This window comes from Lathyrus oleraceus, chromosome 4 (assembly GCF_024323335.1).
Source record: "Lathyrus oleraceus cultivar Zhongwan6 chromosome 4, CAAS_Psat_ZW6_1.0, whole genome shotgun sequence".
Lineage (NCBI taxonomy): Eukaryota > Viridiplantae > Streptophyta > Magnoliopsida > Fabales > Fabaceae > Lathyrus > Lathyrus oleraceus.
Window position 1 is genome coordinate 154,470,454 of NC_066582.1, and position 72,089 is coordinate 154,542,542.

At 38.0% G+C, this 72,089-nt stretch overlaps 2 protein-coding genes and 1 long non-coding RNA gene across 4 annotated transcripts; 2 read left to right on the forward strand and 1 right to left on the reverse strand.

Moving 5' to 3' along the window:
* Positions 1-1,477: 1,477 nt before the first annotated feature.
* On the forward strand, positions 1,478-4,698 carry LOC127074265 (probable serine/threonine-protein kinase PBL19). The gene is made up of 4 exons (XM_051015571.1): positions 1,478-2,131; positions 2,881-3,141; positions 3,395-3,517; positions 4,051-4,698. The coding sequence occupies exons 1-4, from the start codon at positions 1,808-1,810 to the stop codon at positions 4,471-4,473; spliced, it is 1,131 nt and encodes a 376-aa protein (XP_050871528.1). The 5' UTR covers positions 1,478-1,807; the 3' UTR covers positions 4,474-4,698.
* Positions 4,699-14,696: 9,998 nt separating this feature from the next.
* Positions 14,697-16,176, forward strand: LOC127074268 (uncharacterized). 2 transcript variants are annotated; one of them, XR_007785960.1, is made up of 3 exons: positions 14,744-14,947; positions 15,038-15,741; positions 15,844-16,176. It is a non-coding gene; the product is annotated as an uncharacterized LOC127074268 (long non-coding RNA). The 2 variants fall into 2 exon arrangements; XR_007785959.1 differs by lacking the exon at positions 15,844-16,176 and having other exon boundaries at positions 14,697-14,947; positions 15,038-15,818.
* Positions 16,177-16,306: 130 nt separating this feature from the next.
* LOC127074266 (beta-amylase 3, chloroplastic) lies at positions 16,307-18,685 on the reverse strand. The gene is made up of 4 exons (XM_051015572.1): positions 18,042-18,685; positions 17,733-17,943; positions 17,482-17,592; positions 16,307-17,395 (listed from the first exon to the last, which is right to left on the reverse strand). The coding sequence occupies exons 1-4, from the start codon at positions 18,560-18,562 to the stop codon at positions 16,601-16,603; spliced, it is 1,638 nt and encodes a 545-aa protein (XP_050871529.1). The 5' UTR covers positions 18,563-18,685; the 3' UTR covers positions 16,307-16,600.
* Positions 18,686-72,089: the final 53,404 nt, after the last annotated feature.

Genomic DNA, 72,089 nt, shown 5'->3' on the forward strand with positions numbered 1-72,089 from the left:
TTCTTAAAAACGAGAAAAATTCAACAACACTAATTCACCCCCCCCCCCCCCCCCTCTTAGACTGCATCCTGTAGTTACAATTGCGCCTGATACCTAGAATATATAAAGACAAACCTAGAAAGACGTATCACGAAAAGGAAGATATCAAGAGTCATGAATTTACTAACCCAAAATATCCCTGACTTGTGTGGGAATTTTCACACGATAGATCAATAGGGGCCGATAACATTAAAAGTCATGCAACCCACCAAGGCCGAAGAAGGCAATTTGCATAGAGTGGGAAGGATCCACAAAGACAATACCGTGTATATTAAGGATAACTTGACCCATGTCTACAAACCATTGTTAAAAAATTTTAAAAGACAAACTCCGACTTGATCTCATCAAACCATGTTTGAGGGGTTATTGTTTTGACCTAGACACAAGGTACAAAAACAATCATGGTCCAACCTAAACATGAAATCCCTTCTAAAGGCTAAGACTTTCTATAGATCACGATCCATCCAATCAAAAGTAACAAGGATTTTGATGATCGAATAATGTAATGCTAGAACGCTGAAGTTAGGTCGATGCGACACTTTTCAAATATGGATCCAAAGAAGGTTCCAAGACATCAGAAGCAAGCATGAATATATCATACCAAAATACCTTATCAAGGAAAATGATTGAAGAAGGACGGTCATATCACATAACGAATAATATTCTAACAATTGTTTCCTTTTGAACATATATTTTATACAAAATGTTCTATCTCGTAAAAACTCTAGGACCTTACTATAAAAAGAGAAGCAAAACATCAAATTAATATACCCTTCATTATCGACAATCATTGACTTTAACGTCAGAATGTTTGCATGTATCGCCCCCTCAACACTAGACCAAACTTGAAATACATAAAAAAAAAAAAAAAACATCCTACCTGTCATATACATGAAGAACTTCAATTTACATAAGATCACTAATTAAAAATACATATTTTAAAGATGTCTACTATCACTTAAAATTAAAATAACTTTGAAATAAAAATACTACTTTTATAAAATAAATGAGTTTAATAATAAACAAAAATACATATTTTTACCGTGATAAAAAAAATAAAAATTAAGTGAGATCAATTTTCTAGATTTCACATAAAGCGCAAGTCAAATTTACTAAATTGATATTATTTATAACCTACCTCTATTAAATATTTTTGAATTAAATAAAGGATATAGTGGACATAATAGTATTAAATTAGTAATAAAAAAAAAAGTTACTCTTGTTTATAATAATTCAAATTTGATTAGAGATAGTATTCTATTGTTAATATGAAGAATTTAACTATAGTGTTGTTCTCCAAACCACTTTATCACTTTGTCAATGACACATTTTGACTTCAAGTTTAGTACTACTCTTTATTGGGACATATCTAGTGAAAATTATTATTTTTTAATCTGAAAATACATTTCTAAAAAAAATTAACTTAGTGGGTGGCATCCAGCTCTGCTTGAATTCAATCTATCCATTTTAATTTTCCTTTAATTATGTTTTATTACCGAACACTATAGCCTAATTATGGGACCGTATGTCTCCAAATCTCACGTACGAACAACAATTTCTATGTCCTAACTCAAAGGTTTGAAAGGTCTTTATTCTTCTCCTTCCTTCTTTCTCTTCTTCTTCTTCACTTACGTTACGTCCTCAACGCGTTCTCATACTCCTGTCTCTATCTCTTTATCTTCCTCAACTACTTCTTTCTTTTCCCATTCACCGTTTCCCAATTTTCTTTCTCTTTCTCTTTTCCACCTTTTTCATTGATGATCACAAAATGAAGTGTTTCTTCTTCAAAGAGAAATCCAAATCCGCTCCTGAACTGCAAAACCAAACCAAAAAGAAGACGAACCGCGCAACAAACTCTACCGGCTCTGTGTCTTCGTCAAAGAGTGTGAAGGATTTGTACAAAGAGAAAGAACATAGTTTTAGAGTTTTCACTCTTCAAGAACTTAGAGAAGCCACCAATGGTTTTAACAGGATGCAGAAAATTGGTGAAGGGGGTTTTGGAAGTGTTTATAAAGGATCGATTTTGCCTCCAAATCGACAAGGTGATCCAATTCAAGTTGCCATCAAAAGGCTTAACACGCGTGGATTTCAGGTATTTCTCTTCTCTTTTTGCTCATGTAGTTGTTTTTATCATACTTGATTTTCTAACTGTTTGTTCTTCAATCCTTTTGCTCTCAGACCTTTGATTGAAAGGGCTATTATTGAAAAATTTGGACCCTTGTGAAGAAGTTGATAATACTGTTTTCATGTGCTATGGTTTATTTGATTTGTCGTGGCTAATAATTTTAAGTGTTTTATTATATATTCCATTATTGTTGTCATCTTGTGATGGAAATTTTGACCCTTTTGAAATGGACAAGTTATTTGCTGTGCAGCTATGTTATGTGATTGTACTGTCCTTAGTTTTTTAATCTTCATGTTGATGCTGGTTGAACATTTCTAAATTGAGAACTGAAATATAACCTTAAGAAACTTCAATGTGATAGTTTATCAATGCTTACTTAGTTCTGCTTAATATATAAGCAGAAAGATTTTGAATAACGGCCGCGGTCGTGTAAAGGCTTTCGCGATTTCGTTATATACTGGCGTTGCGATACTGATCGTGATCGTCACGTGTGAATTAACCACAATTTGTTATTTATCGTAAAAACAGTGAATAACGGTATTGACACCTTCTGATATGGTTTTTGCGGTAGTGGACCGTTTTTTAAAACCTTTTAGCGTATTGCTTGATTTGGCATTGTTATTACTTCTTTGCCAGCTGAACTACTATCCAAATAATTATACTGAACTTTATTGATATACCTGCATTCTTACTGTTGTTTTGTTTTCTTGTAAAAGGGTCATAAAGAATGGCTTGCAGAAGTTCAATTTCTCAGCATTGTTAATCACCCAAATTTGGTTAAGCTTTTGGGATATTGCTCTGTAGATGGCGAAAGAGGAATCCAACGGCTGTTGGTGTACGAGTACATGCCAAACCGGAGTTTGGAAAACCACCTTTTCAGTAAAACCTTACCGGTTCTTCCATGGAAAACTAGATTAGAGATTATGCTTGGTGCTGCTCAAGGATTGGCTTATCTACATGAAGGATTGGAGATACAGGTAACTCAAAGAGATTGAATTTGTTTCCATGACATTTTCCTTAACAACATTCACGTGTTTCTTGTCATTGTCTCTCTTAGTTGGACGGCTTTTCATAACAACGCGGATTTTAAAAATTTATTGTCACAAATGTTACTTGAATATGCAAAGTTTTTTGTGTTTATAATCCAAATGATTGCGACGGTTCTGATTGCAAATTGTGTAAACGAGTAACTACTTTGGTTGATAATCTTTTTATTTTTATGCTTTCAAGGTGATCTACCGAGATTTCAAATCTTCGAACGTTCTATTGGACGAGGATTTTGACCCGAAGCTCTCAGATTTTGGTCTTGCAAGGGAAGGGCCACAAGGGGATCAAACTCATGTATCTACTGCGGTAGGTTTATATATGTTGGACATGTTTTCATCATATGCTAAACTTTTAACACACATCACCCTCATATTCAAAAGTGCTTAAATTGTAGGAACTTATATTATGCACCATTCCCCAAAATGTTAGTTCATGATTTATTATGGCCAATTTGAATAGACTTATTTGAGCTTATGTACTGGCATACTTCTGACTGTTTGGGAGGACTTAGAGAAACGATTTATGACATATTCGAAAGTTATTTTTATATAAGTTTTTCAGGATAGTTTATGAAAAAAATTTATATGATAACAATTTGACCTTATTTTATCTTTTGTTATAAAAATAACTTATACATAAGTACTTATACAGTATAAACTTATGCTATAAACACTTAATCAATCAAGTTGTTTATTCAAACATACCTTAACCATTTGACTAGTCCCTTGAGCCATGACTTAAGCAACCTTGCTTTGATTTCCGTTCATCTAAAGACAACAAAATCTAATATTTATAACGAGTTTACAAATGAATCGAACCACATATTCTTTTGTTAACAGGTAGTCGGGACTCAAGGATATGCTGCGCCCGAGTATATCGAAACAGGTCATCTCAAAGTCCAGAGCGACATGTGGAGTTTCGGAGTCGTACTCTACGAGATCCTCACGGGAAGAAGATCATTGGAAAGGAACCGTCCGACAGCTGAACAAAAGCTATTAGATTGGGTAAAACAATATCCTGCAGACAGTAACAGATTCAACATGATAATGGACCCGCGTCTTAGGAACCAATATCCGAATGCCGCAGCGCGTAAAATAGCGAAGTTGGCCGATAGTTGCTTGAAGAAGAATCCAGAAGACAGACCTTCCATGAGTCAGATAGTGGAAGGGTTAAAACAAGCATTGCAATATTCAGAAATGTCAAATGCTCCTCATGATAATGGTGAGTCTTCTCGGTCAAAATTGGTTCGAAAAGGTCAATAGAACTTCATATTTTTTAATTTTTTTTAGGACCAGAGAACTTGTCAGTTAAATATGAGTTGAATTGGAAGCATTCTGGTCAATCTTGGAAGTGAGGGTGATTTTACTTTTATTCGGTTTGAGCTTTCTTGTATGTTTGGCCTAGCTCAACAAAATTATGCTGTTATTTATACTTTGTCAACCAGTGACTATTAATTTTTTGAAGTAGAGCTTAATTTTAAATTTAAAGTGAAAGAATTCTTAATGAGACTTATTATTATGGTATTAACTCATTAAAGAAAAAGTCTAAATTGTGAGATGATTTTGAAGAATATTGTTTGCCATACTAGTACTTAACAATTATATGATAAAAAAATCTGAGGCGTAACCAATGACGTCAAGTTTAAGAGGCATGGAGTACTTACCAATTTTGACTAGAATGGTTAAAATATAAGATTATCTATATGGTTGTTGTAGAAAATTGAAATGAAGTGGTAAATGCCAAATAATAATTTCGTGTTGAAACATTGAACTTTTTCAATTCGGCAAATCTAGAATAACTATGGTGATGCATGGTGCAAACGTCATCTAGAATTTAAGGTTAATAATGTAAATATAACGGCATGCATTATTATTTGGTCACGGATGAGAAACATTGATTGAACTAGTAGCTGGCAGGTGGCATTTGGCACTTCAAACATAGATTCTCCCGACTAATCAAATAATATACACTAATTTCACGTCAATTTTTTATTTTATTTTATTTTATTTTAAAATAAATTAAATTTTCAAAACAATTTGCATTATTCAATTTAAACTAATGCATATCAAAGAATTTACCTCCTTGAATTTATATTAGTCATTAGAAATTTGATTGATCGAGTGTCTTTAATAATTTACGATAAGAATAAACTATTTTACTAGTCATTAAATCACAACGTACAAAAATATTATTTTATTAGAGTATTTTCACATTAAATGTGTGAATGCTCCTTCTATTTGGGATCATAATCATCTTATCCTCGTGGCTTTATTGTTCATGTTGGACTACCTTGTTATTCGTTAACTTTAGCTAAACGCGTGGATCCTAATAAATGAGAAAAACTTTACTCGACCTTGTTCACTGTAATTTCATTTCCATAACCCTACTTTGTTTGGGAAACATTTGGCTAACCCCAAAATTGCTTGTTTGTCGATTTTGGCTAACTTTTAATTATTGTTAGATGTAAACAAATTCCTTATGTGTTGTATTGTCGAATAATAGTTAACCTCTATAATGATGTAGCACATGCATGCCTCATAGTGCTTGAATAGTGTCACCTTTGAGAATCCTCTTTTATTGATATAATTTTAATTGACCCCAAGAAGAAGGGTACATGATTGTGCGATACAAACTTACTGCCTCAACATTGGGTGAGAGCCCAAAGAAGGGCTCGAAGTAGCAAAAACAAGGGCTGCCTCGAGGAAGCCTAAAGAAGGGATACTTCAAGGACAACCAAATAAGGGTTCCAGGTATCCCAAAGAAGGATTTCCTCGAGGTCGCGCAAAGAAGGTCTCAATGTATCCCAAAGAAAGGTTACCTCGAGGTCGCGCAAAGAAGAGCTCGAGGTAGCCCAAAGAAAGGCTACCTCAAGGCCCCCTAATGAAGGGCTTGATGCAGCTCAAAGAAGGGCTAACTCGAGGTAGCCCGAAGAAGGGCTACCTCGAAGTTGCCCAAAGAAGGGATAACTCGAGGTAGCCCGAAAAAGGCTACCTCGAGGTTGCCCAAGGGAGGGCTCGAAGTAGCCCAAAGAAGGGATAAGTCGCCTTGTTGGGCTTTGGCTAAAATACCCAATCCAATCAACGTTTACCTCTAAATTCAGTGGGAAAACACGTGTCAGACGCACTAGTCCAAAAAGACAGTCAAAGTGAGGTGGAAAAATCGTCCTCCCTATTAGTGGTGAGGGAACCACTTCTCAATGAGCGAATTAATGGGAAAAGTATAGGAAATGCACTTGACTTATCCTGTCCAATACTCAAAAGATCTATAAATACCACAACCTTAGAACTAAGAGGGGGGGGGGTCCAATTCTCTCACAATAACACATATATAGAGCTTTTCACCACTATTTATGAGAAAGCCCTACATATATTGAATTTTACCCAAAATACACCAGTATACAAAGCTTCTTTACACTTTGCACGAGATAGCTCTAACAATATAACAATCACAAAGACCTCTAACAATACTTATGTTAGTGTAAGCCCTAGAGGCCAATACTTTTGGTACTTGTATTGAATTATTTATTAATAATAAAATGCTTTTTTTCTTTATTATGTTTGTTTAATGAAGTCCCTAAAATAGTTAGTCCGTTTAATGTATCAAGTGTGACTTAATCATGAGATCCCATTAAACATAAGGACAATATTCTTAAAGTATTCGTAGTCGAGCTTTGTTGTGAAGTGGGATAACATTAAAGCATTAAGACTATTATGTATATAGACTGATGATCACATGTCATGGATTATGGATAAGGAGTTATCAAGTCTTAAACATAAGTATGAATATTAGGAGTAATATTTATACTAGATTGACCCGCTATGAGAATATTATATAGAATGTTATGCAAAGTGTCATAAGTTATTCTCATGGTGATAGTCGTGTATACCACCCTTCGACCTGAAACCACTATGGACCCTAGATGTAGAGTCAAGTGATTTATTGCTAATCAAACATTGTCCGTAACTGGATGACCATAAAGACAGTTGATGGGTACTCCACGAAGCATGCTAAGGGACATGAGTGACCTAGATGGGATTTGCCCATCCTGCATAACAGGATAAATGTCTAAGGGCCTAATATTGAACTGGACAAGGATGACACGGTCTATGCCTTGTGTTCAATATAGACATAAGGGCAAAAGGGTAATTGTACACACAAGTATTATCACAAAAAAGGGATTTGTCAGATCACATGACATTTTCATACCTTGGGTAGCAGTGATGTGTTGCTAAATACCGCTCATTATTTATTATGTTAAATACATGATTTAATATAATTGCCAATGTTGCGAAAACCTACAAGGTCACACACAAAAGGACGGATTGATGAGAGATAGAGTAAATAAGGAACACCGTAAGGTAGGGTGCACTTAAGTGAATTGTGGAACATCGTAAGGTACAGTGAACTTAAGTAATATACGAAATATGGTAAGGTACCATACGCTTAAGTGATTTTTTTGGTATACCATAAGATATGAGCCACATACACTTAAGTGGGTTTTTTAGCTTGCAACTCACACAAGTGGTTCTATAAATAGAACCCTTGTGCAGAAGCATTTCATTAGATGAAATTTTATTTCTCTCTCTCTCTCTCACTCACTCAAAGCCTTCATTCGTAGCAGCTAGCATTGAGCCTGAAGGAATCCGTTCATGTGGATTGAGTAGAGGTATTGTCACCATTCAACATTTGTGATCACTCCTTAGATCTGCATCAAAGGTTTCAATTGCCACAAGAGGCAACCATTTCTATCACTGATCATGCCCATTCGTAAGGATCACTAAAGGAGAATTTTTTTAATTTCCGCTTCGTTTTGGATCGCCATTCTCCTTCAACTTAACCACAAAGGGTTGTCACATATTGTACTTTTAGAAAGTATAATTGGCTCTCACTATATGGTTCGATAAAAATGACTCGAGCCTCAAGTTCAATCCAATGGAAGTTACCATTTATGGCGGCGTTATGGTAGGTGGAAACCATGGCAATAAAAGATGGCAGTGGAAACCGTGTGAAAGATATAAGTACAAGCACATTATTTGATATTTTATAAATCTCTATTATGTTTTAATTTTATTTATTTTTAATAGAAGAACCTAATAATATTAGTACACAAAGTATAAACCAACACACAAAGCCGTGCTCTGAGTTTGCAAACCTATGGCGACACTTGTTTCAGAGTGATAAGGTTTGTCGTAACAAAAAAGGGTTTGAGGAAGCCCAAATGAGGGCTTGAGGTAGCCCAAATAAGGGCTTTAAGTATCCCAAAGAAGGGCTCGAGGTAGCCCAAAGAAGGGCGAGACCTATTTTATTTCACTTATATAACTGTCTAATTTAGTTCTTCAATCGAAATTGTGAAAAGAAAATAAAGATAATGAAGGTTCCTAAAGAAACAAGAGGGTGTTACTTCTACAATCCTTCTGAGGGCAAAATGTTTGTTGCTCGAACTGGAGTTTTCCTAAAAACAGATTTTATTTCCAAAGGAATCAGTGGGAGGAAAGTAGAGCCTAAATAAATTCAAGAATCATAAAGCATTGATACACCTATAGAGGAATTAGAGCAGGAAACACAAGTAGTTGTGGAAGAGTAACCTGCTCAAGTAAAACAAGACCAACGTAGGTCAAGCAGGATACGTCACCTACCTGAGAGATATGGATATCTCATAATTGATCAAGGTGATGTATTACTCATGGATCAAGATGAGCCCGTGACCTACCAAGAGGCCATAACTGGTCCTGAGTCAAAGAAGTGGCTAGAAACTATGAAAATTTGAAATGGATTCCATGTACACAAACCAGGTTTGGACCTTGGTAGAGCCTCATGTAGAAGTTAACCCTATAGGATGCAAGTGGGTCTTTAAAAAGAAGACTGACATGGATGGTAAGGTACATACCTATAAGGTAAGACTGGTTGCAAAATGATATAAACAAATTCATGGGGGTTGACTATGATGAAACCTTTTCACTAGTTGCAATGCTTAAATTTGTTCGAATTTTACTTGCTATCGCTGCATGTCATGATTATGAAATATGGCAGATGGATGTCAAAAATGCTTTCCTTAATGGGAATCTTCTTGAGGATGTGTACATGATACAACCTGAAGGATTTGACATACCAGAAGAAGCCTAAAATATATGCAAGTTATAGAGATCAATCTATGGATTGAAGCAAGCTTCTAGAAGCTGGAATCTTCGTTTTGATGAAACAGTAAAATAATATGGATTCGTCAAGAATGAAGATGAGTCTTATGTCTACAATAAGGTTAGTTGGAGCATGATCGTCTTCTTGGTATTATATGTAGATGACATATTACTCATTGGAAACGATGTCCCTACCCTGCAACAAGTAAAGACTTGGTTGAGGAAATTCTTTTTTATGAAAGACCTAGGTGAAGAAACCTATATATTAGGAATCAGGATTTATAGATATAGATCATAAAAACTGCTTAGCCTAAGTCAGAGTACATAGGCAAAGTGCCGAGACGCTTTAATATGCATGATTCCAAGAAAGGATTCATACCTATACAACATAGCCTGTGTCTATAAAAAACACAATCCCCTTCAACTAAGGAAGAAAGGGATCACATTAATAAGATTCCATATGCATCTACAATAGGACCTATCATGTATGCCATGTTATGTACTCGACCATATGTCTCATATGCTTTAAGTGCAACGAGCAGGTACCAATCTGATCCCAGTGATGCTCATTGGGTAGTTATCAAGAATATCCTTAAGTATTTGAGAATGAATAATGACTCATTCTTGATATATGGAGGTTAGGAAGAGCTTGCGGTAATTGGATACACCGATGCTAGCTTACAAACAGATAAGGATGACTTTAGATCACAATCTGGTTATGTGTTCTACTTAAATGGTGGCGCTGTGAGCTGGAAAAGTTCAAAGCAAGATACAATTGTTGATTCTACAACCTAGGTCGAGTATATTGTTGCCTCAAGTGCAGCAAAGGAAGTTGTTTGGATCAAAAAGTTCATTAGTGAACTTAGCATAGTTCATAGCATTGTGGATCCCATTGATCTCTATTGTGATAACAATGGTTCTATCGCACAAGCTAAGAAGCCTAGATCTCACCAATGATCCAAGCACATACTTAGGCGTTATCACCTCATTCGAGAGATAATAGATAGAGGAGATGTGAAAATATGCAGAGTACCTACACTTGACAATATTGCTGACCCGCTGACAAAGCCTCTTGCGCAGCAAAAACATGATTGCCATACTAGATCTATGGGTATTAAGGGTATGCCTGATTAGCTCTGGTGTTAGTGGGAGATTGTTGGTGTAAGCCCTAGAGGCCAATACTTTTGGTACTTGTATCAAATTATTTATTAATAATAAAAGGTTTTTTCTTTATTATGTTTGTTTAATAAAGTCCTTAGAATAACTAGTCTGTTTAATGTATAAAGTGTGACTTAATCATAAAATCCCATTAAACATAAGGACACTATTCTTAAAGTATACGTAGTCGAGATTTGTTGTGAAGTGGGATAACATTAAAGCATTAATACTATTATGTATATAGACATATGATGAGAGACATAGTAAATAAGGAACATCGTAAGATACAATGCATTAAGTGAATTGTAGAACATCGTAAGGTACAATGCACTTAAGTAGAATACGATATGTGGTAAGGTACCACACATTTAAATGATTTTTGGTATACCATAAGATATGGGCCACATACACTTAAATGAGATTTTTAGCTTGCAACCCACATAAGTGGTTCTATAAATAGAACCCCTGTGCAAAACCATTTCACTTGATGAAATTTCGTTTCTCTCTCTCTCTCTCTCTCTCTCTCACTCAAAACCTTCATTCATAGCAGCTAGCACTGAGACTGAAGGAATCTGTTAGTGTGGACTGAGTAGAGGCGTTGTCACCATTCAACGCTCGTGATCACTCCTTAGATCTGCATCAAAGGTTTCAGTCGCCACAAGAGGTAACAATTTATATCATTGATCATGCCCATTCATAAGGATCATTAAAGGATTTTTTTTTTAATCTCCGTTGCGTCTTAGATCACAATTTTCCTTCATATAGGTGATAGAAATGTTGCACTTCCACTAGAAGATATTGTGGATCTATGTGCTTGTAGGTTTTGTTAAGGTGATCTAAGGTGGTGAAGTTTATGAATCGCGAAGTTGCAAGTCAACTGAGTAACTATTTAATTTTTAAGATGACAACACATAATTTCAAATGATATCAAGTGAAGTCCTTATTTGTTGAAGATAGATCAAGTGGTTGAAGATGCTCAAGATGTTTGATTAAGTTATCCTTTTGAATCAAGCTATCATCTTGAAGATGTTCTTGAAGTTCAAGACATCTCTTTAAAGTTAACACTCTCGTCAAACGACAGTCAAGTGAAGACTTACGTTTCAAGCTTCACTGGTGGATTACTCACTCAAATCTTAAATGATGGTAATAAAAATGAAGATATCTCAAGCCTTATTAAGAAGATTAAAAGCTCATGTATGATGCTAAACTCAAAATAATGATGCTAATACTTAAAGCTTCAGAGTTATGAAAGAGAGGAAGTCGGAAAGCTCACAGGGTTATGTTCGTCTGAGTGATCAACGTCTTGTTAGACATTGAAACAAATTACTTTCCAAAATATTCATTATGCTTTGCTTCAGCCTGCCATCTGCATATTTCTATTAAACTCTGATCTTATGTAAGAAGTTTTTTTTGAAAGTGGTTTAACGAGATTGATCTATTCTACCCCCCTTCTAGACTACTCTATCTCCATATTCTCCCACAATAACCTTGACCTCCTAGAGTTGATCCCTCTGTTGTTCCAACGTTGTTGATTGTCTATTGACTTCTATCAACAGATCTATTAGTAAGGTGTTAGTTTCAGTGTTCTCCATCAATGTTATTGGAATATTTATTTGGAGTTCAACATCCTCTTGTTATGGAGACAGAGCGGAGATGCTGATATTATTTATGTGACTAATAAGGAGATTCCCCAAGGGGTGTTTAAGTTCGTTGTTCGATGGTCAAACATGGGTGACCTTGATCCCCAGTTTCTAGGTTGCCTCCTGTACCATAGTACCTTCAGTGTCTCAGTAAGAACGACATATACAATGTACCTCTAAAGAGAGTCCTCCAGAAAGACTCGTTTATCTATACACGCTCATAGAAGATCCATGATGCGACAACATGTAGGAAACACATATATGACATGATTTACCCTGACTTGCTCCTTCTCCAGTATCTCCTAATGAGCTAGACTAGGTGGATCTCTTGGAACATCTGGTGTCATATAAAGATGTGACGGTCTGAAATACCACTAGACGTAGTCGTATGCACAACTCCAGTCGCTAAGAGCTAAGGTACTTTGTGCATCATCTAACACTAGATGATTAAGGTAATCATCATACATGGCATCTGTAACTCTGTAGACCATAGTCAGGGGAACATATTTGGAGGGGTCTCTTGGAACAAATTACATATACCCGAACTGGCGCATGAGGTGCTCAGGCAGATGTAGATACATCAGATGTGACTCGCAAGCTAACCATCCAGAATAGAAGGCTATGTCATCCAAGGGACACGTTTGACGGTGATCATGGTACAGTTGGAAGTGAATATCATCTGCTACTATACGGTCAAGATACACTCTAAATTGCCCGATCATCTGATTCCCTCTAATTGGGACAAATGCATAAGCACAAGGCATATCCTCAATGTAGGTATCAACATATGGCCTGTCAGATATGTGTGAAAAGTGCTGAAGGATCCATGTCTGAAAAATGGTACATATGAATAATTTGTAATGACGTATGATAAATGTTATGAAAATGGTACATAAATAGTAAATGGTGCAATATATTACTGTCAACAACATGCATGTAGCTGTCATTTGTTTGGTCTACCACATACAACCTTCAACTAATTTAGAGTACAAGTAGACCAAACAAGCGCCCTCCAGTTGTACTCATGAATCTGCTCAAAGCCAATTAAGTATCTGAGGTAAACCACATCCACATAATATGCATTTTTGTCCATAAATATGGATGTGCCAACCATGTACGACAAGTATGCACAACGCATATGCTTTATGCTGCAAAACCTGCTCATCATCACCATCGATCTGCTCTGTCGCTATCAACTTCTATGCATACAACCTCTCCAAAAATCCACACCTAGCATGATACCCTGAGTGTCTTCTATCTCCTTTAAGGCATCCCCTGAACCAACTCCCATATATGTCACAATCATCCAGTGCCTCATCTCTAATAATCCTGCCGTGGTCTAATAGTCTTCCATTGATCGGAAGATGCACTAGGCACGAGACTTCTTTAGTGTGATGAACATATCACCATGTGAAAGATGAACAAACGATATCTCAGAGTTCCATCTCTCAACTAATGCTGACAATATACCATGGTTAATAGTAGAAGAACCAATTGTGCATATGTATTGTAACCTAGATAGTCATTTCACATCGTGAAACCACCGCTCCTGCTCTTGAGGCTGATGCAACCTCATAATCTTTTGACCATGATTGGTGCATTTTAAAGAATCACGTTCCTACAAAAAACTAAATCATCGTTCGAAACTTCAAATATTATAACAAATGTGTTTCAAAGAATGAATACAATTGAGTTTTACCTCTTTATCCCACACATGTTAGCAACATGGTCCAGATATAGAGGCAACAATGATAAGTCATACAAGACTCCTCCAAACCCTTCAAGAACGAAATCAACCCGGGGTGTCTTAATTTGGACTGATGTGGTTTCTGGGGTATCAAGAGGCACTGCCTCCTCTAGGAAGACAAATCGGAGATGCATGAACCCAAGAAGTTGATGTCTCAACATCAAACGAACTAGAACCGATCGGTCGTTGCAAAAGTCAAACTCTTTTTCTACGAACTGATGCATGCTGCAACACTTTGTCGAGCCTCAATCTTTCTTGATTATAAGTCATGATGCCTATAATTAAACCATACAAGAATTACAAATTAGTAAAAATTCATTCTAGATGAAACAGAATGAAAATCAAGGAAAACAATGCAGACATACCAAATACAAAAATGCATTTCTAAATTTCTGGAAAATCAAATTCGAAACGAATATGGAAGTGTATTTTTGTATTAACCGTCAATCAGAATGGACAAAAATGGGATAAATGCATGAAAATCCAACATTTTAAAAACGTATTGATCATCTAAACTACCTATGAAACACATTTCTCAATTAAATAACATATATAATCTACCTATTACACAACCTATCAAATACATTGCTCAATTTTTACAAATATTTAAAGAATTGATTTGTTTGATTGATTGGACGTATAGAGTAGAAATTTAAAAATGAGTTGAAAAAGTTTGAGAAAATAAAAAAGAAATAAAGAAAGAGAATAATCTGACACATATTTTGATTAAGAATATGTCTGGATGTATATTTCTACCGAATACACTAATTTATATTTTCATATTAACTTTTGATATAAAATAAAATCCGACTCAATAATAAATAAATTGTGTAATAATTTTGAATTCTCAAAATGAGAACTCATATCCGTAAACTCATATCCGTAAATAAGTTGGGCCTATCAATGTTGAAAGTCCAACATTAAGTCATCGGTATTGGATGAGACGGAGAACATCGATAGAACCGCAAATTCTTCCGTAATAAGAGTGAATGGAGAAGAGGATCACCCTCGTTCAAACCGTTGCCACCGCCGGCGTTTTCTCTGCCATTTCCTTCTGGTAACTACTTCTAACTCCCCTTTCTTCAAATCTCAGTTCGTAGAATTTGCGACAAACCTAATCTGAATTGAATCGTGATTCTGCTTTTAGGTATGGATTCATGTTTGGCAGAGAATCCTCTCGCAAAGAACTCTCTCACCTAATCGAAGATCTCCGTCGTGGTAATCCAACTCCTCCTCCCCATCCTTGAAGCTCTTTGATCAATGAAGTGATTGCACCGTCCAGAGTAGCTTCACTCACCATGTCGCTTCTTGTATTGGTTTCAATTTTGTTAAAAATAATTTCGCTTATCTAGTTCAGTAACGTGTTCAAATTTCCTAGTGTACTTTTTCCCTAACAATTTTGTAAGTAATGTTGATTTTTTGTTATTAACCACTCTTGAAAGCAAAATTAAACGGTGTTGCATGTTCTTATGACTGGGAATCGCTTAGTAGCTGTGTTTTCTTGGAGAGTATTTCAAAATAAGATACCATCCGAAGTTAATTGGGGGAAGTGATGTGTTTTTCAACATGAGCCGATTTAATGTGTCTTTGGATTGGGTGGGTGTATTCACTGCATTTCATAATAAGGGATTGGGAATTTTTACTCAATTCTCAGGTCAACTAGGTTGAGGAAGAAAGTTGATAGACAAAGCAAAGGTGGTTTGGTTTGCATCGACACAAAGGTTGTGGAAGGTGAGAAGGGATTACTTTTTTAAAGTAAAAATGTTAGCTGCTGAGTTGGTGATCAGGGATAGAGGGTGTTCAAGTTCTTTCATGGAAATGACTTAGGAGAAAATGGAAGGGATTTAAATTGTAATGAGTTAATTAATATGTATACTTTGTTTTGGCTTTCTGTTGTGTTTAATGAAGTTTTTGTGCTTAATTGGCCATTTTTGTTGTGACCATTTATATCAGGCCGAGTTGCAGATGTTTTGGAGGGTGCTAAGGATATTTTTTAATTACTTATGGTTGTTAAGGCTATAAAACTAATGGGAATAGTGTTCCTGTCATCACTATATGAAATGAGGTGGAACAAAAATTTGGTGTTATGAAAAATGTTGTGGCAGAGTGGCAGAGTCATTGGAAGTTTATCATGGGTGATTTATCTTGTGTGACATCTATTGTAAATTCTTTATGAATATGTAGAGTTATAATATCAGGTTCAAGAATTGGTACCAGTAGGTGTGATGGTTTCTATGTATTATATTCTTATGGTTCAAATGACAAATTAACTGATTCTTCTGCTTAGACCTTCCTCATGGCATGCTGTTTTGAAAAGAAAAAAAAAAGACAAAACAAAGGGACACAATTTTCTTATCGCATTTTGTTTATCTTAGACAAAAGAAGAATGTTCAAATAAAATGAAGATGCCACTCTCTGAACAATTTGACATGTGTTTCTTTAAACCGATCTTACAGAGTGAGGGAAACATCACATTGCAGATAAAGTTTTTCTCCTTAATAAATAGAGTTATATATGCACCATGAAATAAAATAATATCTTCATGATCTTAGGTTTTGGCATGGCCTAGTCCACTGTTCTATGTATACAAATCATAACTATCTCATTGTCCCTCTTTTTCTATATTGTCTTCCTTTTTCGTATAAAAAACATCTTATGATGGTTCTGAACATACACCAAGACGCCTGAACATACATGCTAATACATGTGTTCACACAACAACAGCCTCAGCCTCTTGTTTGTGCTCTTTAGTTTTCTTGATGTGCCCAACATAAATATCACTTCCGCGTGAATCGGAATCTGGAAGTCTCTGTCTCCTACCGCCTTCCGACATGTTTCTTACAAAATCTACTAGGTGCCGCCAGTTATCACCTTCAAACAACTTTTTACTCATTCTCAAGTATGTAAATGCAGCCAATCCGCTGCCGGAGTCGGACATACTTGTCGACAAAACTTGAGCGTATCCACCTGCATCATATCTCTCTAATGCATTTTCCCCTGCAAGTTCTATTCTAGCCTTTCTTGCCGCCGTCTTTACTTGGTGAACTAACCCTTCTGGTGAGCAGTTAGCATGATCAGGCTGTTCCCTGTCTTTCATTTCCATGCAGGTGAAATTGAGGACAACATCATGGTTTGCAAACATTTTCGCAATCGGAAGATATCCATCGTTATGCCGCGTATTATAGTATCCAGCAGTTAGTTCAGCTGCGTGCGACCTTGATCTGTAATGCCAATGGATCCCAGCTATTTTCCCAGATAGTTTCACACCAGAAGTTTGGAATATTTCTTTGGCTGATACAAGGATGTTCTCGCCGTGTTCCAACAGTTTACCGGAGTACCATCCCAGAAAGAACTGTCCATATTCAGAGTTCCATGTTCCATCTTTTCTGAAAAAACCAGTATCCTCAGGAAACTGTTTGTACTGTCCGGAGTCATGGGGACCGCCTTTTCCCCATTCTTTCTTTCCGATAGCCTCGGCTACTGCTGCCAAGGATGCTTTCATATACTGCATAACAAACAAGCCATTTTAGCCAAAGCATATTTTGAAAATCTGAGTAATTGTTACTAAATTAATGGATTTGTTTTTCATACCTTGTCATAACATTGGAATTCTCCAATTCCAGGAAACTTCCAAGTTCCATTGCTTTCTGGATATGATGGATATCTCAGCTCCCCACATGGACCCATCCCTACTTGTATTTCCTGCAAAGTTATAGGTCTTGTGATATCAGTTTCATATCTCATGCTAATCATGCTAAGTTTTATTAAAGTTCAATGGTATATGTACCCTATATAAGTGTCTATATTGACTAATTTGCAGTTCTAGTTGACGTGTAACATACCGAGATGACACTGCCTAAGTAATCGCCGAATCTGTCACGAAAGCTCCTCATGTAGTCGGCATAAACTTGGAGGGGAGTTCTTCCTCTTAGTACAGGCACTGAATCACAGCCCAATGATATATACTCGGGATTTCTCCTCCCGGATCGGTCCGTGTAAACTATATCAGGGTTCTTGCTGATCTCTTCCATCACCCATGGAGGTAAAGGAACACTGAAAAATTGCAACAAAAAAGAAAATTATTAGTAATGACACTGAATCACAAATCTTTCACAAGTAACATAAAACAATCAATCACTGTGATCTCATACCTGCAGGAATCTCCAACATTTCCTCCACACTGATGAAAAGACATAACAACCTGAATCTTCAAACCATGCATTTGCACCATTTGCACAAGCTCAGCATAAGCTTCCCAGTTATACTTCAAAGGTCCATCTTTTTCAACCAAACCCCACCAAACATCCACCATAACCCCTTCGACTCCAGCACTCTTCAAAGCCATCAAACTAGCATTCATTGCTCTTGGTTTGTTCAAGTTTCCTCCCATTGTTACCGTGTCAAGTGGAAGCATCACAAACACCGGCACTCTCTTTGAATCATCATGGTTACTATGAACAATTGATGGAGCATGCACCTTCTCATATTTCTCATTTATGTTTACTTCCGATTTGAAGGTGTGTGCTACTTGCAATGAACTCTTGGCTTTAAGATCAAAAGATGGTTTAATTTTAGCAAAGGTGAGTGTTGCAGAGACATCCTCGTATGATTTAAGGAATCTGGTTTCTTTCTGAATGATGAAAGAAATTGAAGAACGAAGTGTTAAAGTCATTGTTTTTGAAAATGGATAAAGGATATGTTGGAAAAGGTGAAATGGTGTGTGTTTATTTATAAGAAATGAAACTGAGATTCGGGATTGAAAAGTAGAAAAAGTGCAAGAAATTTGAAGGGACAACACTGGTGGGCTCTGATTGAAACGTAGAAAAAGTGCAAGAAATCAAAACTAGTCTGTTGTGTGTGACTCTTGCTTACGTGTTTCCACCTATTACATTCTTATCTTTGGGAAGGCGTGTGTGGCTTCAAGTTTTTCACCGTACACAAGATTATTGAATTACGGATGAACTAATGAAAAAAAAATATAAATTACATATATTGATTATTCAAAACGATGACCTATGATTTCCTTATTTTCTTTCGATAAAGTTTAACTCAATAAATCTAGGAAACACATCATCCATCCTAAGAAATTTTCAAGATTTAAATATAATACGATTTTATCTTATTTAATATATTTCGATGTGTTAGACTATATATAAAGAAAAATGTGTCAGTAAATTTTTTAACTGATTCATAAGAGGAGAGATCGACAATTAGATTAACTATTCTGATGTAGGGGTGAGTAGGAGGAAAATATGAATGTGTAGACGGTTGGAAATTATAAACAACAATTGCCATGAGTATGTTCCAATATGATAAAGTTGGGTTTTTGAGTTAATGACAATAAATGCATTGCAAATAGTCTCACTTAGAAAGTGAAGCTAACATTAAAAGCATTTATAAGGACATTGAAACATTAAACTCACCAAAGGAGGCAAAGAGGATAAGGCGCCACATGGACATATGTGGTGGTCCTAAGCATTATGCCACATGTCACATCCAAACAACCCCTCGCTGGTGTAGCCACCGGCGACACCGGCTCCGGCTCTGGGACCGGGTCTGAGGGCGTGGGCGTAGAGGCGCTAGTGGCGGTTTGTAGGCGGCACTTAAGCACTTACTCAAAAATCCGCACATCCTCTTAAACATTCCAGACACACTTCCTTGCATTCAAGTTCTTCACCTGTCTTGTGCAGACTCGATCAAAAGGCTGAATTATCCTGGGTATTCTTGCTTTCCGACTCTAAGACATCAAAGAGAGTGCTTGAAATACTTTTAAGGAAAGTGACTTTGTTCACGATTCAATCTGAATCCATTTAATCTTCTCGAAATTTCTAACAGTCTTAAAAGTATTTACACAATGGCTTCCGACGCGGAACCAACTACACCAAATGGCAAGACAACTACACCAGGTGGCAAGACAAGATGACATTTCTACTGACTGCCCTGAAGGTTCATTATGTATTAGATCCTGACTTAACACCAATTCCTGAACCATCAGAAAATGACTTTGAAGAACTCAAGAAGGAACGCAAGAAACGTAAGGAGGATGAACTGCTATGTCGTGGACATATTCTGAATACACTGTCTGATCGTCTTTACGACCTCTATACGGATAATCCGTTTGCAGGAGAAATCTGGAAAGCACTTGAATTCAAGTTCAAGGCCGAAGAGGAAGGTACAAAGAAGTTTTTAATTTCTAAATATTTTGATTTTAAATTTATAGACTACAAGCCCATTCTTCCCAAAGTGCATGAGTTGCAAGTCCTCGTGAATAAAATAAAAGCGGTGAAAATATACATCCCTGAGACCTTTCAAGTCAGTGCAATCATTGCAAAACTGTCACCTTCGTGGAAAGGCTACAGAAAGAAATTGTTGCACAATTCTGAGGACTTCTCTTTGGAGAAAATCCAGAAACATCTTCGAATCGATGAGGAATCGAAGAAGAGGGAGAAATCAGAATCTACGGGTCTTTCTAAAGCCAATGTCGTGACCACCAAAGGAAAGAAGAAACATGACGGCGTAAAGAGTCATCTTAGACCAAAAAAGGAACATAACAAGTTCAAGAATTCTGGCGGTCATAAGGTTCCGAAAAGCGGATGTTTTGTTTGTGGAAAACCTGGACACTATGCTAGAGATTGCAGGCACAACAAGTCAAAAAATGAGATCAATGTAGTACATGCAAATGATGACATAAGTGCTACAGTGAGCGAAATTATGGTAATCAAAGGTAAAGTTCAAGGTTGGTGGCATGATACATGCGCTACGGTGCATGTCTCATATGACAAGGCTGCTTTCATAACCTATTCAAAGACAAATGATGGACAAGATGTGCAGATGGGAAATGAAGTACGTTCTAAAGTTGTTGGAACCGAATCGGTCGAACTCAACTTCACTTCAGGAAAGAAAGCCACTCTCGTCAATGTACTTCATGTCCCTAACATGAATAGGAATCTTGTTAGTGGGGATTTATTGGGAAAACCGGGCATTAAATTTGTTTATAAATCGGGCAAACTTATTTTGACCTACAATGGTGTCTTTGTTGGAAAAGGATATTCCGCTGAGGGAATGATCAAACTATGTACTACCGACAATATTATTAATGAAATTTCTACTTCCGCTTACATGCTTGAATCTATTTCAATATGGCATACTAGACTAGCACATTCCGACATTAGTTCTATAAAGAGACTAATTAAATATGGATTGATTTCATATAATATAAATGATTTCAAAAAATGTGAATTATGTGTCAAATCAAAGATGATTAAGAAACCTTTCAAAAGTGTTGAAAGGAATACAAATCTACTTGATCTTGGACACTCAGATTTGTGAGAATTTAATGGCATGCTAACCCGTGGGGGAAATAGATATTTTATTACATTCATCGACGATTCTTCTAGATACACACATGTATATCTCTTAAAGCATAAAGATGATGCTTTTAATGCCTTTAAGATTTATAAAGCAGAAGTAGAAAATTAATTAAGTAGAAGTATCAAAGTCCTTAGGAGTGATAGGGACGGTGAATACTTTTCTACTGAATTTGATGCATTTTGTGAAGAACATGACATAATACATGAATGTTCGGCACCTCGTACACCACAACAAAATGGCATGGCCGAAAGAAAGAATCGAACATATCAAGAGATGATGAATGCCATGTTGATGCATTCTGAACTACCCCTCAATTTATGGGGTGAGGCCTTATTATCCGCTTGCCATATAATCAATAGAATTCCCTTAAAGAAAACCAATATTTCTCCATATGAGGCATGAAAAGTAAGAGCACAAAATATCGGTTACTTTAAAGTGTGAGGGTGTGTGGCTTACTATAAAAACATGTATCCTAAAAGAACCAAGTTGGGTCCTCGAGGGATAAGATATGCTTTTGTAGGATATGCAAAAAATAGTAAAGCATATAGACTCTTAAATCTAGAGACTAATGTAATTATAGAATCCCAGGATGTAGAATTCTTTGAAAATCTTATCACCAAGGATAAAGAATCAGAGTCGGCTGCAACTAAAGAATCTTGTGGAAAAAATTCATCTCAGATTGTATAGTTCATCAGATGGATGTTAAAACAACATTCCTAAATGGAGATCTTGATGAAGAAATCTACATGGAACAACCAGAAGGCTACGTGCTTCATGGAAATGAACTAAAGGTGTGCAAGCTTGTCAAATCCTTATATGGCTTAAAACAAGCACCAAAACAATGGCATCAAAAATTTGATTCTGTGATACGTTCAAATGGATTTATTCATAATTCTTGTGACAAGTGTTTATACATAAAAGTGTGCAAAACCAATGTGATATTTCTTTGCCTCTATGTTGATGACATGCTAATAATTAGCAACAATTTAAATGGAATTCTAGAGACAAAGAGGTTTCTAACTTCCACTTTCAAAATGAAAGATCTTGGACTTGTTGACACAATTAAAGGGATCAAAGTTAAGCGAAATAGTGGGGGTTATGAACTTAGTCAAACACACTATATTGAGAAAATGCTTGATAAGTCCAAACACCTAAATTTAAGGAAGTAACCACTCCATTTGATCATGTCGTCAAACTTCAAAAGAACAATGGAAGAGCAGTAGTTCAATTGGAATATGCAAGTGCAATAGGGTGTCTTATGTACTTAATGCAATGTATCAGGCCCGATATATTATTTGCAGTTAGTAAAATGAGTAGATTTACTAGTAATCCAAGTAATGAACACTGGAAGGCAATCATGAGGATTTTTGGCTATCTACTGAAAACCAAAAACCTTGACCTTCATTATGGTAGGTTCCCTGCCATACTAGAAGGATATACTGATTCGAGTTAGATATCTAACGTTGGAGATCATAAATCTACAACTGGATGGATATTTACACTAGCTGGAGGAGCAATTTCTTGGAAGAGCAAGAAACAAACATGTGTTACTCTTTCGACCATGGAATCAGAGTTTGTGGCTCTCGCTTCCGTTGGTCAAGAAGCAGAATGGTTGAGGGATCTTCTGTTGGAAGTTCCATTGGCTAAAGACAATGTTTCAAAGGTGATGATACACTGCGATAGCCAAGCCACTTTAGCAAGAGCATTCAACGACGTGTACAATAGAAAGTCTAGGCACATATGACTTAGACATTCGTTTGTGAGGAAAATGATTAAGGATGGAATCATTTCACTCACCTATATATGAACAAGCTATAATTTGTCTGATCCATTTACTAAGCTACTGACCAGAGACTTAGTAAAAACAACCTCGAGAGGCATGGGATTGAAACTGCTTGAATAAGAGTTCCAATGACGGCGACAACCCAATCTTATGTTAATAGAGAATTAACTTCAAGATTCAATGGGTAACAACAAGTCGTTGATTTGGATGCAAGTCAGGCATTGGGAAATAATGTTGACTATTTTAAATAGAGGGTTAAGGTTTTCAAAACCTCTTAATGAACTCCATAATCGAGGAAAAGTATCTCATGGAAAAGGATACAATATGAACTTCACCTATGTGAATTTTGAGATGTGTCGTCTCAAAGTGAGAGTTGGAGTTTCTCTCATGAAAAATTCATGAAAAAGGATAGCATATGGCAATAAATAAGTGCTAAGCGAGATATGTAGAGGAAGAACCTTTAAAGAGTGTGTGTAAGGTAACACCGGTCTAATCATATGGGTTAATGGTTTAAAAGCATTGCTACCTAATATTCCGATTAAACTTTGTGTTATCCTCACTAAGGTTAAGTTTTAAATCGAAAGATACCTGACTGTATTAACACTCTTTATATCTCATTTTCTAGAATTAGTTTTGTCAGTATTAGAACAAGTGGGAGATTGTTGGAATTTATAAACAACAATTACCATGAGTATGTTCCAATATGACAAAATTGAGCTTTTGAGTTAATGACAATAAATGCATTGCAAATAGTCCCACATAGAAAGTAAAGCTAATATTAAAAGCATTTATAAAGACGTTGAAACATTAAAAATCACCAAAGGAGTCAAAGATGATAATGTGCCACATGGACATATGTGGTGGTCCCAAGCATTATGCCACATGTCACATCCAAACAACCCCTCGCCGGTGGCACGACGCATCAGAGCAATCGGGCTATTCGCGGCGTTAATGAGGCGGCGCTCCGGTGTCCGGTCTTCGACCGACATGCTGCAAATTAATCCTAAGTATTGCTCCGGGATTTTGGTCGTTGCTTAAGTTTGAATTTCGAATTCAAAATATACAACACTTCATGAAGTGGTGCATTGTATCATCATAGGTGAACCATTGCAACATATGCTGAAAAGGTGTTGTTTCATCAAGAGATGCAAACATGCATGACCTATAAATACATGATTCTGAATTCGAAAATCATTCACTCAAAAATTTGCACATCCTCTTAAACATTTCAGACGCACTTCTTTGCATTCGAGTTCTTCATCTGTCTTGTGCAGACTTGATCAAAAGGCTGAACACACTTCTTTGCATTCGAGTTCTTCACCTGTCTTGTGCAGACTATGTAACACCCCAAAATACTTAACATATAATCAGAGTAAATAAGCACGCATATAAACAAAAGGGCGTCACATCGACGTTTTCAAAAACTAGAAGCTTTCAAAAACCAACATCATTCATCATCAATATACAATACACCTGGTCATTTCAAATAACACATTTCAGTTATCATGAATATTCAAGAATATGCGTTCGCAGTGGAAAATAATGAATACTCATGCATTTCATACAATGATCCATGTCCCATACCATGATCACCTCTCAATAATCACCTCAAGATAAAATAAAACAAGTAATAACATAATGCATATCCAAATAAGATATGAGTTCAATACTACTAATCTACTCAGTGTTACATGACCAGAGCATTGACTCACTACCTAGTCTCCAAACTAGAATACGGAAGTTCTCCGGCTAAATCTCGAATGAGCTACCTTCCACTTACTTCAGCAATACTACTCCTGAGTATCTGCGTGATACCCATGTAAAGGTAACATTCAAACAGAAAGGGTGAGAATTCAAATCATTATGAAGAAGTATAATAAGGCACAATGATTAAATCAACAATTAAAGGAATTCATCACACTTCATATAACCATGTAAGTAATACTAACCAATATTTATTTCACATGTTTCAAACATCCATCAAACTCAAGAAGTATAATATTCAAACCCAATATTATATTCACAAATATACACACAACTACAACTAGCACATAATCACATATTTTGCCAAATTATGTATCCAAACATCACCAAATTCAATTACTAAATCTCATACACACCTCACAATCACATGAATGCAAACATTCAATTATCACACGACTCTAATGTGACTCAATGCAAGACATGTGACTCTATGCATGTGGTACCACAATGTGAACCCAACGTTTCACCGCTTTCCGATTCAATATCTAGAATCCAAGCCACGCTTCCGATCCGGACAAGATCAAAACCACTACCACGCCTATTTCCAATTAAGGATCAACGTGTGCTACGTCTATTACCAATTAAGGATCACTGTCCACTACCACGCCTATTTCCAATTAAGGGTCAACGCGTGCTACGTCTATTTCCAATTAAGGATCACCGTCCACTACCACGCCTATTTCCAATTAAGGATCAACGTGTGCTACGTCTATTTCCAATTAAGGGTCACCGTCCACTACCACGCCTATTTCCAATTAAGGATCAACGTGTGCTACGTCTATTTCCAATTAAGGATCACCGTCCACTACCACGCCTATTTCCAATTAAGGATCAACGTGTGCTACGTCTATTTCCAATTAAGGATCACCCTCTACTACTACGCCTATTTCCAATTAAGGATCAACGTATGCTACGCCTATTTCCATTCAAGGATCAACGTCTAATACCATGTGAACCCACAGTTTCACCGCTTCCACTATGAAGCCGACCATGCCATGAATGAATGTACAAATACCAACACATATGCAATTAAGATCATCTCTACCATCTTAACATTCCACATATCACCACAATTCAACTCTATGAATTATCCACCAATGGTACATATACACATTCATAACAATTAGACCATTCACATAATATGCAATTAAGATCATCTCTACTATCTTAACATTCCACATATAACCATAATTCAACTCTATGAATTATCCACCAATGATACATATACACATTCATAACAATTACACCATTCACATAATATGCAATCAAGATCATCTCTACTATCTTAACATTCCACATATAACCATAATTCAACTATATGAATTATCCACCAATAGTACATATACACATTCATCACAATCCACTATTCACATATATATACTAATTATCAAATACACACACCTAGATTTCATTCCAAATTGAATACAACTTTTAAAATCTCAATTTTTCATTTTTCAACAGTGGTAACCGGTTAACGCTCGGTGAGTAACCGGTTACTGTAAAACAGAATTAACAGATTTTTGAGCAAGTAACCGGTTAACGCTCGGTGAGTAACCGGTTACTGTAAAACAGAATAAACAGATTTTTAAGCAAGTAACCAGTTAACGCTCGGTGAGTAACCGGTTACTGTAAAATAGAATTAACAGATTTTTAAGCAAGTAACCGGTTAACGCTCGGTGAGTAACCGGTTACTGTAAAACAGAATCATATTTTTTTTGCGTTTTTCATCGTTGGAGGACTTTCGGACCTCCGATTTCGATTCCGTAAAAAGCCAAACGTTCCGAAAATTATAACTCATACAATACCCTAATTATATAACGTTAATTTTCAGTTTTAACACAATTAAATCACCACAATCAAGGGTACTCATCAAACCTAACAATTCTAAACAACCATACAAAATTAGGGATTTTAACCTAAACATGCTTCTACCCATTGACCTAATCATACTAACCCATAATAACAAGGATTCCCCCCTTACCTCTTCAATTTTCTGGAAACCCTAGTTTCTCCTTACTTTTTCTCTTCTCTTTCTCTATTGCCTTCAAATGATCAAATGAATCCTAATTCTCACTCTCCTCACCTCTTATATACTAGTATTCTATTTGGGCTTAAAGCATGATACCTCTAATTTAATTAATAGGCTCAATAATACCTAGTCTTATAATGTCTCTATTTAATTCAAATAATTAAACCAACTCAATTGCACACCAAGTTAATTAATTCAATTATTCATTATATCTCATATCAACTAAATAATTAATTAACACACCAAGTTAATTAATATAATCAATTATTACTACATAACAACCAATTAATTAATTAACACTCCAAATAAATAAAATAAAATATAGTAATAATAATATAAGAAATAATTACTAAAATTGGGTTGTTACAACTCTCCCCCACTTAAAAGATTTTCGGCCTCGAAAATACCTCAAACGAACAACTCCGGATACGATTCCTTCATCTTATCCTCGAGTTCCCAAGTAATATTGGCATTGGCGACTCCGCCCCATATCACTTTCACTAAAGCAATCTCCTTACCACGAAGCTTCTTCACTTCTCGATCTTCAATTCGCATAGGTGATGTATCGATCGTCAAATTATCCCTCACTTGAACATCATCTAATGGAACAACATGCGATGGATCCGCAATGTACCTCCTCAATTGAGACACATGGAACACATCATGAAGATTAGAAAGTGACGGTGGTAATGCAATCCGATATGCCACTTCACCTACCCTCTCGGAAATTTGATAAGGACCAATGGAACGCGGCGTCAACTTACGCGACTTCAAAGCTCTACCAACACCCATTATTGGCGTAACTCGAAGAAACACATGCTCATCTTTCTCAAACTCAAGAGCCTTCCTCCTCTTATCATGATAACTCTTTTGACGACTCTGAGAAGCCTTCATCTTCTCCTGAATCATCTTAATCTTATCCGTAGTCTCTTGAATCAACTCGGGTCCAACCACAACACTCTCTCCCGATTCGTACCAACACAAAGGAGTTCTACACCTTCTACCATAAAGAGCCTCAAAAGGTGCCATTCCAATACTCGAATGGAAACTGTTGTTATACGTAAACTCGATCAAAGGCAAGAAACTATCCCAATTTCCTCCTTATTCCAAAACACACGACCTCAAAAGATCTTTAAGTGATTGAATAGTCCTCTCTGTTTGACCATCAGTTTGCGGATGATATGCCGAACTCAAACGCAACTTCGTGCCCAAAGCACTTTGCAAACCTTCCCAAAATCTCGAAGTGAACCTCAGATCTCTATCCAAAACAATGCTCGACGGAATACCATGCAAACACACAATCCTTTCGATGTACAACTTAGCAAGTCCCTTCATCGAATAATCCATCCTCATCGGAATAAAATAAGCACACTTCGTCAACCTGTCCACAACGACCCAAATCGCCTCACAATTACTCAATGTTCTCGGCAAACCCGAAATAAAATCCATAGAGATACTATCCCACTTCCACTCGGGAATAGATAACGGTTGCATCAAACCAGACGACTTTTGATGTTCAATCTTTGACTTTTGATAAGTCAAACAGGAATACACAAATTCCGCTACATCCTTCTTCATACCTTGCCACCAAAACATTTTCCTCAAGTCTTGATACATTTTAGTAGCACCAGGATGAATACTCAGACCACTTCTATGCCCTTCCTCAAGAATCCTCTTTCTCAAATCTGCAACATCCGGAACACAAGCTCGATCACGACACCTCATGATACCATTCTCATCAATCCGAAAGTCACCACCCTTGCCTTGATTAATCAATGTCATAACATCGAATAATTTCAAATCTGACTTCTGACCTTCTCTAATCTCGTCAAGAATGCCACACGTAAGCTTCAACATACCAAGCTTAACACACGAAGGCGTCGCTTCACAAACCAAACTCAAATCTCTAAATTGCTCTAACAATTCAAACTCTCGAATCATCAACATAGACACGTGCAATGACTTCCTACTCAATGAATCGGCTACAACATTCGCCTTTCCAGGATGATAATTCAAACCAAAATCATAATCTTTCAAGAATTCCAACCATCTCCTTTGCCTCATATTCAATTCTTTCTGATCGAACAAGTACTTCAAACTCTTGTGATCACTAAACACATCAAATCGCGATCCAAACAAGTAATGTATCCAAAGCTTCAACACAAACACAACGACGGCCAACTCTAAATCATGCGTCGGATAATTCCTCTCATGAACTTTAAGTTGCCTTGAAGCATAAGCTACCACTTGCCCTTTTTGCATCAGAACACCTCCCAAACCCAACAAAGAAGCATCATAATACACAACGAAAGTTTCTAACGGGTCCGGTAAAATCAAAATAGGAGCCATAGTCAATCTTCTCTTAAGCTCTTGAAAATTCGCTTCACACTGCGAAGTCCAAATGAAAGCTTAACCTTTCCTAGTCAACTGTGTCAAGGGTAACGACAACTTAGAAAATCCTTCAATGAACTTCCTATAATAACCAGCCAAACCAAGGAAACTTCTAATCTCAGCAGCAGACTTAGGCGCTTCCCACTGAGATACAACTTCAATCTTCGTAGGATCCACAGAAATACCACCACTCGAAATCACATGTCCAAGAAAACTTACTTCACTCAACCAAAACTCACATTTAGAGAGTTTAGCAAACAACTTCCTCTCTTTCAACACCGATAACACAACCTTCAAATGCTCGGCATGATCCTCTTTACTCTTGGAATAAATCAATATATCATCGATGAACACAATAACAAACTTATCCAGATAATCATGAAAAATTCTATTCATATACTCCATAAATACACCAGGTGCATTAGTCACACCAAAAGGCATCACGGAGTACTCGTAGTGACCATACCTTGTCCGAAAGGCAGTCTTTTGAATATCCTCAGCCTTTACACGAATCTGATGATACCCAGACCTCAAATCAATCTTGCTAAACACACAAGCTCCAACCAACTGATCCATCAGATCGTCAATCCTCGGAAGTGGATACTTGTTCTTAATCGTCACTTTGTTCAGTTGTCTATAGTCAACACATAATCTCATAGAACCTTCTTTCTTCTTAACCAACAGAACAGGTGCGCCCCACGGCGACACACTAGGACGAATAAACCTCTTCTCGAGCAATTCTTCAAGTTGACTTTTCAACTCTTTCAACTCAGAAGCAGACATTCTATAGGGAGCCATCGATACAGGACTAGTTCCAGGAACTAAATCAATCGAAACTCAACCTCACGTTCCGGCGATAAATCACTTATATCTTTCGGAAATACCTCCGCAAACTCACAGACTATTGGAAATTCTTCAATCGTCCTCTTCTCACGAATATCCAAAGTTGCCAACAACATAAACAACTCGGCACCATCTTGCACCGATTCATCAACTTGCTTAGCAGACACAAACCAATCTTCCTTAGCACCAACCTTAGGAAAAATAACCGTCTTCTTGAAACAGTTGATATACACCCGATTAACTTCTAACCAACACCATCCTCGAATCCGACCTCTCTTCGGGTTCAGGAAAATCACAACATTATCAAAATAGGTTAACTAGCCAACACTGCACACTTGCATCCAACAACATAATGTCCAAGCTCGATACAATTGGAACATCCAAGATAAGCAGACGCTTCTCCCTCACTTATTTCATTCCCAACCTGCAAATGGAAAATAAAACAAGCATCGATAGTGTTCTCACACACATGTCGCATACTAGGGGACAAACATAACTAAACAACCTGGCCGGACGGACCGACCTGCTCTGATACCACTAATGTATCGGACAAATAGTATCGATCGTGTCAGATACACGAATCAAATACAACGGGATGGAAAACCCTAACGACTATTGACCAACTGGTCAACCAGGCTCTGATACCACTTATGTAACACCCCTTTTTCTACCCCAAAATACTTAACATATAATCAAAGTAAATAAGCACGCATATAAACAAAAGGGCGTCACATCGACATTTTCAAAAACTAGAAGCTTTCAAAAACCAACATCATTCATCATCAATATACAATACACCTGGTCATTTCAAATAACACATTTCAGTTATCATGAATATTCAAGAATATGCGTTCGCAGCGGAAAATAATGAATACTCATGCATTTCATACAATGATCCATGTCCCATACCATGATCACCTCTCAATAATCACCTCAAGATAAAACAAAACAAGTAATAACATAATGCATATCCAAATAAGATATGAGTTCAATACTACTAATCTACTCAGTGTTACATGACCAGAGCATTGACTCACTACCTAGTCTCCAAACTAGAATACGGAAGTTCTCCGGCTAAATCTCGAATGAGCTACCTTCCACTTACTTCAGCAATACTACTCCTGAGTATCTGCGTGATACCCATGTAAAGGTAACATTCAAACAGAAAGGGTGAGAATTCAAATCATTATGAAGAAGTATAATAAGGCACAATGATTAAATCAACAATTAAAGGAATTCATCACACTTTATATAACCATGTAAATAATACTAACCAATATTTATTTCACATGTTTCAAACATCCATCAAACTCAAGAAGTATAATATTTAAACCCAATATTATATTCACAAATATACACACAACTACAACTAGCACATAATCACATATTTTGCCAAATTATGTATCCAAACATCACCAAATTCAATTACTAAATCTCATACACACCTCACAATCACATCAATGCAAACATTAAATTATCACACGACTCTAATATGACTCAATGCAAGACATGTGACTCTATGCATGTGGTACCGTAATGTGAACCCAACGTTTCACCGCTTTCCGATTCAATATCTAGAATCCAAGCCATGCTTCCGATCCGGACAAGATCAAAGCCACTACCACGCCTATTTCCAATTAAGGATCAACGTGTGCTACGTCTATTTCCAATTAAGGATCACCGTCCACTACCACGCCTATTTCCAATTAAGGATCAACGTGTGCTACGTCTATTTCCAATTAAGGATCACCGTCCACTACCACGCCTATTTCCAATTAAGGATTAACGTGTGCTACGTCTATTTCCAATTAAGGATCACCGTCCACTACCACGCCTATTTCCAATTAAGGATCAACGTGTGCTACGTCTATTTCCAATTAAGGATTACCGTCCACTACCACGCCTATTTCCAATTAAAGATCAACGTGTGCTACGTCTATTTCCAATTAAGGATCACCGTCTTCTACTACGCTTATTTCCAATTAAGGATCAACATATGCTACGCCTATTTCCATTCAAGGATCAACATCTAATACCATGTGAACCCACAGTTTCACCGCTTCCACTATGAAGCCGACCATGCCATGAATGAATGTACAAAGTGAAGGAGAATTGCCATCCAAGGCGCAGCGGAATTTAAAAATTTCTCCATTTAGTGATCCTTACGAATGGGCATGATCAGTGATAGAATCGTTACCTCTTGTGGCGATTCAAACCTATGGTGCAGATCTCTTGTAACGATCAAAACCTTGGATACAAATCCACGGGGCGATCACGAATGTTGAACGATGACAACGTCTCTACTCAGTCCACACGAACAAATTCCTTCAATCGCAGTGCTAGCTGTTATGAATGAAGGCTTTGAGTGAGAGAAAGAGAGATACGAAATTCCAACTCTTCAGTTGTGTTGTATTCCCATACAATGCTTATGCACAAGAGTTCTATTTATAGAACCACTTGTGTGGGCTTCAAGCCAAAAAGCCCATTTAAGTGCATTTTGCCCATATCTCATAATATGCCAAAATCACTTAAGTATTTGGTACCTTACCATATTTCGTATTCTACTTAAGGGCACCATACATTACGGTATTCCTTAACTACTCTATCTCTCATCAATCCGTCCTTTGTGTGTGACCCTGTAAGTTTTCGCGACGTTGGCAATTATATTAAATCACGCATTTAATATAATAAACAGTGAGCGGTATCTAGCAACACATCACTGCTACCCAAGACACGAAAATGTCATGTGATATGACAAAACCTCCTGTGATAATAATTATGTGTATAATTACCCCTTTGCCCTTATGTCTATATTGAACACAAGGTATAGACCGTGTCACCCTTGTCCAGTTCAATATTGGGCCCATAGACATTTATCCTGTTATGCAGGATGCGCAAATTCCATCTAGGACACTCATGTCCCTCAGCATGCTTTGTGGAGTACCCATCAACTGTCTTTATGGTTATCCAGTTACGGACAATGTTAGATCAGCAATAACGCACTCGACTCTACATCTATGATCCATAGTGGTTTCAGGTCGAAGAGTGGTATACACTATTATCACCATGAGAATAACTTATGACACTTTGCATAACTTTCTATATAGTATTCTCATAGCGGGTCAATCCGGTATAAATATTACTCCTAATATTCATACCTATGTTTAAGACTTGATAACTCTTTATCCATGATCCATGAGATGTAATCATCCGTCTACAAACATAATAGTCTTAATGCTTTAATGTTATCCCACTTCACACTAAAGCTCGACTACGGATACTTTAAGAATAATGTTCTTATGTTTAATGTGCTCTCATGATTAAGTCACACTTAATACATTAAACGGACTATCTATTCCAGGGACTTTATTAATCAACCATAATAAAGAAAATGCCTTTTATTATTAATAAATAATTCGATACAAGTACCAAAAGTATTGGTCTCTAGGGCTTACACCAACAATCTCCCTATAGCACTAGAGCCAATTAGGCATACCCCTTATGCCCATTGATCTAGTATGGCCATCATGCTTCTGCTGCGCAAGAGGCTTTGTTAGTGGGTCAGCAATATTGTCAAGTGTAGGTACTCTACATATTTTCACATCTCCTCTATCTATTATATCTAGAATGAGATGATAACGCCTAAGTATGTGTTTGGATCGTTGGTGAGATCTAGGCTCCTTAGCTTGTGCGATAGGACCATTGTTATCACAATAGAGACCAATGGGATCCACAACGCTAGGGACTATGCTAAGTTCACTAATAAACTTCCTGATCCAAACAACTTCCTTTGTTGCACTTGAGGCAGCAATATACTCGGCCTCCGTTGTAGAATCAGCAACTGTATCTTGCTTTGAACTTTTCATGCTCACAGCGCCACCATTTAAGCAAAATACATAACCATTGGAATCATCCATATTAAAGCGTCTCAGCACTTTGTCTATGTACCCTGACTTAGGCCAAGCATTTTGTGATCTATCTCTATAGATTCTGATTCCTAATATATAGGATGCTTCACCTAGGTCCTTCATAGAAAAGCATTTCCCCAACCAAGGCTTTACTCGTTGCAAGGTAGGGACATCGTTTCCAATGAGTAATATGTCATCTACATATAACATCAGGAAAACGATCATGCTCCCACTAACCTTCTTGTAGACACAAGGCTCATCTTTGTTTTTGATGAATCCATGAGTAATACATCACCTTGATCAGATATCCATATATCTCAGGTAGGTGACGTATCCTGCCTGACCTACGCTGGTCTTGTTCTACTTGAGCAAGTTACTCTTACACAACTACTTGTGTTTCCTGCTCTAATTCCTCCATAGGTGTATCGATGCTTTGTGATTCTTGAATTTCTTCAAGCTCTACTTTCCTCCCACTGATTCCTTTGGAAATAAAATCCCTTTCCAGGAAAACTCCAGTTCGAGCGACAAACACTTTTCCCTCTGAAGGATTGTAGAGGTAATACCCTTTTGTTTCTTTAGAATACCCCACAAATAAGCATTTGTCAGATTTGGGCTCAAGCTTAGTTGAAATTTGTCGTTTCACATAAACTTCGCAACCCCAAATCTTCATGTAAGACATATGTGGTTTCTTACCACTCCATATCTCATATGGTGTCTTTTCAACCTTTTGGATGGAACATGGTTAAGTGTGTAAGCTAATATCAATAGTGTATGTCCTCAAAAGGAGTTTGGAAGATTGGTGTGACTCATCATGGATCGTACCATGTCTAACAGGGTTCGATTTCTTCTCTCAGATACACCATTCCTTTAGGGTGTTCTAGGAGGAGTGAGTTGGGATAGGATCCCACACTCTTTCAGATGGTCATCAAACTCTACGCTTAAATACTCACCACCTCGATCTGATCGAAGAGTTTTAATATTCTTACCTAGTTGGTTTTGTACTTCATTCTTGAATTCCTTGAACTTTTCAAAGGACTCTGATTTGTGTTTCATTAAATACACATAACCATATCTACTGAAATCATCAGTAAATGTGATGAAGTACTGAAAACCTCCTTTGGCTGGCATGTTCAGTGGTCCACATACATTAGTATGTGTGAGGGCCAAAAGATCATTAGCTCTTTCACCTTTTTCTTGTGAATGGAGACTTTGTCATCTTTCCAATTAAACAAGATCTGCATGTCTCATATGATTCATAATCAAAAGAGTCCAAGAGTCCATCTTTATGGAGTTTGGAAATGTGTTTCTCATTTATGTGGCCTAATCGACAATGCCAAAGGTAAGTTGGATTTAACTCATTAGGTTTCATCCTTTTCGTATTAATGTTATAAACTGGCATTTCAAGATCAAGGACATATAATCCATTGTTCATTTGAGCAGTAGCATAGAATATATCATTCAAATAAATTGAACAACAATTGTTCTTTATTATGAATGAAAAACCGAACTTGTCCAAACAAGAAACGGAAATAATATTCCTGCTAATTGCTGGTACATAATAACAGTTCTCTAACTGAATTATTAAACCACGAGGTAAAGTCAATTCATAAGTTCCTACGGCTAAGGCAACAACCTTTGCTCCATTGCCAACTCGTAGGTCAACTTCACCTTTTGCCAAATCTCTACTTCTTTTCAGCCCCTGCACATTTGTATAAATGTGAGAACCGCATCCAGTATCTAATACCCATGATGCAGAAGTAGATAAATTAATTTCAATAACAAAAACACCTGAAGTTGAAGTCTCTACTCCATTCTTCTTATCTTCCAGGTACTTTGGGCAGTTCCTCTTCCAATGTCCGGTCTTACCGCAATGGAAGCAGGTGCCTTCTTTTGCTATGCCTCCACTAGGCTTTAAAGTAGCAACAGTGGGTTTGGGTTTGGCAACTTCCTTGCCTTTCCCTTTATCACCCTGCTTAGTGGGCCTTTTGTTCTGTCTCTTTCCATTTCCAATCATCAGAATGGACTTCCCTTTTGACTTCAGATTCTGCTCGGCAGTTCTTAACATGGCGAGCATTTCAGGAAGAGATTTGTCCATATCAATCATATTGAAATTTAGGACAAATTGACTGAACCCATCTGGCAACGATTGCAAGATCAAATCAGTCGCAAGTTCCTTTCCGAGGGGAAAACCCAATCTCTCAAGGTTTTCCACATACCCAATCATCTTAAGCACATGGGGACCTATAGGGGCTCCCTCAGCTAACTTGCCTTGAAAAAGGGCTTTTTGAAACTTCAAACCTCTCATGCCTTGCTTTCTCTTGATAGAGCATTTTCAGGAGTTCGATCATATCGAACGCTGACATGTTCTCATGTTGCTTTTGCAATTCTGAGTTCATGGTAGCTAGCATGAGACAAGCCGTTTCATTGGCATCATCGACATGCTTCTTATAAGCATCTCTTTCTGCCTTAGGTGCAGAACTAGGAGGTTCCTCTTCAGGAACAGGTGTCTCCAAGACATACAACTTTTTATCATGTTTGAGGACAATCCTCAGGTTTCGGTGCCAATCCAGAAAATTTGTCCCAGACAATTTTTCCTTATCAAGGATTGATCGCAAGATGTTGTTAGAGGTGTTTGCTGTCATGGTAATCTACACAAGGATTAATGAAAATATAAGTATCATTGACATATTTAATTAGGCCTTTAATTAAATATGCTCCCACTATTTTACTCAAAACAAATGACCCTCATCATCTGATTCGGAAAATCCCGTTGGAAGATTTTCTAGTGGGTCGAGATCCATATTTCACTTCGTTCTAAGTCCGCGTAGGCGGATTACACAAAACTAGGTTATTTAGGTAGGAACTCCTTTCAATTGTATCTCATACAACTCTCGAAAATTTCAGTTGGGTGAATAACTCCTTATTCCAATCCATCATATGGACCATTCCCAACTCTTGCTTCTAAACATATATATAATCTTATTATAATTTGTTTAGTTAAGTTTGACCCATTGTTTTAACAGTTGGATATTACAATTATCCCATCGCACCTTACTAATATCGAACATACACCTCGCGTAGGCGAAACCTACATTATTCGATACTAGTCTTGATGAGTGTTAAAACTTGGAAAGCACAAACTTAATATTTAATTTGAGGGAATTGCAATTTTTCTGATCTCACCGGCTTGTTTATCATATAAACCGTCTCTCACATGCATCAACATACATACAAATAAAATGAAACAGTTATGGCCCCTAGCGCAATTGTTCTCCCAAGCCAATGAGAGAACCTAAGCTAACCTACAACGATCTAAGCTTCTCCAAGCAAGATCTTCAAGGTTGTCCTCCTTTGGCACTGACTTCTTTGTTTTCTTCATATCATTACATTACAAAAGAAACTCGTTTTACATACGAGGGAGTGAGATAGGAAAAGAAGTTACATTTGGGAGATTAAGAGAGAGGCACGACACGCAGGTCGTATTTTAAAACCCAAAGCAGAGTAAAGGAAAACTAAGGCCATAACCGATCACCACAAGACAATAATAAACACTTTATTATTATTATTAATTCCTTTAATTAATTAAAACCAAATTAAATCTCGACGACCGATCACCACATTTTAATGAACAATTCATTTAAAATCAATGTCGCTTTTCGCATCAACACTTGATACTTTTAAATCACTGAGTTAGCCGAACGGGTGAATTTTGCCTTGCGTTAACCGGTTAACCATATGCATTAACCGGTTAACACTGTTTGAAATCTGTTCAAAAAATTCTTTTCGGCCTTGCATTAACCGGTTAATCAAATGCGTTAACCGGTTAACACTGTTTGAAAATGTCTTGGAAAACTGTTTTCCGCCTTGCGTTAACCGGTTAACCAAAAGCGTTAACCGGTTAACACTGTTTGAAAAACTCAAATTTTTTATTTTGTGTTGCGTTAACCGGTTAACCATATGCGTTAACCGGTTAACACTGTTCCAAAAAGTGTTTTAGAAAGCACAACTCTTGTGCAGTCATAACCCTAATCGCATAACTCTCTGACAACACAACCCTTGTGCCGTCACTAACCCTGATGCACCAATTTCAGACCGTCAAACATATCTCGATTGTTGATTTAGTATGATTGATCAACACGTCATTGCTTCACCATACTAATGTCAGATCAAGAAGCAAATGACCATTGATCGCTCAAAGGAAAACAATCATTGAGTGTTAAAATGAACGAAACGAGAACACTATATCATATATAATATATTTTGCATCAGGATTACATATATCACATATATGACTTGATCGATCTTAATTTAATCTTTGATTCATTATGTCTTTAATCATATTAATACAGAACAAAAAACAGTTATCAAATTCATGGTTTCGTAAGTGGCTCTGATACCACTGAAGGAGAATTGCCATCCAAGGCGCAACGGAATTTCAAAATTTCTCCATTTAGTGATCCTTACGAATGGGCATGATCAGCGATAGAATCGTTACCTCTTGTGGCGATTCAAACCTTTGGTGCAGATCTCTTGTAACGATCAAAACCTTGGATACAAATCCACGAGGCGATCACGAATGTTGAACGATGACAACGTCTCTACTCAGTCCACACGAACGAATTCCTTCAATCGCAGTGCTAGCTGTTATGAATGAAGGCTTTGAGTGAGAGAAAGAGAGATACGAAATTCCAACTCTTCAGTTGTGTTGTATTCCCATACAATGCTTCTGCACAAGAGTTCTATTTATAGAACCACTTGTGTGGGCTTCAAGCCAAAAAGCCCACTTAAGTGCATTTTGCCCATATCTCATAATATGCCAAAATCACTTAAGTATTTGGTACCTTACCATATTTCGTATTCTACTTAAGGGCACCATACATTACGGTATTCCTTAACTACTCTATCTCTCATCAATCCGTCCTTTATGTGTGACCCTGTAGGTTTTCGCGATGTTGGCAATTATATTAAATCACGCATTTAACATAATAAACAGTGAGCGGTATCTAGCAACACATCACTGCTACCCAAGACACGAAAATGTCATGTGATATGACAAAACCTCCTGTGATAATGATTATGTGCATAATTACCCCTTTGCCCTTATGTCTATATTGAACACAAGGTATAGACCGTGCCACCCTTGTCTAGTTCAATATTGAGCCCATAGACATTTATCCTGTTACGCAGGATGGGCAAATTCCATCTAGGACACTCATGTCCCTCAGCATGCTTTGTGGAGTACCCATCAACTGTCTTTATGGTTATCCAGTTACGGACAATGTTGGATCAACAATAAAGCACTCGACTCTACATCTAGGATCCATAGTGGTTTCAGGTCGAAGAGTGGTATACACTATTATCACCATGAGAATAACTTATGACACTTTGCATAACTTTCTATATAGTATTCTCATAGTGGGTCAATCCGGTATAAATATTACTCCTAATATTCATACCTATGTTTAAGACTTGATAACTCTTTATCCATGATCCATGAGATGTAATCATCAGCCTACAAACATAATAGTCTTAATGCTTTAATGTTATCCCACTTCACACTAAAGCTTGACTACGGATACTTTAAGAATAATGTCCTTATGTTAAATGTGCTCTCATGATTAAGTCACACTTAATACATTAAACGGACTATCTATTCCAGGGACTTTATTAATCAACCATAGTAAAGAAAATGCCTTTTATTATTAATAAATAATTCGATACAAGTACCAAAAGTATTGGCCTCTAGGGCTTACACCAACAATCTCCCACTAGCACTAGAGCCAATTAGGCATACCTCTTATGCCCATTGATCTAGTATGGCCATCATGCTTCTGTTGCGCAAGAGGCTTTGTTAGTGGGTCAGCAATATTGTCAAGTGTAGGTACTCTACATATTTTCACATCTCCTCTATCTATTATATCTCGAATGAGATGATAACGCCTAAGTATGTGTTTGGATCGTTGGTAAGATCTAGGCTCCTTAGCTTGTGCGATAGCACCATTGTTATCACAATAGAGATTAATGGGATCCACAACGCTAGGGACTATGCCAAGTTCACTAATGAACTTCCTGATCCAAATAGCTTCCTTTGCTACACTTGAGGCAGCAATATACTCGACCTCGGTTGTAGAATCAGCAACTGTATCTTGCTTTGAACTTTTCAAGCTCACAGCGCCACCATTTAAGCAAAATACATAACCATTGGAATCATCCATATTAAAGCGTCTCAGCACTTTGTCTATGTACCCTGACTTAGGCCAAGCATTTTGTAATCTATCTCTATAGATTCTGATTCCTAATATATAGGATGCTTCACCTAGGTCCTTCATAGAAAAGCATTTCCCCAACCAATACTTTACTCGTTGCAAGGTAGGGACATCGTTTCCAATGAGTAATATGTCATCTACATATAACATCAGGAAAATGATCATGCTCCCACTAACCTTCTTGTAGACACAAGGCTCATCTTTGTTTTTGATGAATCCATGAGTAATACATCACCTTGATCAGATATCCATATATCTCAGGTAGGTGACGTATCCTGCCTGACCTACGCTGGTCTTGTTCTACTTGAGCAGGTTGCTCTTACACAACTACTTGTGTTTCCTGCTCTAATTCCTCCATAGGTGTATCGATGCTTTGTGATTCTTGAATTTCTTCAAGCTCTACTTTCCTCCCACTGATTCCTTTGGAAATAAAATCCCTTTCCAGGAAAACTCCAGTTCGAGCGACAAACACTTTTCCCTCTGAAGGATTGTAGAGGTAATACCCTCTTGTTTCTTTAGGATACCCCACAAATAAGCATTTGTCAGATTTGGGCTCAAGCTTAGTTGAATTTTGTCGTTTCACATAAACTTCGCAACCCCAAATCTTCATGTAAGACATATGTGGTTTCTTACCACTCCATATCTCATATGGTGTCTTTTCAACCTTTTGGATGGAACACGGTTAAATGTGTAAGCTGATATCAATAATGTATGTCCTCAAAAGGAGTTTGGAAGATTGGTGTGACTCATCATGGATCAGACCATGTCTAACAGGGTTCGATTTCTTCTCTCAGATACACCATTCCTTTGGGGTGTTCTAGGAGGAGTGAGTTGGGATAGGATCCCACACTCTTTCAGATGGTCATCAAACTCTAGGCTTAAATACTCACCACCTCGATCTGATCGAAGAGTTTTAATATTCTTACCTAGTTGGTTTTGTACTTCATTATTGAATTCCTTGAACTTTTCAAAGGACTCTGATTTGTGTTTCATTAAATACACATAACCATATCTACTGAAATCATCAGTAAATGTGATGAAGTACTGAAAACCTCCTTTGGCTGGCATGTTCAGTGGTCCACATACATCAGTATGTGTGAGGGCCAAAAGATCATTAGCTCTTTCACCTTTTTCTTGTGAATGGAGACTTTGTCATCTTTCCAATTAAACAAGATCTGCATGTCTCATATGATTCATAATCAAAAGAGTCCAAGAGTCCATCTTTGTGGAGTTTGGAAATGTGTTTCTCATTTATTTGGCCTAATCGACAATGCCAAAGGTAAGTTGGATTTAACTCATTAGGTTTCATCCTTTTAGTATTAATGTTATAAACTGGCATTTCAAGATCAAGGACATATAATCCATTGTTCATTTGAGCAGTAGCATAGAATATATCATTCAAATAAATTGAACAACAATTGTTCTTTATTATGAATGAAAAACCGAACTTGTCCAAACAAGAAACAAAAATAATATTCCTGCTAATTGCTGGTACATAATAACAGTTCTCTAACTGAATTATTAAACCACTAGGTAAAGTCAATTCATAAGTTCCTACGGCTAAGGCAACAACCTTTGCTCCATTGCCAACTCGTAGGTCAACTTCACTTTTTGCCAAATCTCTACTTCTTTTCAGCCCCTGCACATTTGTATAAATGTGAGAACCGCATCCAGTATCTAATACCCATGATGCAGAAGTAGATAAATTAATTTCAATAACAAAAACACTTGAAGTTGAAGTCTCTACTCCATTCTTCTTATCTTCCAGGTACTTTGGGCAGTTCCTCTTCCAATGTCCGGTCTTACCGCAATGGAAGCAGGTGCCTTCTTTTGCTATGCCTCCACTAGGCTTTAAAGTAGCAACGGTGGGTTTGGGTTTGACAACTTCCTTGCCTTTCCCTTTATCACCCTGCTTAGTGGGCCTTTTGTTCTGTCTCTTTCCATTTCCGATCATCAGAATGGACTTCCCTTTTGACTTCAGATTCTGCTCGGCAGTTCTTAACATGGCGAGCAGTTCAGGAAGAGATTTGTCCATATCAATCATATTGAAATTTAGGACAAATTGACTGAACCCATCTGACAACGATTGCAAGATCAAATCAGTCGCAAGTTCCTTTCCGAGGGGAAAACCCAATCTCTCAAGGTTTTCCACATACCCAATCATCTTGAGCACATGGGGATCTACAGGGGCTCCCTCAGCTAACTTGCCTTGAAAAAGGGCTTTTTGAAACTTCAAACCTCTCATGCCTTGCTTGCTCTTGATAGAGCATTTTCAGGTGTTCGATCATATCGAACGCTGACATGTTCTCATGTTGCTTTTGCAATTCTGAGTTCATGGTAGCTAGCATGAGACAAGCAGTTTCATTGGCATCATCGACATGCTTCTTATAAGCATCTCTTTCTGCCTTAGGTGCATAACTAGGAGGTTCCTCTTCAGGAACAGGTGTCTCCAAGACATACAGCTTTTTATCATGTTTGAGGACAATCCTCAGGTTTCGGTGCCAATCCAGAAAATTTGTCCCAGACAATTTTTCCTTATCAAGGATTGATTGCAAGATGTTGTTAGAGGTGTTTGCTGTCATGGTAATCTACACAAGGATTAATGAAAATATAAGTATCATTGACATATTTAATTAGGCCTTTAATTAAATATGCTCCCACTATTTTACTCAAAACAAATGACCCTCATCATCTGATTCGGAAAATCCCGTTGGAAGATTTTCTAGTGGGTCGAGATCCATATTTCACTTCGTTCTAAGTCCGCGTAGGCGGATTACACAAAACTAGGTTATTTAGGTAGGAACTCCTTCCAATTGTATCTCATACAACTCTAGAAAATTTCAGTTGGGTGAATAACTCCTTATTCCAATCCATCATATGGATCATTCCCAACTCTTGCTTCTAAACATATATATAATCTTATTATAATTTGTTTAGTTAAGTTTGACCCATTGTTTTAACAGTTGGATATTACAATTATCCCATCGCACCTTACTAATATAGAACATGCACCTCGCGTAGGCGAAACCTACATTATTCGATACTAGTCTTGATGAGTGTTAAAACTTGGAAAGCACAAACTTAATATTTAATTTGAGGGAATTGCAATTTTTCTGATCTCACCGGCTTGTTTATCATATAAACCGTCTCTCACATGCATCAACATACATTCACATGCATCAACATACATACAAATAAAATGAAACAGTTATGGCCCCTAGCGCAATTGTTCTGAGAGAACCTAAGCTAACCTACAACGATCTAAGCTTCTCAAGGCAAGATCTTCAAGGTTGTCCTCCTTTGGCACTGACTTCTTTGCTTTCTTCATATCATTACATTACAAAAGAAACTCGTTTTACATACGAGGGAGTGAGATGAGAAAAGAAGTTACATTTGGGAGATTAAGAGAGAGGCACGACACGCATGTCGTATTTTAAAACCCAAAGCAGAATAAAGGAAAACTAAGGCCATAACCGATCACCACAAGACAATAATAAACACTTTATTATTATTATTATTAATTCCTTTAATTAATTAAAACCAAATTAAATCTCGACGACTGATCACCACATTTTAATGAACAATTCATTTAAAATCAATGTCGCTTTTCGCATCAACACTTGATACTTTTAAAGCACTGAGTTAGCCGAACGGGTGAATTTTGCCTTGCGTTAACCGGTTAACCATATGCGTTAACCGATTAACACTGTTTGAAATCTGTTCAAAAAATTCTTTTCTGCCTTGCATTAACCGGTTAACCAAATGCGTTAACCGGTTAACACTGTTTGAAAATGTCTTGGAAAACTGTTTTCCGCCTTGCGTTAACCGGTTAACCAAAAGCGTTAACCGGTTAACACTGTTTGAAAAACTCAAATTTTTTATTTCGTATTGCGTTAACCGGTTAACAATATTCCAAAAATTATTTTAGAAAGCACAACTCTTGTGCAGTCATAACCCCAATCGCATAACTCTCTGACAACACAACCCTTGTGCCGTCACTAACCCTGATGCACCAATTTCAGACCGTCAAACATATCTCGATTGTTGATTCAGTATGATTGATCAACACGTCATTGCTTCACCATACTAATGTCAGATCAAGAAGCAAATGACCATTGATCTCTCAAAGGAAAACAATCATTGAGTGTTTGAATGAACGAAACGAGAACACTATATCATATATAATGTATTTTGCATCAGGATTACATATATCACATATATGACTTGATCGATCTCAATTTAATCTTTGATTCATTCTGTCTTTAATCATATTAATACAGAACAAAAAACAGTTATCAAATTCATGGTTTCGTAAGTGGCTCTGATACCACTGAAGGAGAATTTCCATCCAAGGCGCAACGGAATTTAAAAATTTCTCCATTTAGTGATCCTTACGAATGGGCATGATCAGTGATAGAATCGTTACCTCTTGTGGCGATTCAAACCTTTGGTGCAGATCTCTTGTAACGATCAAAACCTTGGATACAAATCCACGGGGCGATCACGAACGTTGAACGATGACAACGTCTCTACTCAGTCCACACGAACGAATTCCTTCAATCGCAGTGCTAGCTGTTATGAATGAAGGCTTTGAGTGAGAGAAAGAGAGATACGAAATTCCAACTCTTCAGTTGTGTTGTATTCCCATACAATGCTTATGCACAAGAGTTCTATTTATAGAACCACTTGTGTGGGCTTCAAGCCAAAAAGCCCACTTAAGTGCATTTTGCCCATATCTCATAATATGCCAAAATCACTTAAGTATTTGGTACCTTACCATATTTCGTATTCTACTTAAGGGCACCATACATTACGGTATTCCTTAACTACTCTATCTCTCATCAATCCGTCCTTTGTGTGTGACCCTGTAAGTTTTCGCGACGTTGGCAATTATATTAAATCACGCATTTAATATAATAAACAGTGAGCGGTATCTAGCAACACATCACTGCTACCCAAGACACGAAAATGTCATGTGATATGACAAAACCTCCTGTGATAATAATTATGTGTATAATTACCCCTTTGCCCTTATGTCTATATTGAACACAAGGTATAGACCGTGTCACCCTTGTCCAGTTCAATATTGAGCCCATAGACATTTATCCTGTTACGCAGGATGGGCAAATTCCATCTAGGACACTCATGTCCCTCATCATGCTTTGTGGAGTACCCATAAACTGTCTTTATGGTTATCCAGTTACAGACAACGTTGGATCAGCAATAAAGAACTCGACTCTACATCTAGGATCCATAGTGGTTTCAGGTCGAAGAGTGGTATACACTATTATCACCATGAGAATAACTTATGACACTTTGCATAACTTTCTATATAGTATTCTCATAGCGGGTCAATCCGGTATAAATATTACTCATAATATTCATACCTATGTTTAAGACTTGATAACTCTTTATCCATGATCCATGAGATGTGATCATCAGTCTACAAACATAATAGTCTTAATGCTTTAATGTTATCCCACTTCACACTAAAGCTCGACTACGGATACTTTAAGAATAATGTCCTTATGTTTAATGTGCTCTCATGATTAAGTCACACTTAATACATTAAACGGACTATCTATTCCAGGGACTTTATTAATCAACCATAATAAAGAAAATGCCTTTTATTATTAATAAATAATTCGATACAAGTACCAAAAGTATTGGCCTCTAGGGCTTACACCAACACAAATACCAACACATATGCAATTAAGATCATCTCTACCATCTTAACATTCCACATATCACCACAATTCAACTCTATGAATTATCCACCAATGGTACATATACACATTCATAACAATTACACAATTCACATAATATGCAATTAAGATCATCTCTACTATCTTAACATTCCACATATAACCATAATTCAACTCTATGAATTAATCACCAATGGTACATATACACATTCATAACAATTACACCATTCACATAATATGCAATTAAGATCATCTCTACTATCTTAACATTCCACATATAACCATAATTCAACTATATGAATTATCCACCAATAGTACATATACACATTCATCACAATCCACTATTCACATATATATACTAATTATCAAATACACACACCTAGATTTCATTCCAAATTGAATACAACTTTTAAAATCTCAATTTTTCATTTTTCAACAGTGGTAACCGGTTAACGCTCGGTGAGTAACCGGTTACTGTAAAACAGAATTAACAGATTTTTGAGCAAGTAACCGGTTAACGCTCGGTGAGTAACCGGTTACTGTAAAACAGAATAAACAGATTTTTAAGCAAGTAACCGGTTAACGCTCGGTGAGTAATCGGTTACTGTAAAACATAATTAACAGATTTTTAAGCAAGTAACCGGTTAACGCTCGGTGAGTAATCGGTTACTGTAAAACAGAATCAGATTTTTTTTGCGTTTTTCATCATTGGAGGACTTTCGGACCTCCGATTTCGATTCCGTAAAAAGCCAAACGTTTAGAAAATTATAACTCATACAATATCCTAATTATATAACGTTAATTTTCAGTTTTAACACAATTAAATCACCACAATCAAGGGTACTCATCAAACCTAACAATTCCAAACAACCATACAAAATTAGGGATTTTAACCTAAACATACTTCTACCCATTGACCTAATCATACTAACCCATAATAACAAGGATTCCCCCCTTACCTCTTCAATTTTCTGAAAACCCTAGTTTCTCCTTACTTTTCCTCTTCTCTTTCTCTATTGCCTTCAAATGATCGAATGAATCCTAATTCTCACTCTCCTCACCTCTTATATACTAGTATTCTATTTGAGCTTAAAGCATGATACCTCTAATTTAATTAATAGGCCCAATAATACTCAGTCTTATAATGTCTCTATTTAATTCAAATAATTAAACCAACTCAATTGCACACCAAGTTAATTAATTCAATTATTCATTATATCTTATATCAACTAAATAATTAATTAACACACCAAATTAATTAATATAATCAATTATTACTACCTAACAACCAATTAATTAATTAACACTCCAAATAAATAAAATAAAATATAGTAATAATAATATAAGAAATAATTACTAAAATTGAGTTGTTACAGACTCGATCAAAAGGCTGAATTATCCTGAGTATTCTTGCTTTCCGACTCTAAGACATCAAAGAGAGTGCTTGAAATACTTTTAAGAAAAATGACTTTGTTCACGATTCAACCTGGATCCATTTAATCTTCTCGAAATTTCTAACATAGACTTTACTTGAATTTCTTTACTTATTAGACTGAGGATAACAAATTTTATTGCGGCATTGACAACTCTTAATAGTGCTTCAAGTAAACAAACCTGAGAAAACGTGTTCAGGTATTCAACATAATTTTATACATCAATTGATCTTTTACAAAAAACTTACAAAAACTCATGCATAACGATATTTTATCTCATTGAACGACAGATAGAATATTTAAAAGAATTAATTTTTCAATTAAAAAAATAGTGACTTTTCTTTTGACTGCTATTTTTACAAAAATTTATTATATATGATTTTTCAATGTATAATAATAATAAAATGAAACATGATTATAAAACAAATCAAAACAAATTCAATAAATTTTTAAAAAATATTTATTTATACTATAAAACTGGAGGAAATACTTAGTTAAAATAAATCCTTAAAAAAGATTAACTTTTAGTTTTAAAATAAATGTCTCATAAATCAATGATCCACAAAATTTACATATAAAAAGTGTTCCATCATCGTTCATAATTTTTAAAATTTTGAAGGCGATTTTGCAGACAGTCGTCACAAACTGGAAAAACATTCTATTGCAAAGCCAAAATGGATTAATGAATTTTTTTTTTCTCTTTCATTTTTTATATTGCAAATTAATGTTTGGTATGATAATTAATGAGTGGTCTTGTATTGCCTCCATATGACAAACCCCATAAATGAGCAACCTTTGTTGTTGCTTTCTATAATCTGTCTTTTTTCTGCAAGCTGGGTTTTCGTGGACCAAAAAAATGTCTCTTAATTTTAATAAATTCTTGGTTCTTGTTCACTTTGTTCAAAGATAAGAAATAATTTAATTGGAAAAATAATTAATGTGGTTCATATTATTTCATTAGTCTTGGACTATTCTTTTCGGGTATTCTTGTTACCTACTGAAAATTTCTACTATGATTCATTTCATGTTTTAAACATTGCATTTACTTGGTGGAAATTAATAGAATTTTAATGTTGACTATTGATGTATACTATATTACGCAGTCACTGAAAATAGGAGTAAAAGTCCTTTTTGTCATCCGGCAAAAGCTTGGGTGAAGTGGTTAGTGATGTTTTCATTGAATGTGAGTATATTAAGGGTGGGAAAATCATTCTCCATTATACAAAATTGCTCGTTTGGGTGAATTTGATATTAATTTTCTAATAATACTTAAGAGTGTATTTATAACAGCTTTGGGTTGGCTTAGAATGCACCTAGTATATGTTTGGAAATTGGAATCATAATGAATAAAAAATCTCTTAATTCAAACATGCATTAGGTGTAGTTTCATCTTTTAAAGAACATATTTAACTACTAAATCAAATTTGGGTATCCAACGTGGTTTAAGTGGTTTCTTTTGGGAGGATATAAGAAGTAAGGGAATGGAGTTTAGTTTTTGTTAACATCTCTTATAGCTATTGAGTTAATCTTTGTCTTAAAGTCGGTTGAGACTATCTAGATAGTCTCTTGATTAAGAGGCTCAATTGAGTGATAATACTCAATTTTTTTGTTTTAATGTTATTCATATATTCTTTTTGTCTTTTTTTTTTTATAAAAATTATTGTGAAAGTTTGGAAGAAATTGGTTAGAATTCAAAGAGAGTTCCTTTGGGGATGGTGTAAAGGGTGACTCATAGATATCTTATGTTAAGTGGTATGATGTTTGTAAACCTAAGAGTAAATATGACTTGAGGTTTATGGATCTCCATTTGATCAATTTGGCCCTTTTGGCCAAATGAAGCTGTAGGATGATCTTGAATGCTTTTGGGTTTTTGTGTGATTTTCTTGCAGCTAGGAATGTAGCATCAATTATATTATCTTTGATTCGTGGTCGTTCTTTCGGTTTTTGTTCATCGCTCACTTGGGGGAAATAAGTAATTTTTCTTGGGTCCAACGAAGACGATCCCTTCTATTGGTTTGTGGATGTTATCACGAATAGACTGAGTCTGAGTCTTCAATTTTTTTAGGACTCTTGAGTTAGAATCATTCCCCTTAAGATTAGATTCCCTAGGCATTTTTTCATATCGAAGCAACTAAAGGGGGTTGTGGCTGAGATAGGTTGGTGGGAAGTAGAGACGTTAGTTTGGGATCAAAGATGGAGGAGAGATTGTTTTATCCATAAGCAACATTTGGTCACCAATCTGCTTTCCGCTCTTCAAGGTTTAACTCTCACTCAAGATAATGATATGTAGTGTTGGCGTCATACTAGTGACATAGTTTTCAATATTGCCTCTGATTTCCAAACCTAGTTGAATCTTATTAACCCGTATACTCTTTCTCTCCAGGTTGAGAACTCTACTCGTCCTCTCATCTAGGTTAGTTGGGCCCTTTTTAAGGTGATGTTTTTTTCTTGACAAATTCTACAATATAGATTCCTTATAGAGATAATTTGTTTAAATGGAAAGTGATTGTTGACCTAGCTAGATTCTCTTATTCCATGTGTAGGGGTTTGATTAAGTGGATTTTCCAATAGTTTGTAACACATAAGATAACTTCAACCATGTGGTTTATGGTCTTTAAGTGGTTGGGGTAGTCAATAATTCTCCTTAGGGATCCAATACTTCTTTTTGAGTTTTTTTCTCTCCTTAGGTGATAAGGAGAGGATAAGGGGTGAACTTGATATGATTTGACATCCAATGATTATCTTTCAAAATGATATAATCTTTTGCGGTTCTTAAAAAAAAGTGGAAAATGTGGAATAAAAGAGTATTTTCACGACTTAGAAATAGTATTTCTAGATTAGTGGCGAAGTCATGTTCTTTCTATGATTGACTTTAAAATCCAATCATATGTCTTAACTGATCTGGACCGTCCAAGGGGAAAATTGACAAAGACCCAATCCATCTCAAATCCACTATACTCGATCCAAAGTATAAAAATAGTTCACTTGCTAAGAGTAAGGTACAATCTATGATATCCATTTTCACTATACTTATCTTGAATCTTGAACTGACTTGGGAATTGGAGTGGTAACCATGTAGGTCCAACCCATTCCACCATAAAGGAGATCATAGCCACCGTTCAAGATCACCGGTTATCCAACTATCTTAATTTATGATTCCCGAATAGAACAATGACGCCGTCTGTGAGAACCGACTTCTGATTCCTACGATTTCCACGAAAATCACATTATCTTCAAAACACCATCAAACAAACTCAAAGGTTCTAGATTTGGATTCTTACGGTTCATATTCAAATCTCCAATTTTCCAGTTTGTCACCTTTTTAGGTTATCGAATCAAGAACAAATCAACTTATGGTTCCTATGTTCTCGTCGAATTCGGAATCGCCTTTCAGTTTCATCGTTCACAACCTTCTCAGATCTTAGAATCTAGAAGCACTTAGAAGAAAATGTCGAGATCTATTAGAAAAAATTCGACAAATCATCTTTTTCAGTATTGATTCTTTGAAATCCAGATCCTTGATTCTCTTAAAAACTCAATAGAGTAGCAAAATGAAGACTCTCAAATCTAAATCTAGGGTTACTTTAGGGTTTGGATGTGATTTCCATGAAGTTTGGTCTAGAGATTTATAATTCACCTTCCTCACAGTTCCCTTTGTCAGTATGCCTACGGAGGCTGTGTCTTCAAGATACCACAAGTTCATAGTTTATAACTCCTAGACACTACAAGTTCATAACTAAAGTTGGGCACTAATCCAATATCGAGGTGCATCATTGGGGTACCACATGATTTCCACTTGATGCACATGGGTCTTCTCATACCGGTGTCGCAACCTAAAAAGGGAATGCGAAAAAAAACAATCGGCGAAAAAAGAAATGACAGAAGAGTCGCCACCGTGGGTTATTTATCCCAAAGGAGGGAAAAGAAACGCTCGAAGTAAACTTGGAAAAAGGTAAGGAAAAGACAAGGTCTCGCAACCAAATCTTGGGTTCGGGAGTCGATTATGCGAAGGGAAGGTATTAGCACCCCTACGCATATGTAGTACTCTACGAGATCCACTCTTGTTGTTCTTGTCTAAAGGGTGTGGGTTTATCTAATGTACTATTTACTAAAAGAGGGCTCAAAAGAAAATGACTCGCACAGATGTCGCATCCACTGCATACGTATCTCATATGAATATGAGAATCAAAGTCTTCGTAGCTCGGCTACCTATGGGTTATAGAGGAGTGTGCTCGCTAAGACATCGCGTCTTATGCCTACGTATCTCATATGGAATGAGAATCAGAGCAAGTCGTAGTTCGGCTAACCTATTTGTTTGTTTTGTGTTTTTTTAGGTGAACAACGTTACTGCGGAATCTACCGGATGCTCGACCTTTGGAGACTTACTCGCCTGTAGTAGAAGGAGTTAACGTGTTCTTAGGAGAAGAAAAATCAATGAGTTTGTTTGTGTTTTAGGAATGCTCATGCAAAAAGGAAGTCCTAGACGAAGGAACCGTGCTACCTTAATTGACATGAAAACGAGAGACTATACGAAGCCTAGCAACCCTATGGGGAGACGATCACACCATACAAAACAAACATGCATAAAGTAAACACGCCAACAAGGGGTTCAAACATACATGGGTAGGGCTTTAGTCAAGAGGGGTCATATCAACCTCGACAAACAAGCCATGGAAGGGTAATCAAACGGGCTCTTAACCACTGACACTGAACGTCAAGGTGAGTAGATCAAAAGGGTAATGAGGATAAGACCTCATAGCTCTTAACCCTGGACAGGGCGAGCTCATGACAAAAAATGGGGATTCAGAAAGGTGGAACCCTCTCCACTGACTGACCGGACAAAAGATCTTGGGCTTTTGTTCTGAAGCACCGACACGTAGTGCAAGCATAAAGAACAACACACATAATAACAGGGGATTGACTACTAATCCCTTTTATCCGTCAATTGCCTCTTCGTGGAGGTCTTTAGGTACAAAAGTAAACACACAAAAAACATCGCCTCCTATCGAGGTCTTCCAGCTAAGAAAGCGGTAAAGTGCGGGAAAGATAAAGGGATCAAGAGATCTACCACACGGATAAAAATCCGAAGTAATAACAACTAAAGAAGCAAGAAACCCGGTGATCTTTCAAGCTAGCACCATCAAAGAAAGCAAGTCAGCAAAGTAATCGGAATAAATCTCCAAATGGTATCCCACAAATAAGGTGGAATACCAAGCAAGCTATCTCTTCAAGAGTCATGTGAGCCCTCACAAAAACTCAACAAACACGTTAGAATGACAAGATGGGGTGTAATCAAGAGTTGCACCAAACAGAAGGATCATAGCAACCACATGAATCATGCTATTAAAGTTCACAAAAAGCTCACAAAAAGCAACCAAGGATAAGAGGCCTAAACCTCTTGTCAAACAAATGCATCAAAAGGGTATCAAAACTCAAAGTCAGGGAGCAGGGATCCACACATCAAGACATGACATACATACTAAAACATGTATCCGGATGCAATAGAAAACATGTCATAACAAACACAGAACAGATTAGAAAGCAAACAGAAAAACCAACTACTGTCACGATCGCTACTGTCTCGCTTAGCGAAGGCTTAGCGAAGCTTCGCTGCAGGCTCGCCTAGCGATGGGCTAGCGAATGCCTATGGGTTCTGGATTCTCCATTGATAACAGTACGATTTCAGTAACCCCAAACCCCGTGGTACCCATTTCAGAAATTAAGTGATCAAACATTCAAGGCATTGTTCTACACATTCATGCATATCTAAACCCACATGTGAAACCTAACGATACCCACTCTTCCAAATTCACCCATGATGCCTCATACATTCAGAAATTTCAAATTGAAAGCATAAAGTAATGGAAATAGGGCAAACCTGATTGGAGAGATCGAATGAAATTGAATTGCCCGGTTGGGTCTGCAAAGCAATCTTAGGGTTTATATGAGATGGAATTGGTAGAGGTGATCCTGTGCAAAGGAGTTTTTTCTTCAGTGTCTATGGAGGCTGCTCTGAATTCTGTTAGCTCTTCTCTCTCTCTAGCTCCTCTTCTCTCTCTAACTCCTCTTCTCTCTCTCTAGCTCCTCTTCTCTGGTTTTTTGGGAGATGGAAGTCTAGAATTTATAACCTGATTTTCGTGGCTTGGTGGGCTCCAACGAGAGAGGTCCAAGTCCAAGATTTTTTGTTATATTCTTAAAACGCGTGCGCTTCTCCTAGCGAAGAATTTGCTCGCCTGGCGAGCATGACAGTTCAGATTCGCTAGGCGAACCGAGCTGCTCACCTAGCGAGTATGACAGCTCAGGAACAAACTTTTTGCTCCTTCAAGATTAGCGTTTTGAATGATGAATAGACCCCATTTGAACATGTTGGAAGTAACTCAAGTCATTCCCTTGTGTTGACTGATCACCCAGATAGAACCCACAAAGTGTCTTGGATGATATTCAAGCTTCTTGGATCTAATTCTGATTGACATGATGAAATGCCATATGAAATGTAAAATGACCTAAAAATGAATGCATGAATGAGGGGTAAAACATAATCCCATGCTTCCAGGGAAAATGAAGGGTAAATTTTGGGGTATTACAGCTGCCCCTATTCAATCAACTGGAAACCCGAAAAGAAGATAGCAGCGGCTTTCGCACTTTCGAGGTATCAAGGGATTGAATACAATAAAAGCCTGCAAATTTACACTGAAGTGAAGTGAAGTAACAATGCCTGTCAGAATCGGCAAAGAGGTGGTCTTGAAAGAAGAATCCGTCTGGTACGGTGAGAGCCGGTCTGAATACCGAAAAAAAATGTTAACTTGGATACCAAAATAAATGGTAACACAGAAATAACCATGGCCTGAATGCCGCTCATCAGTCTGAATACTGGAAATGACTTTGATCTGAGCATCAGAAGATATGATTATCGAACATCGGTCTGAACACCGGGAAACTGGCCTGAATGCCACTTCGGTCTGAATACTGAAAACTTGGCCTGAATGCCACAAGTTGCGTCGACCTGAACGTCAGAAACTTCTTCGATCTGAACATCGGAAAATTGGCCTGAATGCCACTTCGGTCTGAATATCAGAAACCTGGCCTGAATACCACAAGTTGCATCGACCTGAACGTCGGAAACTTCTTCGATCTGAACATCGGAAAATTGGCCTGAATGCCACTTCGGTCTGAATACCGGAAAACTGGCCTGAATGCCATAAGTTGAATCGACCTGAATGTCGGAAACTTCTTCGATCTGAACATCGGAAAAATGGGCCTGAATGCCACTTCGGTCTGAATACCGGAAAATTTCATGCCTGTCAGCATCGGCAGAAATAGGGAAAATGATAATTAAGGCGGCGCGTGGGCCAACGACCCCTGCTGAGAATAATAAAGATAAGTCATGAACAATCTTCAGTATGAGTACTAGAAACAACTTCTGGCTTATCACTTAGGATACCGAGAATGCCTTATGCTTTACATGCGTATGTTTGAATTTTTCAATGGCGTAATGCTCCATGAAGATGGAAATGCTACGCGATTTGGGAGGATGCAATGCAATATGACTCTACATGCAGGGGTGCGAAATGCTGGGGTGAATGCCAAGCCGAGGCAAGGAATTCTGCTGGGGAAATGATCACCATCTTCTAGACCCTGGCAAGGCTGTTGGAGATGCACAGCACAAAGAACTCCGTGGGGAAATGACCCGCCACTCGGTGTTCTGGAAAATAACAAAATACCGAGGCTCTGACTGAGGAGAGAACGACACTGAAAACTTGCTGTTGAGGAAAGCGACAGTGGTTCTAGCAACCATAATCTGTGAGAGGGACGACTCAGCGGGGGAAGCAAACACTGATACGGTACCGAGATTCTGCTTCAAGGAAAGAGACCATGGATCTAGCGTCGAGATCATCGATCTGGCACCGAACTCTGAGGAGCAGCCGCTTCTGCTGGGAAGATACAGTCTGGCACTGTCAACTCCGTTGGGGATATACAGTCTGACACTGTCAACTCTACTGGGGAGTGTATAGTCTGAAACAAATGCTTGGGGAGGTACAGTGGTGAGAGTCTGCTAGGGATTGAAGAATCCAACGCTCGGACCAGCTCTGTAGGGATAAGACACCAAATTCCAACTGTTCAGGAAAAACATCCGCGATCATTTGATGGGGACCTTAAGGAAATGCCCTGAGTGTACCTGTTCTGAATAGAAGATCCAAAGCACTTAAAATTTACAGCAATTTTAAATGTTTATTAAGCATGTACCTATAAAGCTCTTATGTTTCATGATGCAATGTTTATCAAAAATTCGGACGTCATTTTTGAAAACAAAACAGTAAAAAGAAAATAAAAATGGGGATATACTGAATAACATGATTTTATTGATTGAATGACCTCTGAATAGGCATTTACATCAGGAAGCAATCCCTGGAAAGAGGTGATTGCACAAAAGATAAAAACAGAAATTAATCTAATGGCAATGTGAAATGGATTTCTATCGGGTTTCAATCCTGCTATGACTCGCTCGTCTTCAAGATCCTCCAGATGATCGACTTTCTGAAAAGAGTGATTGGAATGTTTCCTACCTTTCGAATGTTTCCAGTTATCGACATGGGATGAGATTCAGAACTACTCAGAACGCAGTCATTCGCTTAATCCCTAACTTTTGCCTGGATCGCCCTTTCGGGTTTTCAATCCACTGGGATACCCATTTTTGCCTGTACTATTCTTTTTTATTGTCCAGCGGGTCTATTTTATGCGAAGTATTTTTTAACTGCGTCCGATTTCACAGGGAAAGTGAAGTCTTCACCATCCATAGTTGCAAGCATTAAGGCCCCACCATCGAAAATCTTGGTGATAATGTATGGTCCATCATAGTTAGGAGTCCACTTGCCCCTGTGATCTGTTTGAGGAGGAAGGATCCTTTTCAACACTAAATCTCCAACTTGGAAACATCGAGGATGCACTCTCCGATCAAAGGCTCTCTTCATCCGACTCTGATACAACTGCCCGTGACAAATGGCTGCCATTCGCTTCTCTTCGATAAGACTCAACTCATTGAACCTTGTCCGAATCCATTCAGCTTCGTCTAACTTGAAATCCAACAGGACTCTTAGAGAAGGAATCTCCACTTCAACAGGTAAGACTGCTTCCATACCATACACAAGGGAGTAAGGGGTTGCCCCGGTCGATGTACGTACTGAAGTACAGTACCCATGCAAGGCGAAGGGTAGCATCTCATGCCAATCTCTGTACGCGACGACCATCTTCTGCACAATCTTCTTGATGTTCTTATTTGCTGCCTCAACAACGCCGTTCATCTTAGGGCGATAAGGGGAAGAATTGTGATGCTGAATGTTGAAGTTCTGGCACAACTCCTTCATCATTTTGTTATTGAGATTAGAACCATTATCAGTAATGATTCTTTTGAGAATCCCATAATGACAAATGATTTCTTTCTTAATGAATCGGGCAACCACATGTCTGGTGACATTCGCGAATGACGCTGCTTCGACCCACTTGGTGAAATAGTCAATGGCAACAAGGATGAAGCGATGCCCATTGGAGGTGGTCGACTCAATCTTTCCAATCATATCAATGCCCCACATAGCAGAAGGCCACGGCGAAGACATCACATTCAGAGGATTTGGTGGCACATGTACCTTATCAGCATAAATCTGGCATTTATGACACTTCCAAGCATATTTGAAACAATCAGATTCCATGGTCATCCAGTAATAACCTGCTCTTAACAATTTCTTAGTCATTTCATGTCCCCCGGCATGAGTACCGAAGGAGCCTTCATGAACTTCCTGCATTAACATGTCTGCTTCGTGTCTATCCACGCATCTGAGTAAAACCATGTCGAAGTTCCTCTTATACAGAACATCGTCTTTGTTCAAGAAGAAACTGCCTGCCAATCTTCTCAAAGTCTTTCTATCATTGTTGGATGCCCCTGCAGGGTACTCTTGATTCTTCAGAAAGCATTTGATGTCGTGATACCAGGGCTTGTCGTTAACTACCAGTTCAGCAGCAAACACATACGCGGCCCTGTCGAGGTGCATAACATCAATCCTGGGAACATAGTTCCACCGAATCACGTTGATCATGGAGGATAGAGTGGCAAGAGCATCTGCCATCTGATTCTCATCACGAGGTATATGATACAGCCTTACTGTTGTGAAGAAAGTCAGCAATCTTCTCGTGTAATCTCTGTAGGGGACCAAATTAGGCTGGAGAGTATTCCAATCACCATTCACTTGATTGATTACTAGAGCTGAATCTCCGAAGATGTCCAGAGTCTTGATTCTCAAATCAATGGCTTGCTCAATACCCAAGATACAAGCTTCATACTCAGCTTCATTATTGGTGCACTCAAAAGTCAGACGAGCTGTGAAAGGCATGTGGGCACCTTTCGGAGTAGTAATGACAACACCAATTCCACTTCCCCTGGCGTTGACAGCCCCATCAAACAACAAAGTCCACTTTTCGTCTGGATCAGGTCCCTCCTCAACAACTGGCTCTTCGCAGTCTTTCATCTTGAGGAACATGATGTCTTCATCTGGAAAATCAGACTTCATCGGCTCATAATCTTCAACCGGCTGTTGAGCAAGATAGCCTGACAGAATACTCCCCTTGATGGCTTTCTGGGATGTATACTGGATGTCGTACTCTGTCAGTACCATTTGCCAACGAGCAACCCTTCCGGTGAGAGCTGGCTTCTCGAATATATACTTGACTGGATCCATCTTGGAGATCAATAAGGTTGTGTGAGTCAGCATATATTGTCTCAATCGCTTAGTAGCCCATGCAAGTGCACAACATGTCTTTTCAAGCATTGAGTATCTCGACTCGCAGTTTGTGAATTTCTTACTCAGGTAGTAATTGGCATGCTCTTTTCTACCTGTCTCGTCGTGTTGACCGAGAACACAACCCATGGAATTGTCTAGTACTGTCAAGTACATAATCAGCGGTCTCCCTGGGACTGGAGGCATGAGGATAGGGGGATTCTGCAAATACTCTTTTATCTTTTCGAAAGCCCTTTGGCAATCATCATTCCACCTGATGGCCTGATCTTTTCTTAGCAACTTGAAAATCGGCTCACACGTGGCTGTTAGGTGAGAGATGAACCTTGCAATGTAGTTCAACCTCCCTAAGAAACCACAAACTTGTTTCTCTGTTCTTGGCTCAGGCATTTCCTGTATCGCTTCCACCTCAATCCCTTTTTCACTAACAATAAAACCCAACAGTTTTCCAGATCTCACCCCGAAAGTACACTTGTTCGGATTAAGCCTCAACTTGAATTTTCTCAAACGCTCAAACAGTTTCTGCAAATTCGCCAGATGTTCTTCTTCCGTCTGCGATTTGGCAATCATATCGTCAACATAAACCTCGATTTCATGATGAATCATATCATGGAAAAGAGTCACCATCGCTCGTTGATATGTTGTCCCAGCATTTTTCAGACCAAGCGACATCACCTTGTAGCAGAAGGTGCCCCATGGGGTTATGAATTCCATGTCTTCTGGTGCCATCTTGATTTGATTATAGCCAGAAAAGCCATCCATGAAGGAGAATATCGAGAACTGAGCTGTGTTATCCACCAAAACGTCAATGTGAGGTAATGGGAAACCATCCTTAGGGCTAGCTCTGTTCAGATCCCGGTAGTCGACACACATCCATACCTTTCCATCCTTCTTAGGTACTGGAACGATGTTTGCAACCCATGGCGGATAATTGGTGACTGCTAGAAACCCTGCATCCAACTGTTTTTGCACTTCTTCTTTTATCTTGACAGCCATCTCTGGTCTTGTTCTTCTAAGCTTCTGCTTGACCAGAGGACAACCTTCTTTGAGAGGCAAGCGGTGTACCACGATGTCTGTGTTAAGCCTTGGCATGTTCTGATAAGACCAGGCGAAGATGTCAACATACTCTTGCAGCAATTCAATCAACCCCTTCTTCACATTATCTTCCAAAGCAGCCCCTATCTTGATTTCTTTCTTGACGTCCTCGGTGCCAAGATTAATCACTTCAGTAGACTCTTGATGCGGTTGAATGACCCTTTCCTCTTGCTTTAATAGACTGACAAGTTCTTCAGGGAGTTCACAGTCTTCATCACCCTCTTCTTCAGCTTGAAAGATTGGATTTTCAAAGTCGAAGCGAGCCATAGCAGAACCGTTATCAATAGGATCCGGTGACGTGCATCTGTATGAGTGATGGTATGTGCTTATGAGTGTGAACAAGGAATGAAAGCTAAACGAAACATTGCCAAAATGTATTTTTTTATTATTTAAAAACTGCAAAAATAGAAAGACAGTGAACAAAATATTTGAATGCCAAAAGACGTCCTTTATTTATGATAAAAAATGCAGGTATCCACATAGATGAGCCCTACAATGAGTCATTACGCCCTGGGCGGAACGTAAGACTTAGAAATGCATGAATAAACAAGAAAAATTACTCCTCCAGAAAAGTGACTTGGACAATCTCCTTAGAAGACCAATTGTTGATGACTTCACCCGGGATCCTCGGATGCACCCAGTTATCGATGTCGCAATCACTATCCCCGTCTTCATCGTTGACTGCAGAGACCTGGCCATATTGGATAACGCCAACGCTGGAGAAAGTAATCGGCCCCTGACGAGTCTGAAGTGTTGAAGTTGTAGAAGCCAGAGCTGGCTGATACCCAATCCCGAACTTGTCTTCTTTCATTGGTAACTCCAACAGACGTCCCCAACCGGGGGCAACGCCCGAATCTACCAAGGCCAGTGCCTGCTTGAAGGATGAGATAGAGGCACCACTTTAACTTCTTCCACCGGAGCTGCGTCCTTGATCTGAACTGCCTCAAAGGCCTGACATAGGGTCTCATGAAATTCACCTTCTACCTCTACATACTTGAATGTAGACAGGTTACTAACCAGGATGTCCTCCTCACCACAGACGGTGATAATCCTTCCATTGATTGGGAACTTAATCTTCTGATGTAAAGTTGAAGAGACTGCCCCAGCGTTGTGGATCCAAGGACGACCCCACAGACAACTATAGGAAGGACTGATGTCCATCACATAGAAGACGGTGTTGAAGGTTTGTGATCCAATCTGAATTGGCAATTCTACCTCTCCGAACACCGACCTCTTAGAACCATCAAAGGCTCTCACAATAAGATCTGAAGGCCTCAGGACCAAACCCTCTACTTCTAACCTTGACAGGGCTCTCTTGGGTAGCACATTGAGAGAGGAACCTGTATCCACCAGAACATGAGATAACACGGTGTCTTTGTATTCCATCGAGATATGCAAAGCCTTGTTATGGTTGCGTCCAACTGGTGTTAAGTCAGAATCAGTAAAACCTAACCCGTTGCCTGCATGAACGTTTGCAACGATTCCTTCCAGTTGGTTCACTGAAATCTCCTGAGGCACATATGCAACATTTAGGACTTTCAGCAGTGCCTCCCTGTGCACCTCCGAACACAATAGGAGTGAGAGAATGAATATCTTGGACGGAGTCTGAATCAACTGATCGACTACCTTGTAATCGCTTTTCTTTATAATTCTCAAAAGCTCGTCCACATCCTTCGCAAAAGTGGGCTTAGAACCAGCCTGGGGTGTAGAGGCACCCTCATTCACGACTTGCTTGCCTTTGGCTTTCGCCGCAGCATCAGCACTATCAGTTTGGGTAACGGGTGGTGAGAACAGTCTACCACTCCTGGTGAATCGCCCGATTCAACCAACATTGTCCACTGCGAGACCTTCAACTTCAAGTTCAGACTTCCGAACCTCTTCTACCTTCAGTGGCCGTTCTACCCCATGATCGTGCGTGTACACACTCCCCCCGTAATCCCAAGGAATGACCCTTTCGCTGGTGAAAGGTAAAGGACCAGGGGTTGTGATAGTCATAGTGGAAGGTCGCGCTGGTGGCACCGGTTGCGCTTCTGGTACACTGATCTGATTAGTTGGGTAGAAAATGGTGATAGTAGCAACATCATAGTCATACTCTGAAATCTCATTCATTGAAACATAAACATCCTAAACATCGGAATCAAGTTCAATTACATCAGAATCAACCACATTGTTTGGGATATCAACAACATTGGAAAAATTAAATACATCATCATGGATTACAGAATCAGTAGGAACAACATCTGCGAATTCATCAGTAGCATCTTCAAACACCTCTTCCTCAACCCCTTCCACAAACTCTTGGATAGACAAATCTTCAACCTGGAGGGTACCTTCGTCGAGCAAGGCCTGGATGTTGGTGTAAGCCCTAGAGGCCAATACATTTTGGTACTTGTATCGAATAATAAAAGGCATTCTCTTTATTATGGTTGATTAATAAAGTCCCTGGAATAGATAGTCCGTTTAATGTATTAAGTGTGACTTAATCATGAGAACACATTAAACATAAGGACACTATTCCTAAAGTATCCGTAGTCGAGCTTTAGTGTGAAGTGGGACAACATTAAAGCATTAAGACTATTATGTTTGTAGACTGATGATCACATCTCATGGATCATGGATAAAGAGTTATCAAGTCTTAAACATAGGTATGAATAGAATATTATGAGTAATATTTATACCGGATTGACCCGCTATGAGAATACTATATAGAAAGTTATGCAAGGTGTCATAAGTTATTCTCATGGTGATAATAGTGTATTCCACTCTTCGACCTGAAACCACTATGGATCCTAGATGTAGAGTCGAGTGCTTTATTGCTGATCCAACGTTGTCCGTAACTGGATAACCATAAAGACAGTTGATGGGTACTCCACAAAGCATGCTGAGGGACATGAGTGACCTAGATGGAATTTTCCCATCCTGCATAACAGGATAAATGTCTATGGGCCCAATATTGAACTGGACAAGGATGACACGGTCTATGCCTTGTGTTCAATATAGACATAAGGGAAAAAGGGTAATTATACACATAAGTATTATCACAGAAGGTTTTGTCGGATCACATGACATTTTCGTGTCTTGGGTAGCAGTGATGTGTTGCTAGATACCGCTCACTGTTTATTATGTTAAATGCGTGATTTAATATAATTGCCAACGTCACGAAAACCTACAGGGTCACACACAAAGGACGGATTGATGAGAGATAGAGTAGCTAAGGAATACCGTAAGGTACGGTGCCCTTAAGTGAATTATAGAACATCGTAAGGTATGGTGTACTTGAGTAGAATACGAAATATGGTAAGGTACCATGGGCTTAAGTGATTTTGGGCATATTATAAGATATGGGCCAAAATACACTTAAGTGGGCTTTTTAGCTTGAAGCCCACACAAGTGGTTCTATAAATAGAACCCTTGTGCAGAAGCATTAATCGCGGTTGCATTATTTTTGTTTTCTCACTCTCTCTCTCTCTCTCACTCAAAGCCTTCACTCGTACCAGCTAGCATTGAGATTGAAGGAATCCGTTCGTGTGGACTGAGTAGAGACGTTGTCATCGTTCAACGTTCGTGATTGCTTCGTGGATCTGCATCAAAGGTTTTGATCGTCACAAGAGATCTGCACCAAAGGTTTCAACCGTCACAAGAGGTAAATATTCTATCACTGATCATGACCATTCGTAAGGATCTCTAAAGGAGAAAATTTTAATTTCCGCTGCATTTTGGACCGCAATTCTCCTACAGTGGTATCAGAGCCACTTACGAAACCATGAATCGGATAGCTGTTTAATTTCTGTATTAATATGATTAAAAGACAGAATGAATCAATTAATTAAACGAGTAATTAAATTTGGCATCATGAGTGTACGAGTTGGATGATTGATGTTGACTATGCTTCGGAATCCGACATTAGTATGGTGAAGCAGCGATACATCGATCGTCCATAGGTCACGCAATTGAGACCGATCAACTTATATATGATATAAGTAATCCTAATGCAAAATACGGTATATGTGATATACTGTTTCTGTTTCGTTCATTCGAACACTAAATGATTGTTTTCCTTTGAGCGATCAATGGTCATTTGCTTCGGAATCCGACATTAGTATGGTGAAGCAATGACCTATTGATCAATCATACTGAATCAACAATCGAGGTGTGTTTGACGGTCTGAAATTGGCGCATTAGGGTTGGTGACGGCGCAAGGGTTGCGCCGTTAAGGAGTTGTGAATTTAGGGCTTTTTGGAAGAGGTCCGTAGACTGTTTCAAAGTTCTATTAGTTTGGCCGCGTGAAGCTCGTGTGATGAGCGTAACAGGCGTAACAAACTGGATGCGTGACGGTCGTAACACGCCCATGACGGTCGTCACACTCACATTGCCTGTGACGGTCGTCACACGCCTGTGACGGTCGTCACACTCCCAAAGTCAAAATTTTGGGGTTCCTGTTTTGTGACTACGCAAGGGTTGTGTTCATGCAAAACAATGTCCATTTCAAATGAATCCGGCTAACTCTGCGTAGTGTGATCGGTCGCCGAAATTTAATTTGGTTTTAATTAATTAAAGGAATTAAAATTTAATAATAACAATGTGTTTATTATTATTGCCTTGTGGTGATCAGTTATGGCCTTAGTTGTCCTTTATTTTGTTTTGGGTTTTTAAATACGACCTGCGTGTCGTGCCTCTCCTTTTGATCTCTTAATGTAACTTCTTTTCTCATCTCAAACCCTCGTATGTAAAACGAGTTTCTTCTGGAATGTAATGTTATGAATAAAGAGAAGAAGACAATGTTATGAAGAAAAAGAAGATTTCAATATCAAAGAAGGACAATCTTGAAGATCTTGCTTGGAGAAGCTTAGAGAAGAATTCAATATTAAAGGAGGACAACCTTGAAGATCTTGCTTGGAGAAGCTTAGATCGTTGTAGGTTAGCTTAGGTTCTCTCATTGGCTTGGGAGAACAATTGCGCTAGGGGCCATAACTGTTTCATTTTGTTTGTATGTATGTTGATGCATGTGAATATATGTTGATGCATGTGAGAGACGATTTATATGATAAATAAGCCGGTGAGATCAGAACAATTGCAATTCCCTCAAACTAAAATATTAAGTTTATGCTTTCCAAGTCTTAGCACTCATCAAGACTAGTATCGGATAATGTAGGTTTCGCCAAAGCGAGGTGCATGTTCTATATTAGTAAGGTGCGATGGGATAATTGTAATATCCAACTGCTAAAACAATGGGTCAAACTTAACTAAACAAATTATGATGATATTATATATGTTTGCTTTCCAAGTTTTAGCACTCATCAAGACTAGTATCGGATAATGTAGGTTTCGCCAAAGCGAGGTGCATGTTCTATATTAGTAAGGTGCGATGGGATAATTGTAATATCCAACTGCTAAGACAATGGGTCAAACTTAATTATAATAATATCATATATGTTTTAGAAGCAAGAGTTGGGAATGATCCATATGATGGATTGGAATAAGGAGTTATTCACCCAACTGAAATTTCGAGAGTTGTATGAGATACAATTGGAAGGAGTTCCTACCTAAATAACCTAGTTTTGTGTAATCCGCCTACGCGGACTTAGAACGAAGTGAAATATGGATCTCGACCCACTAGAAAATCTTCCAACGGGATTTTCCGAATCAAATGATGAGGGTCATTTGTTTTGAGTAAAATAGTGGGAGCATATTTAATTAAAGGCCTAATTGAATATGTTATTGATACTTATATTTTCATTAATTCTTATGTAGATTACCATGACAACAAACACCTCTAACAACATCTTGCGATCAATCCTTGACAAGGAAAAATTGTCTGGGACAAATTTCCTGGATTGGCACCGAAACCTGAGGATTGTCCTCAAACATGATAAAAAGCTGTATGTCTTGGAGACACCTGTTCCTGAAGAGGAACCTCCTAGTTCTGCACCTAAGGCAGAAAGAGATGCTTATAAGAAGCATGTCGATGATGCCAATGAAACTGCTTGTCTCATGCTGGCTACCATGAACTCAGAATTGCAAAAGCAACATGAGAACATGTCAGCGTTCGATATGATCGAACACCTGAAGCTGCTCTATCAAGAGCAAGCAAGGCATGAGAGGTTTGAAGTTTCAAAAGCCCTTTTTCAAAGCAAGTTAGCTGAGGGAGCCCCTGTAGGTCCCCATGTACTCAAGATGATTGGGTATGTGGAAAACCTTGAGAGATTGGGTTTTCCCCTCGAAAAGGAACTTGCAACTGATTTGATCTTGCAATCGTTGCCAGATAGTTTCAGTCAATTTGTCCTAAATTTCAATATGATTGATATGGACAAATCTCTTCCTGAACTGCTCGCCATGTTAAGAACTGCCGAGCAGAATCTGAAGTCAAAAGGGAAGTCCATTCTGATGATCGGAAAGAGACAGAACAAAAGGCCCACTAAGCATGGTGATAAAGGGAAGGGCAAGGAAGTTGCCAAACCCAAACCCACCATTGATGCTTTGAAGCCTAATGGAGGCATAGCAAAAAAAGGCACCTGCTTCCATTGCGGTAAGACCGGACACTGGAAGAGAAACTGCCAAAAGTACCTGGAAGATAAGAAGAATGGAGTAGAGACTTCAACTTCAGGTATTTTTGTTATTAATTCATCTACTTCTGCATCATGGGTATTAGATACTGGATGCGGTTCTCACACTTGTACAAATGTGCAGGGGCTGAAAGGGAGTAGAGATTTGGCAAAAGGTGAAGTTGACCTACGAGTTGGCAATGGAGCAAAGGTTGCTACTTTAGCCGTAGGATCTTATTAACTTTACCTAGTGATTTTATAATTCAGTTAGAGAACTGTTATTATGTATCTGCAATTAGCAGGAATATTATTTCCATTTCTTGTTTGGACAAGTTTGGTTTTTCATTTATAATAAAGAACAATTGTTGCTCAATTTATTTGAATGATATATTCTATGCTACTGCACAAGTGAGCAATGGACTATATGTCCTTGATCTCATAATGCCAACTTATAACATTAATACTAAAAGGATGAAACCTAATGAGTTAAATCCATGATGAGTCACGTTGATCTTCCAAACTCCATTTGCGGACATGCACTATTGACAACAGCTTACACACTTGACCATGTTCCATCCAAAAGGTTAATAAGACACCATATGAGATATGGAGTGGTAAGAAACCACATATGTCTTACATAAAGATTTGGGGTTTCGAGGTTTATGTGAAACGACAAATTTCAACTAAGCTTGAGCCCAAATCTGACAAATGCTTATTTGTGGGGTATCCTAAAGAAACAAAAGGGTATTACTTCTACAATCCTTCTGAGGGCAAAGTGTTTGTCGCTCGAACTGGAGTTTTCCTAGAAAAGGATTTTATTTCCAAAGGAACCAGTGGGAGGAAAGTAGAGCTTGAAGAAATTCAAGAATCACAAAGCATCGACACACCTATGGAGGAATTGGAGCAGGAAACATAAGTAGTTGTGTAAGAGCAACCTGCTCAAGTAGAACAAGACCAGCGTAGGTCAGGCAGGATACGTCACCTACCTGAGATATATGGATATCTGATCAAGGTGATGTATTACTCATGGATCAAGATGAGCTTGTTACCTACTCATGGAATCTTCGTTTTGATGAAACAGTAAAACAATATGGATTCATCAAGAACGAAGATGAGCCTTGTGTCTACAAGAAGGTTAGTGGGAGCATGATCGTATTCCTGGTATTATATGTAGACGACATATTGGAAACGATATCCCTACCCTGCAACAAGCAAAGTCTTGGGTGGGGAAATGCTTATCTATGAAGGACCTAGGTGAAGCAGCCTATATATTAGGAATCAGAATCTATAGAGATAGATCATAAAATGCTTGGCCTAAGTCAGAGTACATAGACAAGGTGCTGAGACGCTTTAATATGAATGATTCCAATGGTTATGTGTTTTGCTGAAATGGTGGCGCTGTGAGCTTGAAAAGTTCAAAGCAAGATACAGTTGTTGATTCTACAACCGAGGCCGAGTATATTGCTGCCTCAAATGCAGAAAAGGGAGTTGTTTGGATCAAAAGTTCATTAGTAAACTTGGCATAGTCCCTAGCATTGTGGATCCCATTGGTCTCTATTATGATAACAATGGTGTTATCGTACAAGCTAAGGAGCCTAGATCTCACCAACGATCCAAACACATACTTAGGCGTTATCATCTCATTCGAGAGATAATAGATAGAGGAGATATGAAAATATGTAAAGTACCTACACTTCACAATATAGTTGACCCACTGACAAAGCCTCTTGCGCAGCAGAAGCATGATGGCCATACTAGATCAATGGGCATACGGGGTATGCATGATTGGCTCTAGTGCTAGTGGGAGATTGTTGGTGTAAGCCCTAGAGGCCAATACATTTTGGTACTTGTATCGAATAATAAAAGGCATTCTCTTTATTGTGGTTGATTAATAAAGTCCCTGGAATAGATAGTCCGTTTAATGTATTAAGTGTGACTTAATCATGAGAACACATTAAACATAAGGACACTATTCCTAAAGTATCTGTAGTCGAGCTTTAGTGTGAAGTGGGACAACATTAAAGCATTAAGACTATTATGTTTGTAGACTGATGATCACATCTCATGGATCATGGATAAAGAGTTATCAAGTCTTAAACATAGGTATGAATAGAATATTATGAGTAATATTTATACCGGATTGACCCGCTATGAGAATACTATATAGAAAGTTATGCAAGGTGTCATAAGTTATTCTCATGGTGATAATAGTGTATTCCACTCTTCGACCTGAAACCACTATGGATCCTAGATGTAGAGTCGAGTGCTTTATTGCTGATCCAACGTTGTCCGTAACTGGATAACCATAAAGACAGTTGATGGGTACTCCACAAAGCATGCTGAGGGACATGAGTGACCTAGATGGAATTTGCCCATCCTGCATAACAGGATAAATGTCTATGGGCCCAATATTGAACTGGACAAGGATGACACGGTCTATGCCTTGTGTTCAATATAGATATAAGGGCAAAATGGTAATTATACACATAAGTATTATCACAGAAGGTTTTGTCGGATCACATGACATTTTCGTGTCTTGGGTAGCAGTGATGTGTTGCTAGATACCGCTCACTGTTTATTATGTTAAATGCGTGATTTAATATAATTGCCAACGTCACGAAAACCTATAGGGTCACACACAAAGGACGGATTGATGAGAGATAGAGTAGCTAAGGAATACCGTAAGGTACGGTGCCCTTAAGTGAATTATAGAACATCGTAAGGTATGGTGTACTTGAGTAGAATACGAAATATGGTAAGGTACCATGGGCTTAAGTGATTTTGGGCATATTATAAGATATGGGCCAAAATACACTTAAGTGGGCTTTTTAGCTTGAAGCCCACACAAGTGGTTCTATAAATAGAACCCTTGTGCAGAAGCATTAATCGCGGTTGCATTATTTTTGTTTTCTCACTCTCTCTCTCTCTCTCACTCAAAGCCTTCACTCGTACCAGCTAGCACTGAGATTGAAGGAATCCGTTCGTGTGGACTGAGTAGAGACGTTGTCATCGTTCAACGTTCGTGATTGCTTCGTGGATCTGCATCAAAGGTTTTGATCGTCACAAGAGATCTGCACCAAAGGTTTCAACCGTCACAAGAGGTAAATATTCTATCACTGATCATGACCATTCGTAAGGATCTCTAAAGGAGAAAAATTTAATTTCCGTTGCGTTTTGGACTGCAATTCTCCTACACTGGATACCCTGCTGCAGTTTCAAACAACCTCCACTCTGAGTAGCACAATCCATACAACCCTTCCCACAACCAGGGAAAACATCGGCCTTCAACAAGTAGCCCTTGATATCCAACAACGGAGTCTTCAGCTTCAACACATCTTTGACGGATCTGGCTTCCCCTTCCATCATATTAACATTCGCATTACCATGCTGTGGCATGGGATTGTTGACGACATTAGGAGCCGGTGCAAGGTTGATGGCCTTTGAATCTATGAGGTCCTGAACTACGTGCTTAAAAGCTTTGCAGTTCTCAATATTGTGGCCAGGTGCCCTAGAGTGGAAGCTACACCTAGCGTTGGCGTCGTAACCCACCGGAAGCCTACCAACCGGAGGAGCCAGAGTGCGTAACTGCACAAGTTGTAGTTGTTGAAGACTAGAAAGAAACTGAGCGTACGACATTGGAAGAGTGTCGAAACTCCGGTCCATCATCCTTTGCCTCTGTTGATAGGCGGGTCTGTTACCCGGTTGTTGTTGTTGGTGTAACACCCTTCTAAATACCCCAAATTATTATAATTAAAATAACAATATATATTCATCAGAGTAATTATGCCCCGAAGGGTGTCACACAATCATTTCACAACAATTATCAAAATATCCTGTCATGCTCATTTCTTTAATCAAAATAAGATTCTTTGCATAAATCGCAGCGGAATCAATTCAACATCAATGTAAAACATGTAACACAATACATGTCAATCATTCAACAACAGAAATCAAATTAATTAAAACATCCCCTCCCGATGTTACATCTATCAGAGCATGACCCATAAGAAACTACTCTAGACTCCAAGCATTAACTTCTACTCAACTCATTTCTCGTTACCTGAAAAATAGGCGTAAGGGTGAGTTCCTCAATCAATATAATAAGCATTATAGAACAACATGTAATGCTAAGTAATTAACACATTAATTCACCCTAACCAGACTACACACTCAGCAACGGCAGTATCCGTTCAAACATCATATTCAACAATAACATATAGCATATATATAGTCTCAACCATACTCAACATCAACAACACAACACACAACACACATATAATACTGGAATACATCCATTCATATTATATGCCATACATTTATTATGCAATGAGACTCTATGCATGCGGTACCGACTATTTGTAAACATATAGTTCAACCTCACCGTCCAAATCCAGGCACGGCTACCAAGCTCACTAGTCCCACTCATTTGAGACATAGTGACTCACTCACTAATTCCTCACCATGGGAATTAGCTACCACCCCAAATGGGCCATGAAATGCACGCTACTCACCTAGCATGCAACAATCAACAACAGTCCAATAATGACTAAACTCACTAATTCCTCACCATGGGAATTAGCTACCACCCGAAGGCCACAATATGCATGCTAATCACCTAGCAATGCAACATCAACAATAATCAAGAATAGACACATGCTCACACTCTAAGCCATAAGATAGTCTATTCACAAATGCATACATTCACAACATCATGTATACCATCACACATTGTCAACACAATTTATCACAAAAGCATATTATATCATGCCACATAATCAAACACAGTATTAGCCCGCTCTACTAATACCTATACCACTCAAAACAACGGGAAATGATCCCTACAACATCATATCTCAGCTAAGTACATCACTCAGCCTAAACAACCAAAAACTGCACAACAACAGTTCAGGAGAATCCCAACTCTGCCCATACGCGTACTGTCCATGCCATACGCGTATTGCCCAAACCTGGCCAACTCCATACGCGTAATGCCTACTCTCTTACGCGTATTGCGCATTTCCTCGCCCAACTCATACGCGTACCACCTATCCCATACGCGTACGCTACGCGTAACAACTTCCCATTACGCGTACCAACAGAGACCAATTCACGTTCAAAATGCCATCTTTTCCACCCATACGCGTAAGGCTTCCCCCCATACGCGTACCAACATCTCATACGCGTATTGCCTAGTGCCATACGCGTATGACCAGAGACCAGAGCTCTCAGATCTGCAATGGCTTTCTCTGCTACGAGACCTATCCAATTCAACCTTCTACAGTCCAAATTTCACACACAATTCATTCATGTCATCTAACACGAATCATACACTTTCGATTTCACAAATTTCTAACCTTTCTACCTCTAATTCCTACGAATTTCGTCAATTATAATCCAAATTTTCGTTCATCTCAAAAGTTCACAAATTCAACATATATCATCCAATCAGAGGTAAAACAATGGTCTATTACTACCCAGTACATATCATCCCATAATACCCGTTAATCGATGATAAACCCCCCTTACCTGAGTAATCCGGTAAATTCCGCAGCTTCAAGCTCCTCCTCTTCTCTTGCTCTGTCTTTTGCCCTTTCTGCCTCTTTTCCCTTTTCACGTGAAAACCTTTTTCCAAAAATTGGGACTTTTTATTATTCCAACTTATATACTCCAATAATATTATTCCACTAAATAATTATCCCAATAATTATTATTCCAAAATAATAATAATAATTCAAATATTCTAATTAAATTAATAAACATATTATTAATTTAATTTAAATAAATACATATTATTATCGGGGTGTTACAACTCTCCCCCACTAAAAGAGTTTTCGTCCTCGAAAACATACCTCAAGCGAACAACTCCGGATAAGACTCCTTCATCTGACTCTCGAGTTCCCAAGTCACATTGCCACCTGCTTGTCCTCCCCAAGCTACCTTCACCAAGGCAATCTCTTTACCCCGCAACTGCTTCAACTCTCGATCCTCAATCCTCATAGGTGATGTTTCAACAGTCAGGTTATCTCTCACCTGTACATCATCTACTTGGACAACATGCGACGGATCATGAATGTATCTCCTCAACTGAGACACATGAAAAACATCATGCAAATTCGCAAGCGACGGTGGTAAGGCGATACGATAGGCTACCTCTCCTATCCTCTCCAAAATCTGATAGGGACCAATAAATCGAGGTGTCAACTTCTTCGACTTCAAAGCTCGACCAACACCAGTTATCGGAGTAACACGAAGAAACACATGATCTCCCTCTTGGAACTCAAGTGA

Bases quoted from the DNA above. Each gene is read 5' to 3' on its own strand.
- LOC127074265 (XM_051015571.1), top strand. From the start codon at position 1,808: ATGAAGTGTTTCTTCTTCAAAGAGAAATCCAAATCCGCTCCTGAACTG. The intron at 3,142-3,394 runs GTAACTCAAAGA...TATGCTTTCAAG, and splicing joins ATGAAGGATTGGAGATACAG to GTGATCTACCGAGATTTCAA. The intron at 3,518-4,050 runs GTAGGTTTATAT...TTTTGTTAACAG, and splicing joins AAACTCATGTATCTACTGCG to GTAGTCGGGACTCAAGGATA.
- LOC127074266 (XM_051015572.1), bottom strand. From the start codon at position 18,562: ATGACTTTAACACTTCGTTCTTCAATTTCTTTCATCATTCAGAAAGAA. The intron at 17,944-18,041 runs GTATGAGATCAC...GCAATTTTTCAG, and splicing joins AATGTTGGAGATTCCTGCAG to TGTTCCTTTACCTCCATGGG. The intron at 17,396-17,481 runs GTATGAAAAACA...TTTGTTATGCAG, and splicing joins AATTCCAATGTTATGACAAG to TATATGAAAGCATCCTTGGC.